This window comes from Prunus mume, linkage group LG1 (assembly GCF_029339155.1).
Source record: "Prunus mume cultivar Tortuosa linkage group LG1, ASM2933915v1, whole genome shotgun sequence".
NCBI lineage: Eukaryota > Viridiplantae > Streptophyta > Magnoliopsida > Rosales > Rosaceae > Prunus > Prunus mume.
In genome coordinates this window covers 9,373,260-9,434,207 of record NC_142698.1, presented here as the reverse complement: position 1 = coordinate 9,434,207, position 60,948 = coordinate 9,373,260, and the positions used below count along the sequence as shown (strand labels likewise).

At 39.1% G+C, this 60,948-nt stretch overlaps 2 protein-coding genes and 1 long non-coding RNA gene across 5 annotated transcripts; 2 read left to right on the top strand and 1 right to left on the bottom strand.

Moving 5' to 3' along the window:
- Window positions 1-7,880: 7,880 nt before the first annotated feature.
- LOC103334196 (protein DETOXIFICATION 27-like) lies at window positions 7,881-13,281 on the top strand. Of its 2 annotated transcripts, XM_008237148.3 has the most exons (9): window positions 7,881-7,992; window positions 8,094-8,429; window positions 8,582-9,123; window positions 9,221-9,307; window positions 9,496-9,552; window positions 12,147-12,385; window positions 12,505-12,623; window positions 12,774-12,863; window positions 12,973-13,281. In XM_008237148.3, exons 2-9 carry the CDS (start codon window positions 8,133-8,135, stop codon window positions 13,018-13,020), a joined length of 1,479 nt encoding a protein of 492 aa, XP_008235370.2. In that variant the 5' UTR covers window positions 7,881-7,992; window positions 8,094-8,132; the 3' UTR covers window positions 13,021-13,281. The 2 variants fall into 2 exon arrangements, with proteins under 2 accessions (XP_008235370.2, XP_008235361.2); XM_008237139.3 differs by having other exon boundaries at window positions 7,907-8,429.
- A 7,602-nt stretch (window positions 13,282-20,883) lies between these two features.
- On the top strand, window positions 20,884-39,798 carry LOC148920960 (uncharacterized). Of its 2 annotated transcripts, none has more exons than XR_016122503.1 (2): window positions 20,884-21,348; window positions 38,316-39,798. It is a non-coding gene; the product is annotated as an uncharacterized LOC148920960 (long non-coding RNA). The 2 variants fall into 2 exon arrangements; XR_016122504.1 differs by lacking the exon at window positions 20,884-21,348 and adding an exon at window positions 24,779-25,472.
- Window positions 39,799-45,165: 5,367 nt separating this feature from the next.
- On the bottom strand, window positions 45,166-46,526 carry LOC103334169 (ENTH/ANTH/VHS superfamily protein). The gene has a single exon (XM_008237111.2). It carries the CDS (start codon window positions 46,403-46,405, stop codon window positions 45,278-45,280), a length of 1,128 nt encoding a protein of 375 aa, XP_008235333.2. The 5' UTR covers window positions 46,406-46,526; the 3' UTR covers window positions 45,166-45,277.
- Between the last annotated feature and the right edge of the window lie 14,422 nt (window positions 46,527-60,948).

Genomic DNA, 60,948 nt, shown 5'->3' with positions numbered 1-60,948 from the left:
TAACCATGAAATGAGCATAGTCATTACATCTCAATAATTATTCTTAAATTTGTAAAATTCAAATTTAATGTAACAACTCTCATAAGTAACACATCCACTTATCTTTCCATAACTATGATGTAGTATTCCTCTTATTGCAACATCTGGGCATTTTTCACAATTTACGTTAGAAATGTCCCTAATACACTCAACCGTACTAAAAACTATAATTTTATATGAACACATAACGATCCATATGCATACCACAATTTGTGAGAAGCATTATATCTCACTTCGGTGAGCAACTGTCGAGCTTTATTTTGAATCAACACAGGATTGTCAACGAATTTAGGATTCGTCCCATAAATCCCATTATTTGTGTCAAGTATACTAAAGAATTTTTATCGGAATATTTTAAAGGCATCCTACCATCCAAATTATAGCGCCTCGATTGAGAGCGCAATACTCAAGAAGCTTTATGACAAATCTTCTAAGACATTTTTTGCATGATACATTTCCCTTGTCTTTCATAAGGTAATTCCAAAATTGTCCTAGACTAAAGGTCCTTTTGTGAAAAAAAGATAAGGACAAAAGACTCAGAAAAATTAATGGTTTTGAACAAAACGTGTTCAACATATTAAACTTGGATTCCATTTAATTCTTTTGAACACATACATACATGCGTATGACAATCACAATTATCATGCTTTTATTTAGAAGTATTTATATTGGTTGTCGTAGTAGCAGTATTTATATCACAATTTCCGTTCAATTCTTTAGAAGCTAGCCCTTGTTTTTTGAGAGGAAACAATAGTGATTTATTGATAGAAGGATAACCCAGATTATAGAAAGGTCCAGCAGTACTTCAAACGGGTAGATGAGTTTCTCTACGCGGCAACGAAACGGAGTAGAGAAAAACCCTCACCCTAATAAGCTGCTCGGACAAATTAATAGTTACAATCCTCAAACAAAACATCAGAAATAAAATCTGGTGGTTCCTCAAACCAAGTTAGAGATACCACGTATGCAATGCGAGTCGAGCCATGCGGTGAGCCACGCTATTTGCTGTGCGATGAATGTGGGTAAAACCTTCCTTAGTGATCTGTGACAAAAGCCTCTTGGTGTCTTCCATAATTGGGCCAATGGTAGACCGATCAATAGAAGAATTCTTGAGGGACATCACCAGAGCCGGTCTTGAGCTCTCAAAGGCCTAGGGAAAAAATCTGAAGTGTGCCAATGTACACACATTAATAACTGAAACTGTAGTTTTTTTTAATATACTAAGCATTGATTTTTTAAGAAAATATTTTTTTAAAGATTTTTTTAGACTTTCAGCTATGTCTTATTTTTCTTTTTTGTCTTTATCAGATTTCCAGAGTTTAAAATTTTATATTAAACAGAGCTAATGACAATAAAAATCTAAACAATCACCACAAGAAGTTAGAGGCAATAGAAATAAAGAAATTAAAAATATGATCAACCACACTCAAGCATGAAATGTTCAACTCTAATAATTTAACTAATAAACAGAGAACAATATAACATCTGGGTTTGGAGCATATTTTTCCCTTCAAATATAATCACATAAAACTAAACGAAAGTTTTGATACCTCTTCAAAAATCCAAATTGCAAAATTTCAATTAGTACAATCCTTCATTCAATTGTGCTCTCTTCAAGATGGCCAAGACCCATAGAAGAAATACCATTTCGACCGAAAAAAAGATAGAAGAAATACCAGTTCCTTTTTAAAGTATTTTTTTACTTTGGCTTCGACTGCTGGTTGAAACCCCTAGATTGATGAATCAATCACGTTGATTTTGCCCAACAGGTTATCAATTCTTAAATTGTTTTTCTGTTCACTTGACTTTTTATTGAAAAGGAGGAGAATTGGTTTTGGTTTCTAACGCATGACTTAATAGGGCCGGCTCTGAACATCACGACCTGGAGAGCATCAGTCTCAAAAACAATATTTGTAAGACCCCTTTCCTTCGCGAGAATAGTTCCAGCTCTAGCTGCAAGAGCTTCACCCTATACAGCAGAAAAGACATTGTCAACTTTGAGGGCGCAGCCAGCCACGAAAGAGCCACTGCTGTCCCGCACCCTGACTCGCCCTCGGTACTATCTGCCTTCCATGCTCCGTCAACATTGGCTTTGAGTAAGCCTTGCGGCGGCTGTTGCCAACGTGTAGGGGCGGTGGACTGGGTACCTATGGGGTTCTGTTTCGAGTTTTCATTGGCTCTTAGAAAATCCTGAAGACGTATCGATGCCCCCATGCTAGTCTCCTCTGGCCTTGTATGTCGGTTGTGCCATAGCAGGTTGTTTCGTGTATAAAGGTGCCAAAGTCTGGTGGCCGGAGCATTTCTATTCCGCATTGTACCCATTCCCACACAGATTGGCTTGCGCTGAGGCCCCCATGTTCACCCAGAGGAGAACTGAACCAAACCCGAGCAGCATAGGGGCAGTCACGCAGGACATGGGATGTTGACTCTGTCGCAGCCCCACACAAAACACAACCGGCCTCTACTTGAATTTTCTTACACCGCAATTCCAGCTCTCCCTCAATTCCTATCTCTGCAACTCCAGCTCTCCCTTAATTCCTATCTCTGCAACTCCAGCTCATCCCATGGATTAATCATTTCAAACGATTTGACGTTGGCCTATTGGTGCATTTTCATTTCATGTTGCAATCCAAATGGCAAATGCATAAACCCCAGCAAGTCAGACCCCCACCTAAACCTCAACCTCATGCCAAATCAATCCCAGACCTCCACCACCTGGACATGCATCAAAACGTCGTCGTGTTGGACAACGACGGTGGCCTAATCACAACCGGACTTGGTGGCGAGTGCGACCCAACCATAATCCTCAACTGCGTGTACCACCCACTCTCCTCCAAGAATGGGTGCACCCTTCACAACCCCTGGACCTCACCTCCGCCGCTGTCAGGCGGCCCATCCACCACGGCTACCTAATCAACCTGAATCTCCAGCACGAGATCTGGGCCCACTGGCTGACCCAATACATGCCTACTGTGGGCAGCTGCCCACACTTAGGTGGTTTCTTCACCCATCTAGCCAAACACTTTGCCAATAAAAATTAGTCACTTGGCTAATATTTTGCATGCAAAATCCCCACTCAGCATCCTAAATAAGTAAAGCCTTCAAGGTTTTAGCCCAAAACCTCTTATATATTGAAAATATCAAGGCCCAAGACTTAATAAACATATGGTCTAATATATAAAGTCTTAGATTTTGGCCCAAAATCATATATTAAAAATTTGTTGAAATAGATTATGTGTTATAATATATATTGTATTGCTATAAAAACCTAGACTTTGTAGAAGTCAGCTATGAAATTGTTTTTCATGCCCCCAGATGGAAAAAAGCCTGGGTCCGCCACTATCTGGGCAAACCTCTTCTCCTCCCTTAGCTTGGCGAGAGAGAGAGAGAGAGAGAGGATGATGAGATGGTGGTGGGGGAATTGGAATGGGGTTGGGGACGATGATTTGATTTTTCTATTTTTTTGTGTGTGTTGGTTTTTTATTTGATTTTCTTTTAGAGATATTTAGTTATATATTTATTCTTAGCACTAATACTACAGATAAACCATACACCATTTAATTTCTATAAACAAACCCAAAAAAAATCCAAAAAGTGACAGCCGGCTCTATTAAATTTAATTTTGATTATTAAATTACTTTGATGCCTTATTGAGTGTTGAGTTTTTTTATAAGGTTTCGGGGTTAAGTTTGTTTTAAGAAATCCATGGCCGTTTTGTAATTTATAAGAAGTTTAAAGTCTTTTTGTTATATTGTAAGAAAAAACAACATGAGAAAAATTTAGTTACCACGGGAATAACATTATTTTGCTATCTTGGCCAAGAATCTACGTCACGTGGAAGTGTTATCACCCGTGTGACCTGTCATAGCGTTATTGACCGGGATAGCAAAATAATACTATCCCTGTTTGATAGAAGTTTTTCTCCTGAGAGTGGGATGAAACTGCAGTCAATTCTATAATTATATAGCCAGCTACTCACATTAGCTGGCTAGCTAGGCCCGTTGCTGGATTGTTCTTGAAGTAGCGACGTGCTCTGGTTTTTTAGTACTGGAATTTTCCTTGGAGGAAAAAGGTTGTCCTTTCGAAAGGACCATGATGAAGGAAGATGACAGCTCTCAAAAGGTAGATATGGTATCTACTCTCTTCCTTGGCAATTGTTACATAATTAAAGAGCTTTCTCTTATATTGTCCTTATTCTCTTGTTATTCTCAGTAAATTAACAAAAAAAGAAAAACAGAAGCTCTCTCTATTTCCTTGCTAAGATTCAACAGATTTTAAAGGTTGGTTATGTTTTTCTTTTATTTTTTAATTATTTTAATTATTACGATATTGTTTTTGACACTTTTCATGTAGCCATTTCCACTCCAAACTGATTCTGATTGTATGATTGTTTTCTATGGAGTGCATATATCATTTAGGCACTGCAATATAAGAATAATAGATTATTTGGCACATAGAAAGCTGCAATGGCTTTTTAACTTTGTTACAATGCGGTTCCACCATTAGAGTTTTTGTTAGATCTTGCTGTTAGTTGCCTACGTGGCATTATGAGTCCCACATTTTTATTTTGTCATTTATTTTAAATTGATTAAAATAAAATTATTTTATTTTTTTGAAAAAAAATTCCCTCGAACAAACTGGAAACCCTCCCACCGGGACATTTTTTCTCCCTCAATTCCCCATGACCACCACCACCCACAAGCTCCAATTCTCAAACAAACCCAGAACCACCTTGGGCCCCTTACCCCAGAACCCATCAACCCCCACCCACCCAAGCCCAAATTTTTTCTCCACCCACAGTCACACCTCCCCCCTCCCTCGATTTCTTCTCCGCTCTCCCGCCTTTCCCCTAGCAACCTACCCAGACTCATCGCCCTCCTCCCTTTGGTTCTTTTCCTAGCCCCCATACCCATTCCCATCCTCTCCGACCCGTGCCCATTCTCGCCTCCTTTCCCCATTGCAACCCATCCATTCCCCAAACCCATCCTTGTATAGTCTAAAATATTGATAATATCGACGAAATATCGAGGATATTATCGTTTTTTCGAATCACGGATATTTTGAAATGTATCCATGCACATATCGTATAAATATCAAGAATATCGACGATAATATCGGAAAATATCGATATCGATAATTTCACTCACACTTCATCAATATTTTGTTACAATATCGCTAAAATATCGCTAAAATATCGAAAATATTGATGTAATGAAAAAAAAAAGGGAAAAAAACACAAAGGGGATTCAAGGTGTTTCCTCTTGTAAAATTAGTCATCCTTGATTTGCTTTGTATTGTGGCATCCAAGTGGTAAGTTCTTTTTTCTTCTGAATATTGAGACATGGACATGCAAGGACTGATGGACCTTACATTTCTTACTTTGACAAAGTTCACACATGTATATCATTAATTTTTTTTTGGGACGTATAAAAATGAGACTCTTGAAACCAATTTCTTCTTAATTTGTATAAACATGGGGGCCATTCTGCACTGTTTACCCTTGCTACTTTCAAAGTGAGGTCCTAAGAGGGAAGAATGTCGTTTCTAGTATAAATACAAACACTTTTTGCAAGTATAAATTTTTTACATGAGAATGAATCTTTGACCTTCCCTTTTGGGTGACATGTTAACAATTACATGCAAAACTATTTTGGGGATTTATCATTTGATGACTCTTCACAATACACTTAATCTACACATAGAGATTATGAAGATAATGAAAAATTTGAACCTCATAGGAACTCTATATGGTACTAAGTCACTTATGTATTTTACCATGCAATGTATAAAATGTAAAATATTGTAGTAAATCATTATATATAAATGATTGTGGTGTGTTTAATCTTCTTTCATTAATTACTACATATTTTCTACACTCACAGTGTTTGTCAGCTCGTTATATAATCAACTTAAATTAGTTAAATCTATCATGCAATGCATTTCCTTCCAATTTTTTGTGATAAACTAATAGATAATTGACTAAATAAGCATCCTCCAAAGTTTCAATAAAAATTTTCAAATTTTTCTTACAATTTCCGTGGTTTTTAATCAATTTTTATCGATATTGATAATATCTTGATATTTCTATTGAAATTTCCGTGTTTTTAGACTATCGATATTTCCAATATCACCGATATTTTAGACCTTGCTTGTAACATAGAACCTATCCCCCCACACACGCACAGAGAGAGAGAGAGAGAGAGAGAGAGAGAGAGAGAGAGAGAGAGAGAGAGAGAGAGAGAGAGAAGGAGATTTGGGGTTTGGGGTTTGGAATTTGGAAGAGAGGTCACGGACTAGAATTAGTCGAAGGAGGCTAGAGAGAAGAAACATAGTGAAAGGGAAAGGCATGGGCTCTTTTTTTTTTAATTTAAAAAAATTCTTATTTTTTAGTTGGTTTTTAAATATTTTATTCATATTTTAATCATTTAAAAAAAAAAAATGTGGGGTCCATAGTACCACGTAGACAATGATAGCGAGATCTGACAAAAATCTTAACGGTGGAACCACATTGTCATTAACTGTTTTGTTTGCGCAGGAACTTCTAGTCTTTTGAACTCTAATGGTGTGTTTACTAATTAGGAATTGGAATTCTCATCCGGAATTGAATTCCAATTATGGAGGATTACTACGTTTACTTCACATCAAGGAATTGATAAAGTAAGTGGGACCCACACAAAATTAAAAATTGAATTCCTGATTTCGAAGGAATTCAATTCTTGGGTGGGAGGTGGTATATTCATGGAGAAGTAACCCATTAGGAATTTATCTTTTTTTACCAATTTTATCCTCACACAATTTTCAAAATTGCAAGTATGCCATCCATTTTAACCCAACAACAAGGACATTTTAGTAATTAGTATTACTCTTATCCCAATTTCATATGGTTTAGTAAACAACTTTAATAGGAATATGAAATCTAACTCCCCTCAATCCATATGGTTTAGTAAACAACTTCATTAGGAATCCGGAATCTAATTCTCCTGAATCCAACTCCTCCTCAATTCAATTCATCCTCAATTCAATTCATTTTAATCCAATTACGGATTAGTAAACATGTCATAAGTGTACAAGTACATAAAAGACAAAGATAATATTTGTCACTTACATTATAGATGTTGGAGCGGAAAATTTTGGATCCTCCAACAAATAATATTGTATTCTATGTTGAGAAGCCGGACACTATCTTTGATTGTCATCAGCCAGCGAGGAGGGGTATTCCAGCAGGAAAATACTCCAACGCTCAAATCAATGTTCGTTCAAGAATATTGTAGTAGAATCAATCATACCTCCCTTCCCTTAGGTTGGGAAATTAGTTGGCCTTTTATAGGTATTGAACCCTTAGACTCCAAGTCCCATATTCCTTATTTATCTCCATATTCTATAGTAGTAGATATCCTGTTATTTGATTTCCTCCGCTCTCTCAAATTTGAGGTTCATGAGAAGCGGCTTGTTATTTGGCCTTAATTTTTCTCCAAAATAGCCTTAATTTTTCTCCAAAATAGCATTAAAATTTATTCACGAGACCGAGAATTGAAACCACACATTCCAAGAAAATTCAACACGACAGATAGCCAATCAAAGGAGCTTAAAAGCCGCTATTTCAGCGCATGTATCTTCCAATATAAAAAAGAAAAATGATTTGGCTGTATACTGAATCTTGCTTCTGTTTAGCCAATCTACTTTTCTCATAATAAAACAACATAAACGCTGCAATGATTGTTTAATATTACAACTTAATTACATAAATTTTTTATCTAATCAAAATTAATGCGTAAGCAATGACTGTGTCCTGTATTGACAGTATTGGCTTTTAGTACCCCTGCAGCTGTGAGGGTGAATCAATCATCCGACCACCTCATTCCTACGTAAGTTCTTGGTCTTCCCAGAAGCACTTGACCTTATTGTCTGCTGAACGTTAAAATTTGAAAGCCGCCCCTCCTCCTAATACTAGTAGTGAGTAATTATATAGCGAAAACAAAAACATTTACTCCCCTTCATATATAAAAAGCCAAACTCTCTGATTAATAATTCTGTGCTCTCTCTGGACATTGCAGCCCAACCAATTATAAACAAGTGCTGCAAGGAGTTGCAGAATGCCAGGCAACAGTGCACTAGTGGAGGCGGAGGTTCCTTTGTTGGATGATTTAGCTTCAACCGTCCGATCAAAACATGAACATAGTGATGATGAAGATCAAGGCACTCTTGCAAGGAGATTTTGGATTGAGTCAAAGAAGTTGTGGCACATAGTTGGTCCAGCAATCTTTAGCCGTGTTGCGTCTTATTCCATGCTGGTTATAACTCAAGCCTTTGCTGGTCATCTTGGTGACCTTGAGCTTGCTGCAATCTCCATTGCCAATAATGTCATAGTTGGTTTTGATTTTGGTCTCTTGGTACTTTACTCTATCCCTTCTGCTATTATATTTTGGAGAGTGAATGTTTTCCTACTAAATATGTTGCATGTTATGTTATCAGATTGTCGAATGTTCGAATCTCTTATGTAGCTTTTTTGTTCTAAGTTATGTTCTCTACTTTGTGTTGCCAGCTGGGGATGGCAAGTGCTTTAGAAACACTATGTGGGCAAGCTTATGGGGCCAAGAAGTACTATATGCTTGGAGTTTACATGCAAAGATCATGGATTGTTTTGTTCTTGTGCTGTATTCTGCTTTTGCCAATCTATCTGTTTGCCTCTCCATTTCTAAAGCTTTTGGGGCAACCCACAGAAGTAGCAGAGCTATCTGGGATTGTGGCCATGACCATGATTCCACTTCACTTCAGCTTTGCTTTTCAGTTCCCATTGCAGAGGTTCTTACAGAGCCAGCTGAAGACAGGTGTGATTGCTTGGGTGTCTCTGCTTGCTCTTGCAGTGCATGTGTTTGTGAGCTGGTTTTTTGTGTATAGGCTTCACTTTGGTGTGATTGGTACTGCAATTACCATAAACTTTTCTTGGTGGGTTTTGGTGTTTGGGCTTCTGGGTTACACTATTTGTGGTGGTTGCCCCTTGACTTGGGCTGGTTTCTCCATGGAAGCTTTTTCTGGTCTCTGGGAATTTACTAAACTCTCTGCTGCTTCTGGTGTCATGCTCTGGTACTCTCTCTCTCTCTCTCTCTTCCATTCTCTATTTGGTTAATTAGTGACATTAATCTAACAATTAATTATGTCTCATTTGCTGTTGAAATTACAGCCTGGAGAATTGGTACTATAGAATACTGATCTTGATGACTGGGAATCTACAGAATGCAGAGATTGCTGTGGATGCTTTGTCTATATGGTAATAACAGTACATTAAAATTTCTTTTTTCCCATGTCCAATGGTCGAAAACAATAATGCACTTATCAGTTCTCTAGATGCGACTAACATCTACGTGTACAAATATGCTCTGCACATTATTGAAATAGAATTTAGTGTCCTACCTGCCAAAAGAAATAAAGACTGATTTGTCTTTTTATGCTTGGCAGCATGACGATCAATGGCTGGGAGATGATGATTCCTCTGGCTTTTTTCGCAGGAACTGGGTAAAACCTCTTCACTACCTTTACATTTCTCTGTCGTTTTCTTTTATATTCTTATGGTTCTTACTGGCGGGTCCCAAACAGACCAATCGTGTCCTACCAAATTCCCAAATAGCATCTCTCCCATGATCTCAGAAAACTTTTTCTTTGTTATAAAAATAAAATAATCAGTGCATAAAAAGTACTTTTGAATATTGAGAGTGGAATTATATTTGCTCTTCTAGCGTTTGCACTGACATAATTTTCTCTCATATAAAACTCATTAACACTCAAATTTCACACTCTGTCTTCCTTTCTTTCATCTCTTCTCTGTTGGTGTATTTTGCTAAGCAATGGGAAACCTATTTATAGGCAAATTGGATGGCTTTCAACATCATCATTAAGTTCCAACATCATCCTTAAGCTTTTTGAATATTATTTTCTTCATTTCTTTATATAGGCTCCACCACTTTCTTTACAACATTCTTGAACTTTCCTAGATTAATGTTATCTAATTTTCATATGAATATGCATGTGAACTCATTTTTGTATGCAAAACTTTGGTTTAGATTAAAAAATGGGAAATGAGTTTCTCACACATTCGTACATTCATATTACCACGGTACGATAAGGAAACCTAGACCCGATGACTCCTCTCTTATTTTTATATATATAAAAAGACAGGAAAACATTATTATCACTGATAACCGTTAAGAGGACCACGAGTAGGATGGGCTTCGAGGTCACAATTTCATATTAGAAGCTAATCATGTGAACAGCGTTTGGACCAATTTGGTCCATAAAATAATGTGAGGCCTTCTCTTATTGTAGCCATCCAAGATTTAAAGAGCATACGCCTCATATGAACTAAGACGTGACAGGACAAATACATAGAACAAAACGTGTATCTGTCAGATTGTCTTTATGTATATAATATACCTACCCAGTAGGAAACTTCAATTTTGCTTCCATTAATTAGCGTTATCTGTTAGATTGTCAAAACATGCACACCACAATTTTTTCTCTGGTGCCTATTCGAATTTTATTTTGATCATGTACTTCCACCGCATGGTCAGAAATCGTAAGCTATTTTATCTTGTTATTCTTTGTTTTTGGTGTATATGGTAGGCCACATGAAAATAGCTTTGCTCATATTTTAAGGTCTTATTATTATGTTGGTTTAGGGAATGTTTGGGATTGCTTCTGAATGGACTATAATTGTTTTTGACAGTATTTAATAGAAAAATTTATAAGTGCTTTTGAGCCATAGAAGTACGTTATGGAGAAATCCTTGTACGTGCTTCTTCGGAAAACACTTGGATTTCTTATGAAAATTTCAATATTTTTATAATAAAAATGTTTTTTTTTGAAATGCTTATAACCATACGTGTTTCTTAGAGAAATAATCCCAAACAAGCCCTTAATGTCCTAAAATTATATTGTTTGGAATTTATAGTCAGCATTTAAAATTTATAAAATTTACTAAAAATATAATTAAATATTAAGTTGTAATGATGAACTTTCAAAATTACAATACAACTTTAAAATAAGTGGTGACTTGCTAGTCTAGTTAATCAATATGAAGATACGTCAAAAGACGTCCTTTCTTCTATTAAAAAATTGGGAACTTTTGTGGAACGTCTTTAGTTAAAGGTGAGTAGGTTTAAAATTTAAGCACGTGAGGCTTAATCACATAAACAAACGATATGTTGGCCAAAGTCCTGCTATATGATGCATTGACGAATATTTAGGTTTGTAGGATCACACATTTGTTAGTTTGACATTATATTTTTGGCCTATAAAATTAGTTTTTGAAAGTTATTCTTCCGTATGTATCTGTATGTCTATCTCTCTTTTCGTGTTAAAGTACTTAACTTTTGAGAATTAAATGAAGATCTCTTTTCGTGTTTTAAAAATGTGATTTAGATAAACTATATGATTTGTTATAGAGTACTAGAATAATTTTACTTGGTGGGGTAGAAAAAAGGATGTAAACAACTTTAATTCAACTACGTCTATTATATTTGGTCCAATCCATTGCATGGAATAAAGTACCAATATATCACTTCTTGAAGTAAAATAAACGTTGGGTAGCTGCTCATGATGATCATCTGTCCATGGTGATCATCTGTTCATGATGATCATCTATGTGATGTGTTTGACTTTTATTGTTCTTTAGGATTTTTCTGCCTGCTCTTCCCCATGGATAAGTATTATCATTGGAGTCCCAACAATTGCAATTTCAGACGCAGTCTATGATATGTTTGTGATGTGTGATCCTGTCTTTTTCTTCGTCTATTTATTTTTGTTCTTCTTTCTAATTCAACATTATCACGTTTGACAATTTTAAGAACCAATCCAAGATAGCGACCATTGAGCTTGGATGGATATTGAACGAAAATTGGTTTTGTAATTAAAATTGGTAAGTGCATAGGCGTGAGTTAGGCTAGTTGGTCAAGACAGTGAGTCTCTTACACCAAAATTTGAATCTCCTCCCCATAAATTGGATTAGTTAAAAGTAGTTTAGACTATCGCTTATATAAAACAAATGGTAAATGTTTATTATTTCTAACTACAATTTGTGTTGCTAATTAATGCTTTGTGATGGAAATCAACAGAGTGAGGGTTGCAAATGAGCTTGGAGCTGGGAATGGGAAGAGAGCCAAGTTTGCCACCAAAGTGGCAGTTGTTACATCAATTATAATTGGCCTCTTCTTCTGGCTCCTGATCATGATGTTCCACAAAGAGGTCGGCTATATATTTACAAATAGTGAAGCTGTACTTACTGAAGTCAGCAGCCTCTCCCTCCTATTAGCCTTCACAATTCTCCTCAACAGTGTTCAACCAGTTCTCTCTGGTAATGTTAATGCTTCCCTATCCAATTACCTTTCAACATAATTTTTTATTTTATTTCAAGTTTTAAAATTGATATTTTCTGACAGATTTATTTGATTTTTTTTTTTTTTTGGTTAACAGGAGTAGCTGTGGGGTCCGGTTGGCAATCTTATGTGGCATACATAAACTTGGGTTGCTATTATCTCATTGGGGTTCCTCTTGGGTTTTTAATGGGATGGGTTTTCCACCAAGGAGTTATGGTACGTATTATATTGTCTCATTGGGGTTCTTCTTGGGTTTACATTTGTCAATTTCTTTTAACTTTTTCTGTTCTTATTGCATGGCATTTGTTTTTGGCATGCATAATTCTATTGTGGACTGACATTTGGTGATAAAATGAACACGATTAGGGAATTTGGGCTGGAATGATCTTTGGAGGGACCGCAGTCCAAACCTTGATATTGGCCATTATCACCGTTCGATGCGACTGGGAAAAAGAGGTAGAGGCTATGGAATTTCATATCATTACTTAGTTTTTGTTAATTGTGCTTTTATACTTTGCGTATACAAAATTGATCATTATATTTCTATGTCGGGCTAATTTTGCAGGCTGAGAAAGCAACCATGCACATATTGAAGTGGACAGACAAAAAATAGCAAAAACATTTATATTCATAAGAAAAATGTTATGTCAACCTCTATTAAGGAGGTGATACACAATCTGATATATAAATGTGGCATGCTTAGTATTTTTCTTATGAATATAATATAGGGATTTCAACTCATATTTTAATACTAAATTGTCACAGCAGAATGTTAAGAAGACAAATATTAAGATTGTATGGATAGAAAGAAGAGAAAGAGAAATTCTTTTCTGCAACAGCTATATTCGATATGCTATTTGCCATTCTTGTTGATGAATCCTCTGACATGTCTTCAAAGAAGCAAATTATCATTGTACTACGTTATGTGGATAAATGTTATGTAATTGAGCGCTTTGTAAGTATTGTGTATGTTACAAATATATACTAAATCTTCCTCACTCAAGTTAGTCGTGGATGATTTCTTTTTGAGACATGAATTAAGCATCTCTAGGTTGAGAGGGCACGGTTATGATGGGGTAAGTACTATGCAAAGTGAGTCTAATGGTCTTAAAACACTCATTCTAAATGAGAATGAATATGTTTTTATTTTAATTTAATTGCTTTGCTCATCAACTTCAGTTAGCTCTGGTAGCTGTTGCAAAGAAACATTCAAAAATTACTGATATATTTACTATGGTTTCTAATGTGGTGAATGTTGTGAGTGCATAAGCTAAGCATCATGATATGCTAGGAGAAAAAAAAGAAAGATCAGGTTCATCCTTTGGTATATTTGGTTCTCACACTAGCACGAGTCCTACCTGTTGCAACCGCAAATGTAGAGCGAGTATTTTCTGCTATGTTGCATATATTGAGAAAGACATTTTTAATAGTATAGATGATGAGGCTATTATGCAAATATTTCAAAATATGAAAACTCATCAAGAACAACTATATGCTATCTCTACTCGCTAGAACTTCTATAAAAGGAAAATTCTTGGCTCTCCAGCGTGCCCAATTGGTGGATGGGAGGTGGAAATTGTCGAGCACCTATTGCTCTCATGCTCGTGGACTAATGTTGTGTGGTTTGGTCCTCCTTCGAGCTATAGAGTTGATATGCGGGGCTTTTCTTCTGTAGTCAGATGGCTCATGGGACTTATTAATTTTCAGGGCATTAGCAAGCGAGACTCAACTTCTGCTTATAAGTATTAGCTTCATATGCTGGGAAATATGGAAGACTTGGTGCAATTTTATCTTCAAGGGCAGCCAAATTGATCCCTATCTCACTATTAATCAAGCAATGCAGACCTGCATGGAATATTTAGATGCTAAGGCTAGACCGCATGTGCCATTTGTGGCAGCCCAGCCTCAGCTGATCAAATTAGGACTGCTCAAATTTGGAGACCTCCAATGCCAAATTTTGTGAAATTATGGCGCGTGGAAAAATGATTCTCATTTTGCAGGGCTAGGGGTGATTGCTACAGATGAATTGGGATCCTTTTGTGGCGGATTAGCATCCCCTTACCAATGCAACTCGGCTCTGGTGGCCGAGGAGGCTGCTAGCCTCTGCAATCAAATTCGCTTTAAACAGAAATGTCATTGATATTATTCTCGAGATGAATTCGAAGATCCTTGTGGATGGTATAAGTGGAGTAAACAATGGGCTATGGACAATTCAACCTGTTAGTACGAAATTTGTATTGTCATTTCCTAGACTTGTTTACTGGATGTTTTGGCACAACTCATTCAACCCCATACATCCGAGGCATGACTTGACCGATATGAGAAACTTGACTTCAGGTAAATCATGACATAATCATGCATTCATTATAGGATTCCTAGTTGGAGTTTTTTTCACTCAAAGTATTTTTATCTTAATCTTATTTTTAATAGGATTAGATTTTATCTCTTGAGATTACTTTCCTAGTTGGACTCTATTTTGATTTAAGTTAAAATACTATTTTCATCCTTGACTTGAAAAGGACATTTCATTGATACCTATTTGATCTCTTTGATAAAGATTGTTATCTTGAATAACAATCCTTGCATAAGTTGACGAATTATATAGTATTAGTGGTCTCAATGGTTTTTGACGTTATTCATTTCGTGCCCATATTGATTCACAACAAATAGTCATAGTTGAATAGCTTAATTGGGTGTTCATATTGCATCAGGTTAGAAGTCTTAGTTGAATGGGTCTTATAGTTGCATTGGAAGTGTAGTGACGTGGGGTTTCTCTCCAGGTAGAGAAACTGGCTTTGAATAAAAAGGATTGTTGTTCCTTTTCATCATGAGCTTTTTTCAACGCATGAGTTTTTGAATATATTGAATCTGTTTTTGTGAAAGCTGTAGTTCTTATTTTTCTTAGATAAATCATCAAGTGTTCCTTGTCTACTTTGTGATTTATCAAATCCTTTCATCATTCATATTGCATTCATATGCACGTCGGTGACTCATACGGTTGAGGGCACCAAGACCGTGGTGGCGGTTTTCCTCCGGTGAGCTTGAAGCAATCGTGGCGTATTGAGTTCAACATAAGGAGTGTCGAAGATCATCCGGTGTGAAGTTGAGTTACGAAGAAGTCGGTAAACATTATCTAGAATGTGTCTAGGATAAGTGTGTGAGTACTTCTTGTAATCATCGTTCTATAGTGGATTTGTGTTGGGATGAGGAGTCCGTGGATTTTCCCAGAGGTGGGGTTTTACCACGTAAAATAATTCTCTGCGTGTTCTTTTATTTTCTGCCCAGCACGTTACAGGATTGATAAGCCATATCAATCCTGCTACCGAAGTTTATTTTTATTTATTTGATTAGAATCTTAAATTGGCCTATTCACCCTCCTCTAGGCATTTTGAGTCATCCTGCAGGTATTTTCAATTGGCATCAGAGCAGGTTGCTGGACATACTCAGCAAGATCTAACATACCTTAGGATGGATCGTGCCTCGGGCTCAATTGCACATCCACCATATTTCGATGGCAACAACTATGGCGCTTGGAAGGCCAAAATGAAGTCGTTTCTTTGGTCCTTAGATGAACGTGTATGGAGCACAGTGGTTCATGGATTTCCTAAACCCACAAAGACGATCGGAAAAGGAGATGAAGAAACCACAGTCCTCAAAACTAGAGAGAGTGGACCACTGCAGAAGTCACACACAGCACTAATAATCAAAAGGGGTTAAATGCTTTATTTACTGCTGTCTCTTCCGATCAATTTGAATATATATGTGCTTGTGATACTTCTAAGGAAGCTTGGGATATTTTGCAGGTTACTCATGAAGGAACAGATATCAAGGAGCCAAGCTTCAAATGCACACTTTACAGTTTGAGACACTTATGATGGATGAGAATGAAACTTTTTCTGAATTTTATGCTAAACTTTGTGTAATTGTGAATGCTTGTTCAGGTTTAGGTGAAAAAATTCCAGAAGATAGAGTTGTGAAAAAGATTTTGAGATCCTTGCCTCAACGGTTTCAACCAAAGATCACGGCTATTGAAGAAATCCGTGACTTGAACACCTTGAAAGTTCAAGAACTCATAGGGTCCATACAAACCTATGAGATGAAACATCTACCTCTTAAAAAGAGCAAAAATGTTGCGTTCAAGGTTGTGAATGAAGAAGATGATGGGCATTCAAATGAAGATTGCAGTGATGAGGAATTAACGATTCTCACAAGACGATTCATGAACTTTCTCAAGAATCAGGATCCAAGGAGTCGAGATTCAAAAGGTATAAATTCTAAAAATAGGTTTGTTAACTATACTGATGGTGGATCTAAATTTACATGAGTTAAATGAGCGAAAGAATCCAAGAGAAAAGGTCAAATGTTTCGAATGTGAAGGCTATGGACACATTTCTTCGGAATGTGCCAACACCTTAAAGAAACAAAAGGATGGCAAGAATAAGGCAATGCATACTACTTGGAGTGATAGTGAATCGGAATGCGAGAATGATGAAAAGACGGTTGCACTTATAACCACAGTTAGCTTGGATGAATCACGTGAGGATGATGATTGTAAAGGTATAAATATTGAGTTTATCATGAACAAATATGATGATTTGTTGGCTGCATCTCAGAAGCTCAATAAACAAAATAGTGAGCTCGTCAAAGAAGTTGCTGTGCTGAAGCTGGAAAATTGCAGGATTGCAAACGAGTTTCAATCCCCTGATGCAGATTCCGAAAAGGTAAGTGCAGGTATGAACGAAAAATTGATGTTTTTGCAGAAAAAATTGACTGATCAGAATAAATTAATTGCTTCTCTAACTTCTGACAACAAAGCCCTTGAACTTGAACTTAAAAATTCAAAAGAAAGGATTGTTTCTTTAACCATTGGTGCAGAAAAAATTGACAAGATGATTAGCATGGGACAAAGAGATGGTGACAAACGAGGCTTGGGATTTGAACCAAGTAATAAGTCTTCCGCTGTGTCTAAAACAAAGTTTGTCAAATCCACTTCACCTATTGAACCTTCTGCCTCTCATGAAGTCAAGAAATTTATTCCAATTTGTCACTTTTGTGGAACTCGTGGGCACATAAGACCGAGATGCAATAAACTTCGAAACGAATTTGTTCGTTCAAATTCTCATGGCATGGGTGGAAAAGTAAGTATCCAACATAAGATTTCAAATCTTATGAAAGAGGTAAACCGCTTATCCAAACTATCTTCTTTTCATTGTTTGCCGTCAACTAAGACAAAGTTAGTTTGGAGGAAAAGGAAAATCATAATTGTATGTCTTCCTCCACTAATGTTGTGCATGAACCCGTTGCTTTAGAAAGTTTGGATCTTAAATGTATTGCTGCAAAACCCTTGGATAATCTTCGATTTGACACTCTTAGAAAGTCTTTAGGTATATGTGCTCTAGATTAATTTGGAGTCTATTGCATGCCAAAGCCTCTTTCATGTTTTAAGATATTTCAATTAATTTCTGTGTTTATAAATCTGTCCAGCTCGTGCAAGGATTGTTAAGGTGTATCAATCCTGTAACTGTCTGAACGTATTTGTTGATCTTAGATTGGGCTCTGACATTGCACTATATTAAGAACTTACACTCTCAGCTTCACACAAAGGTTTCCATTGTCTTGGTGCATTATAAACTGCATTAAATGATCTATCCATTTATTTATTTTTATTTTGCACACCACACTCTTTTCCTTGAAGTCCTTTGAATATCTCTTATCATGCACTTGTCTCTCTTTGGATTGCCATAACACTACTGTGCGTAAGTTCTTGATCTGTTTATAAAAATAAAAATAAAATAATAATTAAAAAAAAAAAAAAAAGAAAAAGGGTGTCAACCACTCATTGCTCAGTAACCGGGCCTCTTGTCTAACCAACGTCGAGGTTCGAGTCAACAGGTTGTGATGGTTTGCTATCCTTGCTTATCTTTGGAGCCTTCATGATTCGGATCAGTATTTCCCCAGGGGTGCTTCATCACCCAGTTGCCTCCAGTCATCTGACGTAAGCACACTGATTGACCATCCGTTACATGGATCATGTCGAAAGCTAGATAAAGTGAGCCACTAAATTCGTATTAAAAAATATATATATAAATTGATCTTCTTATACTTACTATGCACTTAGTGTTTGTGCAATCTTTGGTGGGATTCGTCTTGTGTGGACATATTTTTGTGCTTAATTGAAAAAGAGTTCATTTAACACATTTGCTCCTTGATGGTAGACTCATTTGATGCCTTTTTATCTTTCACCATGACTGTGGTATGCCTCTACTGTTCTCTGTGAGTTTGTGAGTCTCGTGTGCTGTCGTGTGTTTGTCCCTGACATGCTTTGCTTCACATGCGTTCAAGACAACAAAGGGTTTGTTGCTTCTTTCATTCTTTACTCACAAACTTGGCATGTTTATGAATGGAAAATAATTATATTTTCAAGAGAACTTTGGGTCTGCATCTACAGTATGTTTTATGTCTTAATTGTTTTGAGCTTTCTGTCTTGAGTGTATTGCTTTTGTTTTTGTATGTTTTGGTTCTTAACAACTTCTCATTATTCTTTTTAGTTCTCTATTTTCCTGTCGCTTATCCAAAAAAAAAAAAAAAAAAAAAAAAAAGAATTTTCTGTGTTTTCAAGATAAAGCCTCTTACATGCTTTATTGGTTATTCTCTATGTCTTTATATGTTGGGAATGCAATCTGATTTTTTTTTTTCCTTTCCCTCTTATATTTGCTCCATTATGTTCATTCTTTGCCCTTTGGATTTCCTGACAAAAAGGGGGAGAGATTGTATTATGGAATTAAGGGGAGAGATTGTGTTATGAAATTAAGGGGGAGTTGTGTTGTAATTCTGCTTTGAATTACATTTCTTCTCCCACATGCTTCACTGGTTTTGTTGTTTCATCATGTGCAGGGATTCAGGGCTTCAAGCTTAGAATAAGAATTCATTTGTTAAATCCCATGTAATTTCTTTTGAGTTGTAATATGTGTTTTGTCTAGGAAATGCCAAAGGGGGAGATTGTTAGTACGAAATTTGTATTGTCATTTCCTAGACTTGTTTACTGGATGTTTTGGCACAACTCATTCAACCCCATACATCCGAGGCATGACTTGACCGATATGAGAAACTTGACTTCAGGTAAATCATGACATAATCATGCATTCATTATAGGATTCCTAGTTGGAGTTTTTTTCACTCAAAGTATTTTTATCTTAATCTTATTTTTAATAGGATTAGATTTTATCTCTTGAGATTACTTTCCTAGTTGGACTCTATTTTGATTTAAGTTAAAATACTATTTTTCATCCTTGACTTGAAAAGGACATTTCATTGATACCTATTTGATCTCTTTGATAAAGATTGTTATCTTGAATAACAATCCTTGCATAAGTTGACGAATTATATAGTATTAGTGGTCTCAATGGTTTTTGACGTTATTCATTTCGTGCCCATATTGATTCACAACAAATAGTCATAGTTGAATAGCTTAATTGGGTGTTCATATTGCATCAGGTTAGAAGTCTTAGTTGAATGGGTCTTATAGTTGCATTGGAAGTGTAGTGACGTGGGGTTTCTCTCCAGGTAGAGAAACTGGCTTTGAATAAAAAGGATTGTTGTTCCTTTTCATCATGAGCTTTTTTCAACGCATGAGTTTTTGAATATATTGAATCTGTTTTTGTGAAAGCTGTAGTTCTTATTTTTCTTAGATAAATCATCAAGTGTTCCTTGTCTACTTTGTGATTTATCAAATCCTTTCATCATTCATATTGCATTCATATGCACGTCGGTGACTCATACGGTTGAGGGCACCAAGACCGTGGTGGCGGTTTTCCTCCGGTGAGCTTGAAGCAATCGTGGCCAGTATTGAGTTCAACATAAGGAGTGTCGAAGATCATCCAAAGGTGTGAAGTTGAGTTACGAAGAAGTCGGTAAACATTATCTAGAATGTGTCTAGGATAAGTGTGTGAGTACTTCTTGTAATCATCGTTCTATAGTGGATTTGTGTTGGACTGAGGAGTCCCGTGGATTTTCCCCAGAGGTGGGGTTTTACCACGTAAAATAATTCTCTGCGTGTTCTTTTATTTTCTGCCCAGCACGTTACAGGATTGATAAGCCATATCAATCCTGCTACCGAAGTTTATTTTTATTTATTTGATTAGAATCTTAAATTGGCCTATTCACCCTCCTCTAGGCATTTTGAGTCATCCTGCAGGTATTTTCACAACCTGTGCTGGATGAGTTCAAAAAGCTTTCTACTGACTTCAGATCGGGCCTTTGGAGCCAAGGGAATTGAACCGCACAGCGCATAAGGCTGTAGCGATTGGTATCAGAGCGAAGCAACTGGAAAGTTGGGCTGTTAGGCCACCACCGTCTCTAGTGGGTGTTCTGCTGTTGGATGGCATTCCTTGCCCTCCATGGGGGACTACTTAATTGTTTTCAGTATGCTGTATGTGGCTTGGGCTAATATCCTAGGCTCTTTGTTTTGAGCTTAGTATAGCGGCTATAGCCCTTGTCTCTGTGTTTGGTTCAATTTCAAGTTCTTAGCTGCATTTATTGAATCCTTAGTAATCAAGAGTTGAGAAGGAAGAATGTCTAATACGGTTGGGCAGGCCATAGGCTGCTTAGGTATTATAGTCCAACCAACAATATTTATATATATTATACAGTCAATATTCTCCGACAATCATCATGAAAGCAAGAAAGTAAAAGTCAAAAGTAAGAATAATGCTTCAGTAAAAGCAAAAGCAGAAGGCCCGTGCTTCAATAGTAAAATTCCAAGCATCCAATGTTGCCGACACCCTCTGATTCGGCCCTTTAAATAGAAGCTTTGGCTTCAGTTGTAAATAAGTTGTAATTTCCCTTCAGTCTTTCAAAGTTTTCTCTAAGACTCCCTCAAGAAAACTATCACTGTAAATTATGAGTGCTATCTATCAATAAAATCTTTCAATCAAGATTTTCTGCAAGTTTGCGATTTCATTTCAAATATTTATGTTTTCAATTACGCATATTTTATTTATTCATTACTTTCATTTATGCATTATTTTCGCATATTATATTATCTCTGCTTCATTACTATCACAGTTAACTTGTCCTTCTGGTTCTAGATCCCTTATGGTATCAGAGTCATAAGTGTTGAAGAGTCATTCTAAATTTGCTTCTCTGTGTTCAAAGTCACTGGTCATCTTTGATCTGTTTGAAGTTTGCTTTTATTCTGTAACTTTTTCAGAGTCTTCCTGTCAACCAAGTCTTTTCTCTCTGGTCCAAACAATAAGTTCCAGGTGAGGCATGAGCAGATGCGGCATGAGCGGAGAGAGAGAGAACCCTTTAGTTCCCAGGAACCTTTGAGCCTGTTATAGGATAGGTAGCCTTCCTTCTTTCCCACTGTAAGAAAACCAGTATTCTTGTCCAGATGAGTCGTTTATTTAGAACGAACTCTTGTAATTCTAGCAGTTCTAGAGCCAATATTAGTAAACTCCCAGAGATAGTAAACGAAGAACAAATAGAATATGATTCTAGTAATGAAATAGATTATAAAAATTGGAATATACCCAAAATTCCTAGTCAAGAAATTTATAAGAAAAAATGGTCACTCTCAAGCTTGAAGTCCACCACGCATGTGAAAACAGTCGAACAAGTTTATGGCTTAAGCAAAGAACATGAAACATGCCAATTGTTAAACCTTGAGTCAATAAAAAAGCATAAGAATGACGGAAACAATTTCCTTCATATAGGTCTAGTCCAAGTTGCAGTCAAACCTCTTACAAGATTAGGACTAAATGCCTCTATTTTACTTTGTCTACGCGATGCTAGATTTACCAACTTCAATGATAGTACTTTAGGTATAATTGAATCAATAATGGTCCAATTCATTTCGATTGTTACCCAGATTTTACAGTCAGTCTCAGTGATCCCCATATTCTCAAGACATTAACATTAAATATTAGAACTTCTAGATATAAAGCCCTACCAGGTACCCAACCATTAGCCCTAGTTTATAGAATTTATTATAAAATCACAAGCACAAACATGAATTTCCAAGTCCTTATAATAAAAGTCCAAAAGATCAAACCTTGCTTATTCAAAGTAGTAAAGCCGATGCCAACATAAGAGTTCCTCACATAATCAAATGGTCAGAAGTCACTCTACCTTTAGATTGGACACTAACCACAGAAAATCAACATGCTCCCATTCAACATAGTTTAAATAATTTAGATTATATTCAGCAATATTTAGATGGTACAGTCAAAATTAATTTTGGAAATCAAGCCCCTCAAAAATCTTCAGTCCAACTACACCAACTTCCTACGCCTAGTCAATCCCAGAGACATGCTCCTGCTAGACACTCCTTCATTGCTTCCTTCTCTACTCTAAAACGAGACCTAGAGTTAGAAAAAACTTTAATTGATTTAAAATTAGAATCCTTAAGAAAGACCTCCCAAGTTAACCAACCTTGTTATGGTAAAAAGCCAGTAAAGGAAGATACAAAATCAGAGTCCCCAAATCCCCCCACACAAACTGACTTCGAAGCCAGTTCTTTTATCATAGATAATCAACTACGCACCCTTAATAAATAATTCAAAATCCATTGGAAAGTCTAAGATAATCATTTACATGCCCCTGAGAATCTAGAAAGAAGAGACAATTACCATACAGCCTACCCCAGTAAAGAGCAGCGACAACAAATTTTTAATGAATGGAAAAATTTCATGCGAACCACCAAGTCAGAAATATTCTACCTTGATTTTGTTGACACTCACTACATGCCCAAAGAGTTAAAAACTCTAACACAAGAAAAATGGAAATCAAAAGATAATACTGAAGTCATAGCTAGATATCCCCTAGTAGAAACAATAATTATTGGACATAGAAATGCTAGGATCTCGGCTAGTCCCTTTAAAATACCTGAACAAAATGATAAAAAATTAGTTGAGCAAAGTAATTATACAAACCAGAGTCTAATAGTAATTGGAAAACAACTAGATAAGATAGAAACCAAGATTGACAAAATATTTCCCCAACAGATGTCCCTTACAGTGCGTTTGGATGAGGAAATTTACAAGTACAAAGGATTTCATAAATGACGGAAATTAAAGTTGGGATTTATTATCTCCAAATTCCATGTTTTTTCCCAAGTGCAATTTCTAAATTTCTATGTTTTTTATTTATCCAAACACGGGAATTGGTTCATGTCAATTTAGAAATCCGAGTTTTACCAAAATCCCAAATTTATTTTCCTCATCCAAACGCACCATTAAGTCTCTAACGGAAAAACCTCTAGTCAAGTTCCAAGATTTAAAGTCAAGCCCAACCTTTAAGACAAAACCATACAATGGAAAAGATTGAAGAAATGCTCAAACAATTAACCCCAGTAAAATCAAAACCCGACACCTCTAGTGTCGAAGTCTTAGAATCCCCCTTTCTCATTAATTCTTCAGACAATGAATCTGTTACTAGTAATGAAACAAACTCTAGTTATATATCAAAAATTGAAAATGCCTTTAAAAATCTAGAAATAGATAATGATCTCAAACTCAATCGATTAAGAAACAACGTCAATCCTACTAACCTAACCAAAAATTGGTATCCTAGGCCAACTCCTCCGGATATCCAGTTTGAAGAAAGAAATTCCCAGAGTCAATTCTTAGGGCCCGTTCGTTTAATCAGCGCCCGTTTTCATTTTCAAAAAACAAAAACAAACCAAGAATCCGTTCGGTGGACTAAAACAGAAAACACTAAGAATGTTTTCATAAAATGAAAACAACATCACGTGTACTCGGAAAAACAGAAAAAATGTGTTTTCATTCTCACAGAAAACAAACGCCTAAAACATAAACCGAAATGCACAACCCCATCGCTCTACCCAGCAAAACAGAAACGAAATGAAACGAAAATCAAACTCACCACGGCCACGACTGTCAGACCATCATCATCACAACCGCCACTGATTCTGATAATTTAACTGAAATATTATTAGTACACCAAACCAAGTAGGAATGAAGTTTTCACAGACCCAGTCCCCACATCACCAAATTATGACCTATCAAACCCAACCGACACCAACACCACCACCATGCCAATGGAATCAAAACCAAACACCCAATCGAACCCAATACACATCTCGCTTCATTACTATCCACCTAGTCAATCGGCACCTCCACCACCCTAAACCCAATCAAAGCATCAGAATATGATGACCATTGCCATCACCACCCAATGCTGTTTCTTTTGTACTTTTTTTTATATAAAAAAGAGGAAGAAAAACAATCCTGGGAAGGGAGAAGAAAAGAAAAAGGAGAGAAGAGGAAGAAAGAAAAGGAAAAAAGAAGAAAAGAGGCGCCCTGGGAAGGGAGAAGAAAAGAGGCGGCCTTCTTCCTGAGTCAATTCTTAGTTTCTTCAGATAAGCTTTATGAATGGAATATAGATGGCTTGTTAGAACAAGAAATTTTAAACAAGTTAACACACATGTCCATGGTCGCCAATAGTTACATAACCAATCATGGTCTTAGGCAGTCAGAAATCATCCCCCTATTAGAAACAAGATTCACTGGGACCTTGCGTTCCTGGTGGGATAAACATTTAACTGAAGAATCAAAACAACAAATAATTCATGCAGTCAAACTAAATGAAGAAGGTCTCCCCATTTTTTATGAGCAATTAGGAAGGGAAATAGAAGACAAAGTCAACACCTTGTTATACACAATAATTGAACATTTCATAGGAACACCCAGTAACACAACAGCCAGAATTCATGATCAACTTAGTAACCTCAGATGACCCAAACTAAGCTATTTTAGATGGTATAAAGATATTTTCATTTCCAAAGTCATGCTTAGAGACGATAGTAATCAGCCTTTTTGGAAAGAAAAATTCATTAATGGTCTCCCTAATCTGTTCTGCCATAAGATACGTACAATCTTAAGTAATGATCAAGGCCATATAGATTTTGATAATTTAACTTATGGAAATATTATTAGTACAATTAACCAAGTAGGAATGAAGTTTTCTCTGAGACTCCCTCAAGAAAACTATCACTGTAAATTATGAGTGCTGTCTACCAATAAAATCTTTCAATCAAGATTTTCTGTAAGTTTGCGATTTCATTTCAAATATTTATGTTTTCAATTACGCATATTTTATTTATTCATTACTTTCATTTATGCATTATTTTCACATATTCTATTATCTCTGCTTCATTACTATCACAGTTAAATCGTCCTTCTGGTTCTAGATCCCTTATATATATATATATAGAATAGACTTCAAATTTTGCAGTCAGAATATGATGACTTGTCCATTATGCTGTTTCTTTTATTTTTTTTATGAGATTTATAAAGGGTTTCTTTTCTTTGTTTGGTTTTCTATATTCCACGGACAGAACCCCTTGTTTCCTAGAATTTATGGTCATAAGGCAGGGGTATGTAAATTTCCGAAAACTTGTTACAAATTTATAATTCGTTGTGTTAAGTGGTTATGATAAGTACACGTACTTTTTTTTTTATATAAAAAAGATAAACTTCATTGACCGATAATATCATCAAATACAATCACTAAAGGGAGAAAGAAAAAAAAAACTAGGGAGCATGACAGTGATTTCATTAAAATTTTACCTTAAAAAATCCCCAAAAAAAGAAAATTCGAGGAAAAAAAGTACCACAACTCCTCCCTACTTCCTAAGACAATTAAGTCTCACCATCTATGTCTTTGTCTATCAAAGGAACCAGCCAAGGCGGCACGACATCTTCCCGTACAAAATACTGCCCATGGTGCAACTCAAATTGAGCCAGTGCATGAGCTACTCCATTTCCTTGTCTGGGTTGATATATCCCTTTCAGGACATCTAGTTGTGCCAATAATCTTATAAGATCCTCCACCAGGTTTCCCAACGTTTGCACCATTTCTTTCGAATTAGAGGCAAGAACAAAATGATGGTAACCTCTTAATAACTCCAGCAGCCCCACTCTGGCCGCCACTAGCTCAGTCCCTAATGTTTACACTATAATCAACCGAGTATATCCAGCCTCAAAACAACTAGCACCAAGGCAGATACGTGTCACCACCACAGCGACTTGAACAAAGTCCCACATCGAAAATCTACACAAACCTCCAACTTTCACCTCCCTATAAATAGGGAGTAGTATCCATGTGAAAATGAGACTTCCTCTCTTCACTTAGAAGAGGATCCAGTCTCAGACCCTAGGGCCGGACTCTCTCTTAGATCCCTGGCTTGGGCATCTCACTTGTCATCTTTATATTCGGGTCCAACCCCATGTACAAATGTAATCATACACTATTATAATGAGAGCATACTTCTCCGTGGACGTAGCCCATTCATTAAGGGTGAACCATGTATATCTTGTCTTCTTTACATTTATCGCTTGCCCAAGTCTTTACACACATGCTTAAGGTCATCACCTTCATTCATCATCCATCACACCTCATCACTAAGTTGGACTCAATCTTGGCCAACCCATTTTGAGCATCAACAGTTTGGCGTCGTCTGTGGGAATTGATACAAAAGGCTTATGTCGTTCTCCTTCCTCTGCCCTTCTAGCACCCATACAATCTTCATCATGTAGCCCTTGCGATGCCTTAGGCACCCAGCCATCAACCAATGCTACTCATGCCTTGTCACAATGCAAGTTTGTGTTGCCTTCGGCACCTTCGTGCCCTACATCACCTTACGACATGCAAGCTCTGGCCTTCGGCACCCCCGCCTAGCTACATCTCCTTGCGACACGCAAGCTTTGTGTCACCTCCAGCACCATCGTGCCTAGCCACATCGCTCTGCGATACGCAAGCTTTGTGTTGCCTTCGCACCCCGTGCCTAGCCACATCGCCTTGCGACATGCTAGCTTTGTGTTGCGTTCGGCACCCCTGTGCCTAGCCACATTGCCGAGCAACCCAGGTTACTTCTTGACCGCGAACTTAGGGGACTACTGTTTACACCATGATCAACCGAGCATATCCAGCCTCAAAACAACTAGCACCAAGGCAGATACGTGTCACCACCACAGCGACTTAAACAAAGTCCCACATCGAAAATCTACACAAACCTCCCACTTTCACCTCCCTATAAATAGGGAGTAGTATCCATGTGAAAAGGGGACTTCCTCTCTCCACTTAGAAGAGGATCCGGGTCTCAGAGCTAGACCTTAGGACCGGGGACTCTCTCCTAGATCCCTGGCTTGGGCATCTCACTTGTCATCTTTATATTCGGGTCCAACCCCATGTAAAAATGTAATCATACACTATTATAATGAGAGCATACTTCTCCGTGGACGTAGCCCATTTATTAAGGGTGAACCACGTATATTTTGTCTTCTTTACATTTATCGCTTGCCCAAGTCTTTACACACATGCTTAAAGTCCTCACCTTTATTCATCATCCACACACCTCATCACTAAGTTGGACTCAATCTTGGCCAAACCATTTTGAGCATCAACACCTAACACATCAAGACCTAAAGTTCCAGCACCCGCAAAACCAAAAACAATAACTCCATGATGATCGCGAAGGCATATTCCAATTCCCCTTTGTCTCCCCTCCTGACTGATTGCCCCATCACAATTTAGAATGAGTCTAATAAGGCGGCTTAATCCACCGTATATGTTTAGGTTCCTTTGCTGGTTTTAATCTAGCATTACTATCTATCCTTATAGCTCCCATACAAATCCAAGGCCTTTTCTACCTCTTCCTCTAAAACACTAATCAGGTTTCCCATACAAAAAATTAGTTAGTTGTTTAGAAACCGAGTCAAAAAAATTGGCTAAAGTATCTGAATCCACGTTGTTTATTTTTATTTTTATCAAAGATAGGAAGATATATTAGATGCGAGTAGAACAGTTTACATCCAAGGCAATTAAACAGCCATTCAGGACACACAATATCCCTATGCCTACCACCAAGAGAAACATGAGTTGCCACTTTGTGAGCAGCTTGATTGCAAATCCTTGGAGCATACAAAAACTCCACTTGGTCAGCCTGTTGAGTCAAACATTGAATATCAAATAGAATACCTTCAATCTCTAAATCCACCGCATCCTCCTTCTTGAGCATTTTAACCAAGCTAAGTGAGTCGGTTTCCACCGCCACCTTGACAAACCCAAACTCAGACACGGGTTAAAGCTTCCCAGACCGCCTCTGCCTCCGCCATTAGTGCAGAGACACAGCGCATGTCCCTAGTAACCTCCCGCACTAATAAAACAGCCTATGCCATCCCAGAGCACCCAGCCCACCCTCATCTTCTGTTTGAGCCACCCATGCCCATCCAATTAAGCTTGACGAAACCCGAGAAGGGCAAGACCAGACAGAACTAGCCTCACCAAGATCCAGGAGGCACACCCCCTGTTGAAGTTGTATCGCCTGCTTGCACCTCACCAACTCATCCACTGTTTCAACAACAAGGCCACCGTATCACAGGGTTGTACCAAGACCGCAGTGAAGACCAAGGCATTTCGACACTTCCAAATTCTCCATAACACAAAAGCCACTAGTTGTAGAACTTCCGCTAAACGCCCCCGGGGTTCATACAGAGCTAGCAACGCCATCCGGCAAGCAAAATCCCAGTTCCTAGTGTCATGACATCAAGTTGTAAGGGACTCGCAAACCATATTGCTCGGGCAAAATCACAATGAAAAAAGAGGTGTTCTTGCGTTTCATCCTCATGATCACAGAAAGCACATCCGTTGTCCACCGGCACCCGTCTCTTTTTCAAATGGTGTCGCAAAGCCGAGCATTCCGGCAAGCCTTCCGCATTTAACGTGCGAATTTTAGGAGGGATGCGTAATCGCCGATTCCTTTCCAAATAGCAGCCTGGTTGGATGCCTGCTACCTTTCCCATCCCCTTTAACGCCTAATTCCTCATTCCGTTTCAAATACAAAGCAAAATCATATCCAGATCGTACCGTGTAAACTCCTTACTTGTGAAAGTGCCACATCAATCTATCGGGGCAGCCCCACCGACTGATTGGCATGCTTGTAATCAACCGAGCTTCATTCGGATAAAAAATCCTTGAGATTAGATTGTGTTGAAATGTAAATTAGTTACTGGTTTAAGTTTGTTAGCTGACAAGTGTAAGGCTTAGATTTCATTCTAGAATGTAGGTCTCAAAGGTCCTAGCTCATGCCAAGTGTGCAGCTTATATTGCTGACACTAAATTGTATGGCTGAGATCATATTCTCTGTTGTACAAAAGGAATGTTCTGTTAGAAATGAAAAGTGTGTGTGTACGTTGCATTCTATTGCTATTGGAGCTGAGTAACATTCTCTCTTCTCTCTCTCTCTCTCTCATGCACCATCTCTATTTTTCTCTGCTGCATTTCTTCAAATACTTTCTCTACAAGAAAACTGATACACTATCAAAACTCCAACATGGTATCAGAGCCAGGTTTTGTGTTAATAACCATAGTACCTTTCCCAGTTGCTTGTACCAAGTCTCCAGTGCCCATTTTTACTTTTGCAGTGACCTTGGTGTCAATATTGACTAGAAGGGATGCTTGTGAAGTCATGTGGTTGCTACATGCACTATCCACATACCACACACCATTATTTTTCACTATTGCAGCAGCATGACAAGCATAGAACATATTGCCTTCTTCCTCCTTGTGTAATGCATAGTTAGCAACTTGATATGGTTTTCCTTTGCAATCTTTGGCTATATGACCAAACCTATCACATTTATAACACTTAGGTTTGCCTTTGAACCAGCAAGCACCATAGTGCAATTTGTCACAAGTTTTACAAGGAACCTTGGCTCCTTCAGTTTGATTTTCCTTCTTGGAACTGTTTTCAGACTTAGTATCCCATTTCTTCCATTTCTGAGATTTCCAATTCTTGTTAGACTTAGAACTACCAGCTTGTCCTGTGTTTGATTGGTCTCTAGACCCTACATTTAGGCTGTAAAATGCCTTTTCTGTCACTCTCTCATTATGCCTTAGTAGGCGTTGTTCATGGGATTTTAGGGAGCCTATAACCTCCTGGACTCCTATGGATTCTGTATCCTTGGTTTCCTCTATAACTTCTGCAATGGAATCATATTCTCTCGACAAACTGATCAACAGTTTCTGAATAATCCTCTGTTCAGTTAACTCTTCACCATATGCCTTTATTTGATTTACCAACTCAAGCAATTTAGTGACATACCCAGATAAAGATTCATCATCATGCATGCGAGTGTATTCAAATTCTCTTCTAAGAGCTTGAAGACAATCCTAGAAGTATTGAAGAAGAGTATGAAGTCACAGCTTCATCTACACCAGCAACACAACTTGAAAATATCTCTAGCTCAGTTGAGATAATCATAGATGTGTCAAATGCTGATTCATCAGATGAATCACCAAGTTCTACACTTGTGAAGCTCAGAGATATCACTGAGATCTATGCTAGATGCAATATGAGTATCATTGAACCAGAGAATTTTGTAGAAGCTTCAAAGGATAAGGCTTGGCAAAAGGCAATGGAAATAGAAATGGAGATGATTGAGAAGAATGAGACTTGGGAACTAGTTGATAGACCAAGTGATAAACCCGTGATTGGTGTGAAATGGGTTTATAAAACCAAATTGAACCTTGATGGCTCAATATAGAAGCATAAAGCTTGGCTGGTGGTCAAAGGCTATGCACAGAAGCCTGGAATTGACTTCAATGAGACTTTTGCTCCTGTGGCCAGACTTGACACGATTAGAACTCTCATAGCTTTGGCAGCTCAAAAAGGGTGGAAACTATACCAGTTAGATGTCAAGTCTGTATAATGGTGTGCTTAAAGAGGAAGTTTATGTAAATCAACGGATGGATTTGTGACTACAAACTATGAAGACAAGGTGTACAAACTAAAGAAAGCCTTGTATGGTTTAAAACAGGCTCCAAGAGCCTGGTATGAGGAAATCAATGCCTATCTTGTTAGCTGTGGTTATGTCAGAAGCACAAGTGAGGCTACATTGTATTGTAAGACTAAGGAAGACTCTGGAACTCTAATAGTCTCAATCTATGTTGATGACATTGTGTATACAGGTAGCAGTGAAGAATTAATTGCTGAATTCAAGATTGAAATGATGAGAAGGTATGAAATGACTGACTTAGGCCTTTTATATCATTTCCTTGGTATGGCAGTGATTCAAATTGAATCTTGCATTTTCATAAATCAAAAGAAGTATGCTCTGACATTGCTGAACAAGTTTGGTTTGAAACAATGTAAGCCAGTTAGTACTCCTCTTGTGGCAAGTGAAAAATTGTGCAAGGATGATGGAAGTGATCCTGCAGATGAGAGTGAATACAGGCAGATTGTAGGTAGCCTGTTGTATTTGACAGCTACAAGACCTGATATTATGTTTGCAGCTAGCTTATTAGCTAGGTTCATGCATTGCCCAACTAAGAAACACTATGAACAGCTAAGAGGGTGCTAAGATATATCCAAGGCACAATTGATTTTGGTATAGAATATCATAAGGGAAAAGAAGCTGTTCTAATTGGGTACTGTGATAGTGACTAGAGTGGAAGTCAAGATGACATGAGAAGCACTTCAGGCTATGCTTTCTCTTTTGCCAGTGGAGTGTTCTCTTGGGCATCAGTCAAGCAACATAGTGTTGCTCTCTTCACAGCCGAAGCTGAGTATGTCAATGCAAGTGAAGCTACTACACAGGCTATATGGTTGAGGTTTGTTCTAGAGGATTTTGGAGAATTGCAAGTTGATGCAACTCCATTAATGGTGGACAACACTTCTGCAATGACTAGAAACCCAGTGTTTCATCAAAAGACCAAGCACATAAATCGCAGGTACCATTTCATCCATGATGCTCTACAAGATGGGGTAGTGGATTTAAAATATTGCAAGTCTGAAGAACAAATGGCTGACATCTTCACCAAAGCTCTGCCTAAAGATCGATTCAACTATTTGAGAGGATTAATTGGTGTTAAACCAGTTAACAATTTAGAAAGGAATGTTGAAATGTAAATTAGTTACTGGTTTAAGTTTGTTAGCTGACAGGTGTAAGGCTTAGATTTCATTCTAGAGTGTAGGTCTCATAAGTCCTAGCTCATGCCAAGTGTGCAGCTCATATTGCTGACACTAAATTGTATGGCTGAGATCATATTCTCTGTTGTACAAAAGGAATGTTCTGTTAGAAATGAAAAGTGTGTGTGTACGTTGCATTCTATTGCTATTGGAGCTAAGTAACATTCTCTCTCTCACGCACCATCTCTATTTTTCTCTGCTGCATTTCTTCAAATACTTTCTCTATAAGAAAACTAATACACTATCAAAACTCCAACAGATCACACCTCCATATCTTCAACTCAGAATCAATTAGGTTAGCCACGGTCAAGGGTAGGTCATGATGTTGTGAACTCGTCTTAAAAGTGTGAGGCGTTGGTATCCATGGGTCTTCCGAGACCCGAATGCTTTCTCCATTCACCACTTGCCAACGCATACCAGCCAGTAATATCCATCTCCCCAGCATGAGCCCTCGCCATCCCCAACGCCATCCCCAAGACACTTTCCTCCCAACCTTGGCCTCAGAAAACCCACACCTGGATGATATTTATCATGCAGCACCCTCCCCAAAAGGGATTGAGGCTGGCCCAAAATCCTCCAACCAATCTTCGCCAGCATAGCAAGGTTGAAACAAACCAAATCTCTAAAACCCAACCCACCATCCTTCTTGAGCAACGATAATTGTTTCCACCCCACCCAATGAATAAGCTTACAGCCTCCCCAGTTTTCCATCAAAACCGCGCTATCTCACTCTCTATTTCACAAAGCACAATCGTACTGGTAATTTGAAGCATGACATAGCATGATTTGGCATTGCCATAGCCACTACTTTGATTAACACCTCCTTCCCAGCAGTGGATAAAAATTGCTTAGCCCATCCATAAAGCTGAGCACTAATGTTTCGGCGTACCGAGTCAAAAATCTGTTTTTTTGAGGCACCAAAATCTGCTTCAAGGCCTAAATATTTACCAAACCCGTCCTTCCCTTGGATATGCAACAACTCAGACATATTCCTACGTGTTAAAGACCCTTCATATTCTTGACAGTTACAGCAAGTTAAGGAGATTTTTGTTACAATTGTTAGTACCCATAATTGCCTTGTTGTATGTTACAATTCGGCTATAACTCCCAGACCATTGCAGCTTGTATAAAATCCATGTGATAGTGTGTATTTAGATATGAAAAGAATCTGTTTCTACATGGTATTTTCTACACTACACAATCTTTTGGGACATCTATGATAAAAAAACAGTAAACTTTTTTCAAAATTAATGCTTTGGCCCGAGGCAGCCGCATAATCCTCCAATACATTAGCGACATCTCGCCTCCCGCTCCGTCGCTTGACAAAACAATACAGAATCATCAACAAAAAAATAAGTGAGAGATTGAAACCCCACTATCTCGAAATTGGAAGCCATGCACAGACCCCTTTCATCGCCACGTATCAAAGCCGTGAGCCCTCAAAGCATAAATAAGAAACAAGAACGGTGACAAGGGATCCCCTTGCCTCAGTCCCCAACATGGCGTAATCTGCCATGACGGCTCACCATTGAGCAAGACACTATAAGACACAGTAGTCACACACTCCATAATCCACCCCCGAAATCGACTATCAAACCCTAGCTTCTCCATCATGGCGTCGAGAAAAACCCACTCCACTCTATCATACGTCTTAGCCATATCTAGTTTCATAGCCATGAATTGTATATCTGAACCCCGAGCTATTTTAAGGGAGTGCAGGATTTCATGAACCACCAAGATGTTATTAGTAATTTGTCTCTCTGCAACAAAGGTCGACTGATTCAGACTGACAACATGCGAATGACTTTCTTTAAGCGGTTGGTTAACACCTTGGATATAATCTTATACACCACATTACACAACGAAATAGGTCGCCGCTGTGTCATTCTCCTAGGATTCGTCACTTTTGGGATCAAAGCAATGTGAGTGTGATTCAACTTCCTGTGCATCCGTCCAGAATGGAAAAAACTCTGCACCAACCCTAGAATGTCACCACCAATGTTAGACCAGAATTTTTGGTAGAAACTACCAGTAAATCCGTTCGGCCTAGGTGATTTAATAGGGTCTAGTTGCTTGACGGCAGCCAAACCTCATCCTCCAGAACCGGCTTGCTCGAGACATATTATCACGAGAAGTGATTTCCCTAACACACTCGAGCGGCATCAACACCCATCGGGTTATCAAAAAAGAAGATATCCTGAAAATATGATTCCGCAATCCTTCTAATATTAGCTGCCTTCGCATGCCAAACCCTACTTCGATCCTCAAGCCCTAGTATCGAATAACTCGTCTCCGGACAAGAACCTTTGAGTGGAAAAATTTGGTGTTCTTATCCCCTTCGCGCAAACACTGGGAGACTTTAGCTTCCAATACTCCTCCTTTTGTAGCTCCTTTTTAAGATCCACTTCAAGCCTCCTCACCTTATTGCCATTATATTCACGGACCTGGAGCTCAGTTTGCAGCACCGTTCTCAATCGATCAATGCAAATTTTGGAATTTCGCCACTCCTGCCGTTTTCAGTGCACAAGGCCCTTCCGTACCCATTTTAGCTTCTCAAACACCTGCAAACCCCTAGACCCACGAAACCCCCACCGCCATCGCTCCTTAACCAAATCATGACACTTTTCCAGCGCACTCCATCGTGGATCAAAAATAAAACGAGATGCTCTACGTGGAGAGGTATGCAAAGTATAGAGCAACAACATAACATGATCTGAACCCTCAGCCACCCAATGAACCACGCGCGCGGGTAAACCCAAAGCCGGTGATAATTAGCCGACCTCTGTCAAGTCTTCCTGGATACCCCATCATCCCGTCTATTCCTCCATGTGAACGGACACCCCTCATATCCTAAGTCCAGCAGATTACTAGCCGTAACAAAACCACGGAAATCATCCATGCTCAGACAGACGCGGGCGCTGCCATCCTTCTTCGCCGCCTCAAGAATGTCATTGAAGTCTCCCATGACCAAGCACCCTTCTCGATAGGCGTTAATACGCTCCTGCAAGACACCTCATTGATTCCGCTTGACCCCAACATCGGTACTCGCATATACCGCAAAAAAAACACCAGGAATAATTCAGCAGAGCATCATGAACTTCAACCTCTATAAGGAACCCGACATATTTAACCAAAACAACTTGCTGGGCATCCTTCCAGAACATACATAAGCCACCACTCAACCCCCTAGGTTCCACCACGTGCATAAAATTCATTCCCAATTGTTTCTTCAATCACCCATAGCGATAAGCTTTATTTTTAGTTTCCAGCAGCACCACTATGCCGGGAGCCTGGAGCCTGGAGCCTAACTTGCTCCTTAAGACTCAAGCTGTGAGGACCCCGACACCCTGCAGTTCAGACGAGGAGTATCATGGCGACCGTGGAGACCCATTAAGGCTGGTCTCCACTAAGCCAAGTTTTCCACAAAGGGCAAACACCGTCGTACTTCACCAGACGTATCGACACCCCAAAACAAACACTAGAGTCCCCATACCGCTATAAACACCAAGTGCCTTTGTTCACTTCCTCTCGCCCCTTGCTCAGCGTACCATTTCTCTTTGCTCTACCTTCCCCACTCCGTTATGCACCATCAATCAAATGACCCAAGTTGAAAGGATCAGAATTCTGGGTTAGACTCCACGGACGTTCCAAGTCAATATTTCCCACTACTTGCTCCCCACACTATCTCCTCCCCTACAACTAGCACTTGCTCTTCTACAGTAACATTTAGATCCAAACCCTCACCCACCGCTTATGCATCCTGCATGTGACCTAGCCCATAGGTAGGATTATCCCCATGCCGTGTGCTAGAAGAAACCGTATTGGAGGTGAGTTATGAGAGAAGGTCCCTTCCGAGAATCCCCACGTCCAAAGATTAACCCTTGACTTCCCATGCCGCCTCTTGAAGTTGTCGATTCCTTTCCACCCATTCGCGTTGACGGCGTATCAAGTCAGCAATAGAAAGCCGAGAGGACTTGTTTGGTGACGCAGCAGTGTCTTCAACTCTACCCATTGAACTCTCTCACCCCTCCACGTACCATGCTGGTCCGTCGATTACCATCTTGACGACCCCAACGGTTTCCACCATGCTGCCGATGCCCCGAGAGCCAGGAGTCAAATCATCGTTGCCACTACCATGTCCCAGACTCACGCTGTTCTTAAAGCGGCGAGTAGAGCCCTTGAGTCTCGACCGGAGATCCTCCACGCTTCTAGACCAGTATAAGCCAACAAAGCTTCCGCTGTGTGTTATTGTTGCCCAACTCCTCTTGGCGCAATTCCAAGCATATGCGGCTAGGATGACCAATACAACCACAGACAAGACAATATTCCAGAAAGATTTCATACTGAAAGTCTATCCACCGAGAGCCCTCCAGGAATGCCATAAAGGTTCCTCTCATTAATGGCTGCCCCACATCAAACCTGATACGAACTCTCAAAAATCTGCCTATGCAATCGACCCCATCACCTTGGTCCACCTCCAAAACCCGGCCTATAAGGGCCCCCATTTTCTTAGCCACCATCATGGTCATGTTGAGAAGAGTAATTCCATGTAACTCGCCCCAAAAAACCCCCATATCCACAAGCACCGTCCTCATGTCGGCACCGATCGGAACTTCGCCAAGAAACCAGGCCATCCCGAAAAGTCCACGGTTCCATATCTAAAACCCTCCGCTTATCAATCTGACTCGCAAATCGCACCATGAAAAGACACTCCCCGATTTCCTTTATAGAGACCCCATTATTCCAGCTCCATAACCTTGTGAAAACACTTTCAAATGCCTCCCGATTCACAGACTTATGAGTCACAACCTTAGCCACTAACGTAAACTGAGAACCTTTCCATAAACCACCAATATCCTCTTCTTCAAAGATGAGACCCCTGCGCTCTCTCTCTGACAAACACAAGTGCGCCCCAAACCGTTTTTCAAGTTCCTCCATGTCCACCCTCCCGGCAAGCAACGTCGTCATAGGCAATCTCCCGTGCACGCCAATTAGACGTAAGAGTTTCCCTGTAGGATGGAGCACAGACCTAGTTGAGATGTGGTGATAGAAATCAAGGGTACAAAAGCCTCACGGTATAGCCGCCACCACAATTCAAGTAGCCCTAGGAAACCCTAACCCTAACCCTTACTCTCATTGCGAGAGATTTATTCTGAATCCACGTTGTTAAAACGCTCCTAAAACAAAGTACACCTCCAAAAAAATTTGCTCTTCTTACACCCCCAATCACATAAAACACGTCATCCCCCTTTTTTTTTTTTTTTTTTTTTTTCCATATCTTGCACATAAAGGAGATTGCAACACTTTCCTCTGAAAAAGATTACAGGTTGTAGGTAGCACATTAGAGCAAGCTCTCCAGATTAAAATTTTTATTTTGTTTGGCACATCTAACTTCCAAACCTTTTTCCGGATAGCACATGTTAGGACCCAACCCTATTTGGGCCTAATACTCTTCACAGCCCCTTACTATCACCTTAGTATTGCCTTAGTATCACCTAGCTAAATCCACACAGAATAACAACTTTGGCCTTTCCGCATTTGTAGGAGTTTTGTTAGAACCTTTACTAGATCATAGTCAGCTAGCCACTATTAGGAATTGTATAAACCTTCTTTCTCTTTTGCTTGAGAGGTATGAATGAATTGAATTGAATTTCCTTTTCTCCTTTTCTCAGTTTTTTTTTAAAGGTTTCCCTTTTCAGATCTAAGGTTCTACTAGCACATTGAGATCCCGAATCAGAGCCCCCAGCTTCTTCATCCCAACTTATCTCACATTGCTGCAAAGCAATATGATAGCTAGTTTTAGCCGTATATTTTCCAATTTTCTCATAAAACCAGTATTTGCTATATTCTAACTATGCAACAGAACCAAGAGAAATACTTGCAATAGTTGTTGAAGTTTTTGGCTCACCATGATGCAGGATGAAAGAAGGAACCAAAGGGGCTGTAAGAAGGAGCTACGGGCGATGAAGAAGATGTTGCGGCTGAAGAAGAAGAAGGTACTAGCGCTAGAGCTGGCATAACCCAGCTTTTGGCCTGAACCTAGGCACTTGAGCGGCAAAGAGGCGTGCTCGAGCGGCAGTTCCCAGACGCGTGAGGAATTTTAAGGTATTAGCCTATTTTGTATAGGATTTTGTTTCCTATTCCTAGTTAACTTGTAACCTAAGTCCCATGAGTTATAAATAGGACTTTTAGGGCTATGTAAAATTTAAAAGAGAGGAAAATTCAAGAGAGACACAAGATAATTCAAGGCTGAATTCTATGGTGTTTTCAAGGGCATCAAGGGTTTGAGCAAAGGTGAGTAAAAAGAGAGCCAGAATTCTTGTGAGAGCTAGGGGGTTCAAGATTGTAACCAATGTTGTTCTTACATACTAGTGAATTTCTCAGGTAGATCACCAAGAAGATGTAGGCACGAGGCCGAACCTCTATAAATCTTTGTGTTCTTGTGTGTTTGCTTTCTCTCTTCGGTGTACTTGTGTTTTATTCTCAAAGGTGTTTGTGTTTGTGCCATTACATAATCCATCAACAACAAAGTCTTGGAGTGTTTGGGCACAACAAGTGGTATTAGTAGCCTAGGTCAGCAGAGGGTATTGGTTTATGCCCAAGTGCTCTTATAGCTTTAATAGTGTTTGCAAGTGTTGACAGTGGCGGACAACAAGAAGGTGGTGGGAGAAAACTCCCAAACAAAGACACCACAAATGGATAGCATGAATCTTAAGGTAAAGACATTCACAAGGAAAGAGAACTTCAAGCTATGGAAAATGAAACATGACCTAGTCAAGTAAGGTCCAACCGTTATTTTGGCAGGCGAAGAGTCAAGGTCGGAAACCATGACAACGAAGGAGAGGGACGTGCTTGGTGAGTTGGCCAGGGAGGTCCATCAAGGTGATGGAAGACACTGCAAAGCAAACATGGGAAAAGCTCAAACGGATGTTTGTAGGGAAGTCCCTAGCAGATGAATGCTTCATGAACGAAGAGCTCCTAAATCTTCGGATGGAGGAGGGTGTAAATCTCATAGAGCATCTTAACACCTTTAATAAGTGTGTTGCAGGCTTGCAGAAGATGGACGTGGTTTATCCGGACTCGATCCCAGCCCCTTATTTCCCGAACTCAAACTCTCTTTATCTCTCTTTCTTTCTCCCGATCTTTTTGTCTCTCTCTTTCCCTCCACGGAACCTATCTCTACCCACCGCTACACACAGACAACTTAGATATGAATCTGGGGTTGTTTTTGTTAGGTAGGACCCATTTTCCTTCAAGTAAGAATTTAACAGATGTTTTAACAGCCTTGCTAATGGTGGAGTCTGGTTGTATGATTTCTGTGCGTTTGGATATGAATTTGTAAATTTTGAAAGGGTACCAATATGAAATGAAGTCCAAAGGTCGTATAGATTTATGTAATTAATCTTCTTCTTTTTTTAAATTTTAAAAAAATTTCTCCAAAGGAATCACCATCAAACTAAAGTTGATTGAAAAGAATAAAATTGATTAAAAAGTATTTAAAACTAAAACAAAAATGAGTGTAAGTGGAGAAAAGGAGGAGTGAGAAAATCACCTCCCGAAAAAATATCTATATAAAAGCATCCACAGTTTTTTTTTTGGGAGGGGGGGGGGTGGTATTTTCAATAATGTAGTGTAACACCCCGACCCCAAATTTATCCCGTATTTTAAATTATTTAAGTGGAATTGAGAAATTACCCGTGGGATAGGGGTATTTTAGTCATTTTCTTATCCAGAAGGAATTTGGGAATTCGGTTGTACCGTTGCGTAGAGCACGGTGAGATGAGTCCGTAGACACGTAGTGGGCTCGAATCGGAGTTGTAACGAGAGAGATATGATCAAGCTCTGGCATAATCGTAAATATTTGGAAAATGGATTTTTGGTTAAAAGACGGAATTGCCCCCGTCACTCTCTCTCTCCCAGCGCTCTCTCTTTCCCGACGGCAGCTTCTCTATCTCTCTCTTCCGAAGGATCGGCCATTAAGACGGCCCTTTCCCGACGCTCGTGCCGGAAAATGCGGTTTTTGGCGGTTTTCGCCGAAACTTCGCGGCTCGATCTCCTCCTCCGGCCACCGCTTCGTGATTGAGGTATGGATTCCTACCTATTTTTCATGATCTAGCTGATGGTTGGGTAGGATTGCATCAATTTTGAGTGTAGATCATCCGATTTTCGATTTAGGTTTCGGCCGGTTTTGCGATCGCGATTTCGGACACTTTCGGTCAGTTTTTGGGGTATGTCCAAGAACAAAAGTGACTCCAAATTAGGTGTATTACCTAGGGTAGGAGTCTTGGCTTACGATTTGGAAGTTTTCCGCGATGCGATATCGCTTTAGACACCACTGCCGGCGCGTGTGGCGGCGCGTGGGCACTGTAGCTGAGGGTATTTTTATCCCATTGTGATCCTCTCGATGTCACGAGCGCGTAGGTGTGCTCGGATCTCATTTTGGATACCGTTAGAGTTCCGAACGGATATCGCATATCGCGTATTTTCCGGGTTCGCTAGGTTTGGACCGTCGGATGGTCCTGAAATTATAATATGTTGATCTAGGTATTACCAGGATCATGTAGGATTCGACGGATCGTAAAATGGAGTCCCGGATACTCCAGAAATGCCAACCCTAGGGTTAGGGTTTTAGTGACCGTCCGATCGTGCGATCGTGAGCGATCCGACCGTCAGATCTGGACCAAATTTGCAGGACATGTGTCCTAGAGCCTGTAGAACCTATAGGAACTGTCAGATCAGAATTTGGAGGTTGTGGGCCACGCAGCCCGTTTGACCTTAGGTCGACCGTGAGACTTCCGAGATAGTCTTACCTTTCTTTGAGGGTTAGAATGACCTTAGTGATAGGTCTTGAGCGTTGTTGAACTAAATGGACATTGTGGGTTTAGGATATAATTGATGAATATAAATGGGAAAGTTTATGGAATGCTTTATTTGTTGAGGTTTATATAAGATTAGAAATGATACTTTATATATATAAAATTGTGTGGATGTATAAAGGTAAATAAAGCGATCGAATGTTAGTTTTGCTACGCACTACCCGTACCCTTCATAATGTGATTGTGTGAGTGGTGAGAATGTCGTCGTATGAGGGGAGATATGGTTGTGTGAGAGAAAGGTCGCAAATTATTCGTTTATGAGGGAGATATGGTTGTGTGAGGGTGAGAATGTTCGCCGGCGCCTTTAGATTCGTCCGGCGTATGAGGAGATGTGATTGTGGGAGGTGGTGAGAATGCAGGCCCGGTGTGAGTCGCACGCGTCTTTGGATTAGCCGGCGTGTTGGCCCCATACGAGGTGCGTCCCGTCGTATGAAGGGTGATATTGTGATTGTGTTTGGTGAGTTGTGATGGATAAATCCTAGAATGTATGTAATTGTATGGCGGTAATGGTTTGATTGATATTAGAAGCCGGGATAGATACGAAAGAGCTACGTGTGGCTTGATCCCTTAGTAAGTACGTAGGCAGCCTAAAGTTACTAGGTGCAGCCACATATTAGACCCCACTTTGGTGGTCTTATTGAGATTGGTTTGGACCTCGTTGATGGTCCCGAAACTTGGTTGAATTGAGACTCGTCCTGTGGACTGAGCAAGTGAAGGTGTGCATAAATAGATTTTGAAGTTGTTATATGCATGGTTGATGCATTAAATTATTGTAAAAACATTGTGGGTAGTTCTACTAGAATCATTTGAAGGCCGGAGGCCATTTGTATAAATTGCATGAGATTATATTGTGCGTGCTGCCGGTTGGGTTATAAATGTGTTTTATGCAGGTGGAAATTTTGGGAAATGTTCAAATTGGAGACTCACAAATTTGGTAGAAAGTCTCGTGCCCTTAATCCTCTTTGGTAAACGAGTAGATTTAAGGAGTGAACTCAGCGGTATGATGGGATCTCCGCAGGTTTCTCGGTTCAGAAATTCGACAGGTCTGTCATGTAGAGCCATTTTTACATCCCCTTTACACATCAGGGGGTTATAAATGTGGTTTTTGCTCTAATGAGAAAGATGTAAATCTAAAGATGTATAATTAATTTTACTCACTTTTGTCCACATTTTCTCAATTTTTCTCATATAGGTCTCACTTGCAAGGAATGTAAAAAAAGAAGCACATGTGCATCTAAATTTGCATATTATGTTGTGATGCAAATTTACAATCGTTTACACTTCCTTATTACAGATGACTCCAATTATAAATAGTGTATGTTTAACATACACCTCATTATACAACTTCTACTGGAGATGCTCTAAGGATGTACAAAAAGAAGTGCCATGGCCAATCAGTATAGGCAAAGCAATATACTTCATCCTTAAAAGAACAAATGTCAAGTCATACTCTGCTACCTAGAGATAAAACTACATGAATTTTGATATTATAAATTTGAAAATATTTTTATTAGTTTAATTTCTTATATGTAAATTATCTATAAACACACGCATCAAACATTGCCCTTCTTAAAATAATATTTTTCAATGTTTTCTGGCTGTTGGTTTTCCCGAAGGAACAAACACATTGCCCATCCAATTCCGTTAACTTATCCGTCAGATATTTCTAAGGACACCCATAGAATCTTTTTTAGACACCCCCACTTCATACAAGTTTGTCCGAAAATTCCAATTCTATCCCTCTAATTACAAAAGCAAACATTCAAAAGAATTAAAAACAGAATCGTCAGAGCACAGCAAAAAAATAAATAAAAAATGGGAGTTTCACTAAAACACCTAAAATGGGGGTTGAAATTATAAAAAAAACCCAAGCACTATTTAAACATATAAACACACCCAAAACTCATCATTACATACACTCAAAACCCATTTATAAACACACCCAAAAAGTTGACTTTGGAGTTAATTTTGAGTGTGTTTCTATGTTTAAATAGTGTTTGAGTTTTTTTATAAATACATGTTTAGGATTGGGTTTATTTATAAATTTGTAATAAAAAATCACCTTCCTGCAACTTCCATGCCTCAGCCTGCCTTGTAGAGTATAGCAAGAACAAATTTGATCCATTTTCGAAGATTTTACTGAACAATACACGTATGTGTGTTTATTTATGTTTTTTCCATAGCATGATTGTAAAATTTTGCCGAATAATATAATTGTTTAATTTCCATGCTCACCGCCAGCTTTTGGCACTCATCCCATTCAATTTTAATGCTCTTTAATGGCTGGGGCCTATTGCACACACCCCTCCCCCTACTGTCTATCTAGTTGCTCTTTGCTAGCTGGAAATAAAGTTTTAGTTGTAGATTTTTAGCATATTCAGTTATGCATTTCTAAATATTCATCTCATCCTCCAACTTCTGATACTCAATTTTTAATTTTTTTAATTTAATGAACTGATTCTCTTAATTTGAAGCAATAAGATATATCAAGGTCTAAAATATTGATGGTTTCAGAAATATCGGTGGTTTGAAAATACAAAAATTTGATGGAAATATCGGAAAATTATCAATATCGATAAAAATTGAATAAAAACTTGAAAAATTTTCTTCAAACTTTGGAGGATGTTTATTTAGTCAATTATCTATTGCTTTATCATAAAAAATTGGAAGGAAATGCATTGAACGATGAGTTTAACTTATTTAAGTTGATTATATAGCGAGTTAACAAAAAATATGTAGTAACTAATTAAAGAAGATTAAACACACCATAATCATTTATTTATAATGATTTACTACAATATTTTATACTTTATACATTGCAGTGTGTAAAACTAGAAATAAAAGTGCAGAAAGTTACCCCAATTCTTTGTTGATTCAAGCCTCCATTGGTTGCAATTCCCAAGTACCTATTAGGAGTGTAATTTCATCTACATCTGCAAATATAAACAATATAGCTATTCAAATCAAATCAAAAGCACTAGTTTCATTGTGAAAACAAACAAAACTGATTGGCAATTGCAAAACAAGCCTTAAAATCAGCAACAAGGAAGGTCATAAAGCAAGCTAGGCAGATAACAGATTTTATGACGATCTCGCTAACGGAGAAGGCAAATTGTAGGTTTTTCATAACGTTGAGTATGTACTTATAAACGTCTCCAAAATCGAATATGCACTCGTAAATAACCTTATAGGTTGAAGGATTTACTGTAGTTTATCCAAGAATAAAATATAAGCATATATGAGAATTACTTAATATGTGCCCTACTTTGTTTTGACTTTTTTACCAGCAACATGTGCGAATTTTTAGGGTTTCTCTCCTCTCCCAACATCAATTATTGTGATCATGACCATCTTTATCTAAATGGTGTTTGGTTTTGCTTTTTTTTTTTTTCTTTCAGAAATTAAGATATTTGTTCTTGTATTCTCCCCCACTCCGATCCCACGTGCCTTGACTGATCCAACCTCCCTCAAAGTCAAACTCAACCACCCAGACCATCATCGTCCCCAACACAGCCACATCCCATGCCCCAGCCCCAGCCACACCCCAAGGCCCTGCACAAAAATATCCAATATTCTTTATTTATGTTTTCTTTAAACAAATTTATTTTTTCAATTTGTAATTATTGGGCAGAAAGCGAGAGAGGGATAGAGCAGTGCGAGGGGAAGAGAGAGAGAGAGAGAGAGTGGTGAGGAGTGGGAAAGATAGAGAGAGGAGTGGGAAATTTTAGTGACCAAATTTAAATTCGACCCTAACCCCTTAATTTTACATTAAAAAAAAAATTGAAAGTGTCGATGATATCATATGTTAATGGCAAAAGCCAAGCAGCTTCTAATATTTTCTTTTCTTTTCTTTTCTTATGATTTCTTAATATTTTGAGGGAACACCAGAATATTGCAAAATTACAAGGACGTCGTTGAGTATTTACAAGGGTTTACAAATGTACGAGGCAAGGAGCCATTAGAAAAATAAATAATAAGAAGAAGAAGAAAAAGAAAAAAGAAATTTATAATTGTGTAATTTCATCGAGCACACACGACTGAATATTAGACAAATGAAAGGCATTCACGGCCAATCTCCCCGACGAGAACCGGACCGAGTCAGATGGCCTCAGAACTAAGTCACCAAACCGAGCCGACTCGCTGAAACTCTCTCTCCCCACTCTCATCGTCGCCATTAACTTATTATTGCTGTCTTTCTCCTTTCCAACCCTCGTCTTCATCTCTCTGATCAAACCCCAAAACCCCTCAACCAAATCATTCTTTACATTCGGCACCGCCAAAAGCCTCCCTTCGCAATCCTCCGACCGCTTCAACGCGCCCAGCAACTCGATCGAGTCGCCGAAACTCAGACAGTTGAGCCGCTCGTCAAACTCGTTAACTCGGACCGAAATTTCGTTCATTGCAGAAATCTGATCCTCGCCCACCAAACCCAGAACCTCAATCACCAACCTGTTCTCGCCCAAACCCAAGGACTCGGGCCGTTTGCAAATCCCCTCAAGCAGACTCACTAGCGACTCGGTCTCTCGGACCAAATTGGCGTTCAAAAGCGCCGAGACTCGCTCCTCTTCTTTGTCTTTCTCCACGATGCAGGAATTCGAGCCGACGAAGAAACCCAGAAGCCGAGATGTTAAGAGGAGGTTTTCGATGTACTGAGCGTACCATCGGACCCAGGAGGAGAGCTCCCAGGCCACAGGGGTAGAATCGTCTCTGAAATTGGAGAGATTGAGGTAGTTTCTGCCTCCGCCGGCGGGGTACACGGAGAGCTGGTCCTGGAGGATGAAGGAGCCGTACTTGATGACGTGGTGGACGGCGAGGAGGCACTTGAGGGCGACGGCGGAGTCATGGGTGGTTTGGAGGCGGTCCATGAGGGACTCCACGGCGGAGGAAGCGGTGGCGCGTGAACTGAGGCCAAAGGAGAGCAGCGCAGCGAGGCTTTTGGGGTTTGGGGGCGTGAAAGGGTCGTGGGTTGTGGCGCGGAGAAGGGTGAGGTGGAGGGAGGAGGAGGAGGAGAGAGTGTTTGTGTTGAGTTTACAGAGGATTGCTGCCTTGCTTTGGGAGGCCTTGTCTTTGATTGCCCCCATCAGCTCTCTGAGCTTTCTTCTGCGTCCCATGTGAGAGAGAGGTCGGCGCATCAAAGACACAACAGACTAACAGAGCCTTATCATATTATGTTCTTTCTGAATGGGAATTGATACCTAGAACGTTTAAGATTTGGTACACTAAACTATTGGATTGGACATTTACGTGTGTAATAGTAATTGCTTTGATCTATTAAATAATATTGTCTGGTCTCTCTCTCTCTCTCTCTCTCTCTCTCTCTCAAAATATGGATAGCAACTAGTCAAATTTGGAAGCTGGGTAAGGTGTTACATCCTTTTCTTTATTTTTAGATTAAAAATATAAAGCATTACTCAAATGTACATCAGTACTTTATTATCTATTTGTGGCACAATTTGCATTGAAACATTAATACTTTATATAATTGCTTAATTCAAATTTAATTCAAATTTTAATTCTAGTGGACTGTGACACTGCCCACATTGACAATTTGATAATGTACCTAAAAGCACCAGTTAGCCAATTGTCGGTTTGGTTGAAGAAAGTGTACCTAAAAGCACCTATTAGTATTCAATATAGGGATTGCTTCTGATTTTTTTTTTTATAAATATTTTTTATAGGGCTACCAATTAATTAAAAATTGAAAGATAACTATATGACTCATGTTGATGCTTAAATTTGGTTCAACAGATAATGACCTCTTCGAGATTAAGGTCGACAATCCTTCTAAATTAACTTGGCATGACCAAGCGAGTTGTCCCCTAGAACTAGTTTTAGTGCTTAGGGATTGCACTTGTAAATATAAATTGAGTAAGAACATGTAATCAAGAGACAATAGAGATTTACATGGTTCACCCATAATTAGACTACGTCCATGGGGTGTTAGGTATTTTCACTATTGAATGATGAAGTTACATAGGTACAAAGTGTTTGATCCTCACAACCCATATACCAATTACACCCAAAACTCTCATAATCACGATGAACAAGATAAGATATCGATATCATAGGGTTGAGTTATTGTTGGAGGAACCCCCCTCAAGTTTAAGCGTTGCCTTTATATAATAGCTTGGAGATAATCAAATCCTTGTAGAAGTAGGCTTCCTACTTAGCCTCAAAGTAGAAGTCCATCTCTTAATAGAATTCTAATCCATATGAAGCTCGGCCCTAGGGTTATTTTACCCACAAACAACTCAATATGCAGACATAGGTTTAGTTAAGTTAGATAGAGTATATGTGCTCCTCACTCTACACCCGAGTTCGAATCTCCCTTCCTATAGTTTAGATTATATTAGAATAATATATCGCTTGTATAAGAAAAAAAAAACTATATGACTTGTATGCTATATACTTCTTTCTTTAAAAAAAAAAGTAATTAAAGGAGAAATTATAGAGAAGTGAGAAGTAGAGAAACATAATGGAAATTATTCTCCATAACTATTTATAGGTTTACAAGTAACTAAGACCACAATATAATTTGTTGTTGTTGTTGTCAAAGTTAGGAAAATGGAGGAGGGTTTTCTCACACACACACTATCAAGGTGTCATATGGATTCGAACCTAAGATCACTGTTCTGCAAGTTAAGGCCCTTTTCCACTAGGTTAGACCTAGCAAGAACCCACAATCATTTACCTAAGTTACAAAGATAAACATCACTCATAAATTGTAGGTTGCAAGCATGTACATTAGTGCATATGTTACAATTCTTCAAAGGATATGTATTGTGGTGGGCATCCATAATCTTTCAATATTTTTCTTTGGTTGTCCACCATGCAATGAGATAGTGGCTTCATTAAAAACATTGAACGGTAAACTCAGTGGAACAAAACCTAAGCGAAGTAGAAAAGTGTACAACATTATCTTGATGATTGATATGGTGATGGATGCGCTTATATTGCCTTGTTAGGACCGTGCTAGGAAAAAACTCGATTGGACAAAAACCTAGTAAAAGGAAAAAGAGTACATCGCACATATTTCGTATGTGTATAAACTTGATGGATGCTCCACCTAATCACATTGAATCATTTGATGACCGCAACACAAATGATGTGAGTATATATATATATATATATATATATATATCAATGATCCAAAAAGTAGAAATGATCTTTGAATTATTATCTAAAAAATCGACTGTTTGGATTAGTGAAATACAATACGGAGTGGGCCCTACAACGGTGTCCCTTAAATAAGCTTATTTGAGAGATCCCTTAATGGAAGCTCTCTGTATATATATTGAGAAATTCCTCAAATAATTTTATTTGAGGGACACCTTTTAGAGTACCCTACAAATTTTTTTCCAATGATCCAAACTATCTAATTTTTAAGTCTACATTCATAGATCATCCTTGCAAAAAATTAGACAAATTGGAAATTGTTATGATGTCTAATTGTATCCTACAAAATCAATGAACACGGTACTTCAATAAAGTACTAAAATTTCAATAAATCAATTGAGTGGTCAAATGATATCGGATTCAAGTGATTTTTTTATAGAGATGATCTTTGAATGAGTATCTATAAAATAGTTTGGTCAAAGGTGCCGAGTTCAATACTTTGTACACTTAGGTTCCTCAAATGGAGACTACCATCACTAAGTGAAGGTTCAAGCCTGGACGGCACCTACACCTATTGCATAGTATTATATTGTCCATATATAAATATATATTTTTACTTTTTTTTTTGTCATGGTAAAATTTTAAAAACCTTGTGGGGGATTGTTGGAATTTTAAAAAGGTTTTAAAAATTTAATCGTTTTATTTATTTAATTATTTTGACTGTTTTATTTTATTTATTGTGGAGGTTATAAATATTTAATATTCAGGTTTTATTTCTATATTGAATATCTTAATTTTCTGGTTGGTGAAGGTTACATGTTCTTGGATGCCTATAAAAGGCCATTCCTCCACATTTGTAACAACAATACACCAACATAATATCACATACCACAATCACCACCACAAACTAATTCTCTCCTTTTCTACTTATATATATATTCTCTACTTTATATTATTATTCTGGCAATGGTTCTATGAGTTGGATACCTATATCCATCTATAAACTTGCTCATAACGGATGTTGAGTTTGTATACAACGTATCTTGGAGTCTTGTAGACCGTCAGTACCTGCACATAGGGAGACTACAAAGGCTTTAGGACAACGTCTATGACGTGCTTCACCGTACCAAACTCACCTTTTTACTTATTATTTATTTTGCTTTTACTTACCTATTATTTTGTTTTCTTCAATTTCATTGTACCTTAAAAGCTTTCCAATTTGTTTATAAGTTATTTATAATATAAATGTTTTTGTATTTGGCTTTACAGAAAAGGAAAACTATAATTTATATAACAATCTAAAGCCTTTGTAGATTAAAGTTGTTTTCTTCCTGTATTGCTATTGCTTTAATACATTTTAACTTTTTGACTGAAGCTTTTGCATTTGTATTGGATTTTCAAATTGAAAATTACGATTTGTTTTGGATATAATTTCGGTTGCTTTAAATATTATTGGTACATTTATATTTTTTTAATTTGTCGCTAACATTTGGGCAATTACTACTAGAGTTTGAGGGAAAAAAAATTGTTTGTTTGTTGCATCTTTTCGTGATATATATATTGCATCTTTAGTAGGAAAGTTTTTTTATATTCATTTTCCTAGGAAAGTGTTTGATCACTGATTGTCTTTGCAAATGTTGAATTTATTTGAATACTCCTTATCTGTAATAAAGAGAAAATAGTGATTTATGTTTGTTACGCATAGAAAAACAAATATTTATGATTTTTCTGAATCTTAAAACAGCTTTCTCTGTTATATGTATAATGTATGTATATATAAATAACTTGATTATTCTATTTACTTATTAAACTCAAAAAACATGTTGCAGTATTTTGTTGGCGTAAAAGAAAGTGTGATTTTAAGAGTATGTTTATAGATTTTGCTTGAGAGTATAAGAGTTATTATATTGTTATGATTGTTGAAGTTGAAACAAAAGAAGTATTTTTTATTTGTTATATGTGAAACCATACGTCTTTGAAGTTGTATCTGTTAAGTCTAAATTATAAATCATATGAGTTTTAAATTAATTGCGACTCTAATAATTATGACATTATTTCTTTGTATAAATCATATGAGCTCTACACTATTGAATTCATGGTTGTTAGTGTCTACGTTATTCATTGCACACTTGTATTTTATAATTGAGAGTTTGCTATGATGAAATTTAAGGTCTGATTAATATATTTCTATTGTTCCGAATAAAAAATAATGATTTTTATTTATTTATTTCTTTAATGAATTTACTCTGAAGCTTTACACTGGTCATTCATTTGAAATGAGAAATTTATATTTTACAAACCTTAGATTACAGTAATATGATTAATTAATGACTTCATTTCAAAAGCGTTGGTATTTTAATGGGAAAATGAATATCAAATTATATTATAGAAATACTAGGTACATAATTGAAAAAATGAGTAAATTCATATTAGGTAAATTACAAGCTATATTATTAACGTTTGGTATATTATTTGAATAATAAGTAAATTCATACTAGGTACATAATTGTTTCATAAAAGAAGTAATCGGTACGTTATTTTTCCAACATAAAATTGTATGTACACTATTATATTTATAAAATAATAAAATAATAGATAATTAATCACATATACTACATAAATAAATTGTTTATACTATATCTGACTCCCCACTCACGTCTTAACAAGTGGCAAAACCTGCACGACCTGACCAGCTCGGTGAGCCATGCTGAAACTTCGATCGGCATGTTCCACCGATTCATATTGGTCAAGTCGGCGAAGTGCCTACAAATTGACAAAAGACACCAACCTTCGGGAGACGATGCCGAGCGACCGGTCAACTCATTCGACCAACCTCGGCAGATCACCTCGAACTCCCACCAGAACCTCAGGCCACGCATTGACCACTTAAGACACTCCCACGAGTCCCACATCGAAACTAAGTATTAAGAGCATCACAAATGCTCTCTATAAATAGAGCCCTGTGGCCCAGCCAAGAGGTAAGACTGTTTACTTGACTTGTGCTTTCACTCTATCAATAGAATCGCTCTTAGCTACCAACTTTGACATCGAAGGACCTTCGGCCGGCACCACACCAGTGTCTTAGGCTTTACCGCCGTTTCTTCTCCCTAGGCGAATCCGCATTACCCCTCGTGGGAAGACACCACAGCATCAAGGCCTCTAGGTCCAAACCTTCCACATCAACTGTAAGTTAGCTTTATTTCTGTATGTCAGCTTTAAGCGCCAACATATTGGCGCCGTATGTGGGAATCGAGATTGACAATCAGCCCATATCTCTTTTCCACCTAACTATGAACCCACCTTCGCCCCATGCGACCGATGATCCTATCTCGGCCTCACTAGCAGAGTGAACCCTCTGCGCCGCCGGTACACACCCTGTGGAAACACCTGGTCGGTCGAACACCCTAGAGGATATGATGGAAGCCTTACAGCGGGAAATGACAAAAATGTAGGAACATAACAACATCTTTTCCTCCAAACTGGACAACACCCTGAAACAGCTTTATGAACATCAATCATACTCGCCCAACTGCAGGATAGTTTGGAACAAACCATGCAGCTTCGGCAGAACAATCGCTCATAAGCATACCAAAACCTAGCGGTCAAGAGAAAGGAAAGCAATCGCCACAGGGCCGTTAGCCTCTCGAAGGTTGTTCGTACCTTCTTCGGAAAAACGCCACTAGGAATATCGAGTCTACTTTGACGTCGTGATAGACTCAACGATCGGTGTAGGGAACGGCAGACTTCCTCAATTTCCGTCCAAGCAAAACTCAACGATCGGCACTGGACGTACTCGGACCAAAATCTCCTGTTTTTCGAAGGTATGACGTGATCGGTTTAAAAGAAATAGACGAATCCGATTACGTTCCGACCTCTCATGGCACGACGATCTCATGCCGATCAGCAACATCAGGATCATCCAGACAATAACACCCAAGCTACCGATCCACTAGAGGGAACAATCGGCAGAAAAGAGGTCCCACCAGAAACTTCGACCAAGAGGCATGCCGGGCAACACAAGTATTTTATGTGATTTTAACCCTGTTTGCGCAGGTACTAAAAATCCTATCTCCTCCTTCAAAGGCTCCTGGAATTGATCGAATGCCCATTGTTTTTTATCAGAAGTATTGGCACATTCTTGGGGATGAAGTTACTAATGTATGCTTGAAAATTCTCAATGGTCAGGAAAGTGTGAGAAGCCTAAACAAGACTTTGATAGCTCTCATTCCCAAAGTTGAAAAGCCGGAATTTTCGACTCAGTACAGGACAATATCCCTTTGCAATCAGATCTATAAAATTATTTCTAAGACCATAGCCAACATAATAAAGTGTGTGCTCCCAATGGTCATATCTGAAAGCCAGAGCGCTTTTGTTCCAAAGAGACAAATTTCAGATATTGTCATTATGGCTTTTGAAACAATCCATGCCATGAGAAGTAGAAGGGGAAAAAAAAGTTCCAAAGATTGCTTTGAAGTTAGACATGGCAAAATCGTATGATAGGGTTGATTGGAATTTCATTTGTAAAATGATGGAGAAACTGGGTTTCCCTGAGGACTTTATTAAGCTGGTCTTTGAGTGTATATCTACTATATCATATTCATTGATAAGGCATGGAGCTGTTGAAGGTAATATTATCCCACAAAGGGGTTCCTCATTTATGCAGAGGGTTTTTCTGTGCATCTTAAACATGTAGAGATTTCTGGTGAAATAAAAGGGATTGAATTTGAAAGGGGGGCCCCTCCAATTTCTCATTTGTTTTTTGCAGATGACAACCTACTTTTTCTTGAAGTAACACCTCAGGTTTATAGAACCCTTAAAAGGGTGTTTGAGATTTATAAGGCAGCAACGGGGCAAAAAATAAATTTAGAGAAGTCAACAATTGCATTCAGTTCGAACACTCATGTGCATTTAAGGAATGAGGTTAGCAGAATTCTAAAGATCCCAGTTGTTGAGTTTCATGAGAAATATTTGGGATTTCCAACAGTGATTGGTAGGAAAAAGAAAGATTGTTTTAACATAATAAAAGAAAGATAGAGAAAGAAGCTTAATGGCTGGAAAGAGAAATTTCTTTCAAAAGCAGGAAAGGCTCTCCTTATCAAAGCGGTGGCTCAGAGTATTCCAAATTATGCTAAGGGAGTTTTAAACTTCATGTAACATTTTGTGTTGAGTTGAATTCAAAGATCTCTAAATTTTGGTGGAAGAATTTGTTGGCGTGACTTGTGGATATTGACTTACTTTCCTTACACACCAAGAATTCCTATTATAATTGTAATTGATTTACTTTAATTCTTGATTTCCTATAGTAAATAGATTTAGGAATTTATTATTTACTTGCCCATTCAGGTTTTGTTGTATTATAAATATGACCTCCTACAAGGAGAAGTATACACAGAAAATTCCCACAAACAAATATTCTAGTTTTCATATTTTAGCATGGTATCAGAGCGGCGATCTTGGAATTGCTTACTCTAGTTTCAAACCCCCGCCGCCGCTATAGGGGTTGATGATTTTTTCAACCCTCATGGAGGTAGCACCACCGACTCCTTCTCTCATTCTCACCCAACCGTAGCTGAGTTGAGTGCCCGGATGGCTCAGCTCCTACAGATGCGACTTTGGCCCGAATCGATCCTGAATCAGATCCTATTTTGACGACCTCAAACCCAACCCCGACTATGATGATGACGACCCGACCTCGACTCGAAGATGACCCCGACCCTACTCCGATGATGACCCCGACCTCGAATTTGTCCCGATTCGACCCCAACCCCGATTTCGACTCGACTCCAGCCCGGACTCAAGCTCAGATCCCGATCCGAATTCCTACTCAACCTATATCCTATACATCTTCCGCTGCACAGATTATGACTTCTCGACTAACGACCCTAAAACATGGACCAGATTGCGCATATTGTGGTGATCCGAGACACACTCGTGAAACTTGTTTTGAATTGCATGGCTACCCCGATTGGTGGGCTACTCTTAAAGATCGAAGACAATGCAATATGACCAATAATGGTACTGGTTATGGATTCCATACTTCCGATAAGATTGATTCCAGGAGATGGATAATTGATTCCGGTGCAACTGATCATATGACATTTGATCCTGATGATTTCCTAAACACTACACAACCTCGATGAACCTGTATTGCAAATGCCAATGACATTACTTATCCTGTGACGAGGGCTGGCACTGTTGCATTCTCATCCTCTCTCACACTGTCTAATACTTTACTTGTTCAATCTTTATCCACTAAATTGTTGTCAGTTAGTCAGCTTACTGAACAATTGAATTGTTGTGTACTCATTTACCCGAGTTTTGTTTGCTTGGGATATTCACACTAAGGAGATTCTTGGTCGTGGTACTAAGAGAGGGCTATATTATGTCGATGACTTCAGTCCCGACGTGGCTAACAGTGTGACACATCCCTTTGATAGCAAACAAAAGCAAATATAGTTGTGGCATCTTCGATTGGGACATCCGTCTTTTAGTTATATGAAGCATCTTATACCAGATTTATTTTCAGGTTTCAAGGACTCTGACTTCACATGTGATACTTGTATTTTGGCCAAGAGTCACCATGTGCCTTACCCATTGAGTACGAACAAGTATACTACTCCATTTATGTTAATTCACTCTGATGTCTAGGGACCTTCTCCTATCACTGCTCTTTCTGATGTTCGATGGTTTGTCACATTCATAGTTAATTGTACACGAATGACATGACTTTATTTGCTAAAGAATAAAAACTAAGTGTTTTCCCGTTTTCAGTCATTCCACAAACAGATGAAAACTCAATTTAATGCTCAAATCCAGATTCTTCGCTTAGACAACGGTGGAGAATTTTTCAATCATGACTTTCAGACTTACTTCTAACAACATGGAATTATCCATGAGACGACTTGTCCTCAGACACCGCAACAAAATGGTGTTGTTGAATGAAAGAATTGACATCTTCTTGAAACCGCCCGAGCACTTCTGATTGGCGCTCATGTTCCTCGCCATCATTGGGATGATGCTATTGTCACCGCATGATTCACCTGATCAACCGCATGCCTTCTGGTGTATTGACCTTTAAAACTCCCTTACAGGTGCTTGCGCAATATAGATCTCTACCCTCTGTTTTGGTACTCACGCCCCGAATCTTTGGATGTGTGACTTTCGTTCATCCCTACAAAAATCAACGTAGCAAACTTGATCCCTGTGCACTTTGTTGTGTTTTTGTGGGTTATGCCACTCATCAGAAAGGCTACCGCTATTATCACTCTCATACCCGACGTACTTATGTCACTTTGGATGTGACCTTTCGAATCTGAGCTGTTCTTTCATGTCCCATTATCCAATTCTACGCTTCAGGGGGAGATACGAAGTGAAGAGCCGAATTGGAGCAACTTGGAAAATGAAGAAATTCTCCTCTGTCATGAAATGATCGATAGTCCCGAGTTTGGAGCACTAGATTACTCTCTATCGAAAAGCGATCAATCGCCCATTCATAGCGATCAATTTCTGACCCACCTGATCCATGTGAAGATATTTCGATCCGAGTCTCACACCTACAGACAATACAGAACAACAAGATGAAGACCCCATTCTAACTCAACAGTACCAATAGACCAATCTCATGAGAATATCCTTGAGGTAATTACTCCTACTAGACTTGTGCATTTAGATGATAAAACTATTGGATATAAATTACCTTTCAGGCAAAATCGTGGGAAGCCACCAAACCGTTATTCACCGATATTGGCAAGACATCCAAGTATCCAATTGCAAATCAGGTATCCACTGAGAAGTTGTCAGAACCACTTAAGGCTTTTGTGCACCAGTTGTCTGCTATCCATATTCCAACCAAGATCTACGAAGCATTGAAAGATCCTAAGTGGGTCCAAGCTATAAAAGAGGAGATGAAAGCTCTTGAGAAAAATCAGACTTGGACATTGGAGACTATACCACGAGAAAAAAAGACTATCGGATATAGATGGGTGTTTACTATAAAATACAATACAGATGGATCTATCGAGCGATACAAGGTAAGACTTGTGGCAAAAGGGTATACACAAACCTATGGTATAGACTATGAAGAAACATTTGCTCCAGTTGCAAGGTTAAACACTGTCAGAGTCTTATTGTCCCTTGCAGCTAATTTGGATTGACCACTACACCAGTTTGATGTAAAGAATGCTTTTCTACATGGCGAACTCACGGAGGAGGTGTACGTGGACATCCCTCCTGGATATAATACTACTCAGACTGGAACAATTTGCAGGTTACGAAAAGCATTGTATGGATTGAAACAGTCACCACGTGCATGGTTTGGACGGTTCACCATGGCAATGAAGAACAATGGTTTCATAAAGTGCAACTCAGATCATACTCTGTTCTTGAAACATCGGAAAGGGAAGGTAACAGCATTAATAATCTATGTTGGTGATATGATTATTACTGGGAATGATAAATAGGAAATATCACAGTTACAAGACTATTTGGCTACGGAGTTTGAGATGAAGGATCTAGGTGGACTCAAGTATTTCTTGGGAATTGAGGTGGCTCTATCGCAGTAAGGCATATTTCTCTCTCAAAGGAAATATGTCTTGGACTTGTTGACAGACATAGGAATGCTAGATTGCAAACATGCGGACACTCATATTATTCAGAATCATCATCTTGGAGAATATCTGAATCAAGTTCCAACTAACAAAGAAAGATACCAAAGGTTAGTGGGAAGATTGATATATTTGTCACATGCTCGACCAGACATTGCTTATGCGGTAAGCGTTGTCAATCAATTTATGCACTCTCCAAGTGAAGACCACATAAATGCAGTTCTTCGGATACTTAGATATTTGAAGTTTGCACCTAGAAAAGGACTTATGTTCTCAAAGCATGGTTATCTAAATATTGATGGTTATTCAGATGCAGATTGGGTAGGTAATGTAGCAGATAGAAAATCCACATCGGGTTACTTCACATTCGCGGGAGGTAATTTGATGACATGGAGGAGTAAGAAACAGAATGTAGTAACTTTATCCGGTCAGAAGCCGAGTTCAGAGGCATGACTAAAGGGATTTGTGAACTTCTTTGGTTAAGAAAGTTGCTTACCGAACTTGGGTATAAACCTACATCCATAATGAATCTCTTTTGTGACAACAAGGCTGCTATAGCCATTTCACAGAATTGGTTCAAGCATGACCGTACTAAACATGTTGAGGTGGATCGACACTTCATCAAACAGAAGCTTGAGGCTAAAATGTTTCAGTTTCCATTTGTGAAATCCAAGGATCAATTGGCAGATATTTTGAGAAAGGCGATTTCCAGTAAAGCATTCCACAATTCACTGGATCAGTTGGGCATTGGCGACATCTATGCACCAACGTGAGAGGGAGTGTTGGCGTGACTTGTGGATATTGATTTACTTTCCTTACATACCAAGAATTGCTATTATAATTGTAATTGATTTACTTTAATTCATAATTTTCTACTGTAAATAGATTTAGGAATTTATTATTTACTTGCCCATTCAGGTTTTGTTGTATTATAAATATGACCTCCTACAAGGAGAAGTATACATAGAAAATTCCCACAAACAAATATTCTCTAATAGTTTTCATATTTTAGCAGAATTCAGAGTATTGCAAAGGTATTAGCTGGGCAAAGTGGGAGCATCTGTGTTTTGCAAGGGAAAAAGGTGGACTGGATTTTAGAGATCTGGAGTTTTTAACAAAGCGCTTATGGCTAAGTAATGTTGGAGACTTTTTGCCAATGAATAGTCCATGATTCACAAGGTGTTAAAAGCTCGATATTTTCCAAATTGTAATTTCTTGGCAGCTGGTAAAGGAAGAGCTTCTTCTTATGTTTGCAGATCTTTGATTTGGGGACGTGAATTGGTCTTGAATGGTGTTGACGCAGAAAAATAGTTCGGCACTTTCCCGCGTAACTTAATGATTTTGTTTTCCTTCGGTATGATATGGCCTCGGTAGGGTGTTATACCATAAGATAGCAAACGCTCGGTAAGTCCTAGGTACCGGTGTGATACCGGCCGAGGGCTCCCATGCTTAAGTAAGTATGGATTTAGTAAGTTTGAACTACAGGTCAATAGGCAGTATGCCGTGAGTTCTGATTGATTACCTCCAAGCTGGGATGGTTGTCCTCTTTTATAGGCCTTGAGAGGTGTGCAATTTGTTTAGAGTTTCGATGTGGGACTGTGGACATCAATTGTGGGACTGCCACGTGTCGAAGGGGGTGAGGTTGCCCTAATGATGCGACCGGTAGGAATGATACCGAAGGTAGGTGCGAAGGCACCCAAAGCTCAGTTTGGTCCACGTGTCCGATATTCATTGGCTGTTCATTTTGGTATAAACAGGAGTCCCCCAAGTCCTCTTGCGAGTTCCGGAAGGATTTGAAGTCGTCATCGGAAGGAATGTTGTCCTACCGTTCAAGTAATCCAGTTGGGAAAGGGGCTCAACTTTGGCCCTTCCATTATTATTCGTTCGAGGTGGCGTTGGCGAAGTCGGAAGGTCGCGTTGAGCGGACGGGTGAAGGGACATCGAGCACTTCGACTTCCGCACCTCGCGTGCCGTCGTGCCCCATAGGATGGCGACACGTGGTGAGAGTAATGATGGCGCCGCAGCGCATTAATGCGCCGTTTGGTTTTTCGAGGAATACCGTTGCGAACTCCTTCCTTATAAATAGAGATGACTCGGAGGCGAAATCACTTTGCATTTAGTGAGAAGTAGGAGCTCTGTTGAGGCAATTTCGACGAGAGTTTCCGGTATTCAAGGCAATTTCCGACCAAAGATGTTAACGGTGACCAGCGATTTTCGGCATTGCAACGGTAGGAAGGGCGATTTCCGGCATTGCAAACGGCAGGAAGGACGATATGAAGCGCATTCGCGTTTACTTTTTAGAGTGCAAGCTAAGGTACCGTTCGGCATTTTCCATTTTACTCTCTTGCATGCCTTAAGAATTACGTCCTTCCTTGGTTTGAACTAGACTGACCATAGGGTTTCATTCGGTAGTCTAGTCGCCATAGGTAATGATGTAGGGATCGGTAGGATAGTATCCGGCATGAGCCTTAGTTTTCTTTTTTCCCTGTTTTTGTAGATGTCGATGGCGAGTCATTCTCCGAGCGTGAGCCCAATGCGTTCGATGAGGAGTCATCGGAAGGTCTCTTTGACTCCGACGCGAAGCGGCGGTGCCGATGCCGAGGGTAGGAGTGATACCAATGTTGAGATACTTGGTGAAGGGCCTAGCTCTATTCCAATACACGACATCGGGAAGGGGCTAATGACCGCTCCTGTGCCGTTATCCATTGTCTATAGTGACGGACGCCACGTGGGCCTCGGCATGCCGGGAGGCGGCGCTAGTCGCCGATTAGAGACCTCCACTTCCGGCCGTGGAGAGTCGACCACCGAACCATCCTCCCGGCCGAGGGTATCGGTAGTGTACCCCAGCAACCCTAGGATACCGAGCGGAGATTGCCAAATATCGAGCGGAATACCGCATCCCCGATTCGGTCCGAATGAGGATCCCGGGCCCTACCGAATCCCTCGGCAAGCGAAGGGCGGCGAGTTGGTTTTCTTTCGACGTCATTGTGCAAGGCGTTCGGTTGCCGTTGCAGCCGGCGGTTCAGAGGATTTTGGCCTAGATCGGCTATGCTCGGGCAATTTAACCCGAACTTCAGGTGGCCCTCATGGGAGTGATAATGACCATCGGCATGACCGGTGAAGTGTCCATCCTACGGCAGTTCTACTGCGAGTATCACCAAGTCTAAGTGTGCCGATCACGGCGGATGGGTGCAGCGAAGCTGTCTAAAGGCTACCAGCGTGGCCACTTTGCCCGGTATCGACTTCAGAAGTCATGGAGAATCGGCGGTGCTCCTCTCGGGTGGTGGAGTCGCCGGGACAACCATCGATTCCGCATTCCCACTAACATTCAAATAGCGGTAGGGTAACATGTCGTTCGGTACCTTCTTCGAGTCCATGTTTACTGTTAGTGATCTTTTCTGTTATTCCCCTTGTAGGTAAATTAAAGCAGCCGATCGCAATAGCATAAGTGGAGATCCAGCAAAGTGGAGAGGGTGAGGAGCAAGGTCCCTACCGAGGAGAGGGTGTGTCCGCAATTACTTTTCACCGCCAACCTGATCCAGGGCCCGGTGGTCGATCCTGCCGAGAGTAAGTGTACTTTGCCATTTGTAAGTTGTTTTGGCGTAGTAAGCCTTACCGATCCTGTTTCTGTGATGTGACGGAAGAGAGGAGAGCTGCCGAGGCTAAGAGGATGAAGCGAGTCCTCAGCGTCGTCTCATGATGGGCTTCGGGGAAGAAAAAGAAAAACCAGCCGCGAGGGCTCGGCGCCAGCGCCTCGGTAGAAGCCAACCGAGGACCAAACCACGGCTGGACCGTCTCCGCCCGACTCAACACCGACTCGGCGGTAGGCGGGCGTGATCGGTCCCTCTCTGGCGAGCGTTCTGTCGAGGACTTCTCTCGAGCAGCCGGCAAGCGTCCGGTGACGTCGACTGGATGCGAACCTGCCCCTAAAGCGGGCGCGGGCCGAGCCTCCTCGG

Bases quoted from the DNA above. Each gene is read 5' to 3' on its own strand.
- LOC103334196 (XM_008237148.3), top strand. From the start codon at position 8,133: ATGCCAGGCAACAGTGCACTAGTGGAGGCGGAGGTTCCTTTGTTGGAT. The intron at 9,124-9,220 runs GTACTCTCTCTC...TTGAAATTACAG, and splicing joins GCTTCTGGTGTCATGCTCTG to CCTGGAGAATTGGTACTATA. The intron at 12,386-12,504 runs GTAATGTTAATG...TTTGGTTAACAG, and splicing joins TGTTCAACCAGTTCTCTCTG to GAGTAGCTGTGGGGTCCGGT.
- LOC103334169 (XM_008237111.2), bottom strand. From the start codon at position 46,405: ATGCGCCGACCTCTCTCTCACATGGGACGCAGAAGAAAGCTCAGAGAG.